This window comes from Vombatus ursinus, unplaced genomic scaffold (genome assembly GCF_900497805.2).
Source record: "Vombatus ursinus unplaced genomic scaffold, bare-nosed wombat genome assembly UNPS02014941.1, whole genome shotgun sequence".
NCBI lineage: Eukaryota > Metazoa > Chordata > Mammalia > Diprotodontia > Vombatidae > Vombatus > Vombatus ursinus.
The window spans coordinates 1,493,595-1,565,683 of NW_020954719.1; the positions used below are offsets into that span (position 1 = coordinate 1,493,595).

General features: G+C 40.1%; 1 protein-coding gene across 1 annotated transcript; it reads right to left on the reverse strand.

Moving 5' to 3' along the window:
• Positions 1-6,523: 6,523 nt before the first annotated feature.
• ETFBKMT (electron transfer flavoprotein subunit beta lysine methyltransferase) lies at positions 6,524-45,394 on the reverse strand. Its single transcript, XM_027844290.1, has 4 exons — positions 45,326-45,394; positions 33,382-33,720; positions 19,731-19,861; positions 6,524-7,086 (listed from the first exon to the last, which is right to left on the reverse strand). Exons 2-4 carry the CDS (start codon positions 33,705-33,707, stop codon positions 6,743-6,745), a joined length of 801 nt encoding a protein of 266 aa, XP_027700091.1. The 5' UTR covers positions 33,708-33,720; positions 45,326-45,394; the 3' UTR covers positions 6,524-6,742.
• Positions 45,395-72,089: the final 26,695 nt, after the last annotated feature.

Below are 72,089 nucleotides of genomic sequence, written 5' to 3' on the forward strand. Positions count from 1 at the left end.
TGATGTTCCTTTCTGGGACCCACACCTTTTCCTCCATTTCCCCATCTCCTGTGGAAATACAAGCATAACCTTGCCCCCATGTTAGCCATTTTGCTGGGCCCTGCCAGAGCCCAGTCTTTGGGTCCTTCCATAGAACCATTCCTAAGTTATAATCATGGAAGTGACATTTTTCATTATTGAATTGTTTATAGGCAGGTATCAACCCTTGACTATCAAGCGTCAAAAAATTAATAGTATATAAGGCCAAAGCAAACCTACAACGTATCCGCCTATCCTCAATTCCCCCTTTCTTTTGTTTAGTCAAAAGGGTTTTAATATCTCTATGGTGGCGTTCAACAATTGCTTGGCCTGTAGGATTATAAGGTATACCAGTCTTATGCTCCATGTGGTAAGTGGTACAAAATTGTTTAAAATTGGAGCTAATGTAAGCTGGGGTATTGTCAGTTTTGAGACATCCTGGAATGACCTCTATAGCAAAACAGGCCAGGAGGTGATCAATAACATACTTTGTAGATTCTCCAGCTAATGGAGAGGCCATAGTAAAACCTGAAAATGTATCCACAGATACATGTAAGTATTTATTTTTACCAAATTCTGGAATATGTGTAACATCCATTTGCCAGAGTTCCAAAGGCATAAGGCCCCTTGGGTTAATAGCAGTATTAAGTGGTGGTGGTAAGTGAGGAACACACTGTTGGCAGGCTTTAACTATATGTCTGGCTTGGTCCTTTGTAATCGAAAACTGTCTCCTGAGCATATTGGCAGATTGGTGGTAATGTTCATGTGATTTTTCGGCCTCAAGAAAGATCATAGTGAGGAGACTATCCACAATAGCATTTCATTCACTGATAGGACCTGGTAAGTTAGTATGTGAGAAAACATGCATGATAAAAAGATTTCCATCCCTTTTCTTAACAATTAGTTGTAATGTGTCAAATAATTGTGTGATTTCATTATCTTGATTCCTGATTTGTGCTGTTTCGATGTTTTGAGTAACGTATACTGCATATGCACTATCAGAGACAATGTTTAGGGTTCCAGGGAAATCTTGCAAGGCAGAAATAATGGCAAACAGTTCATTCTTTTGTGTAGAATCAAAAGGAGTATGAATGAGCCTTTGAGCATTTGTTTCAATGGAATAATAAGATGCTTTATGATCTTTAATTGCATCAGTGAATATTAGGGGTGCTCCTTAATAGGAGACTTCTTTACTTTGTTAGAAATAATCCATTGATGTTTTTCCATGAATTGGAAAAGTTTGAGAGAGATTACATTTTCAAATTTTCCTTGATATATGGTCAATAGTATTTGCCAATCAGGATTTTGTTGAAAGAGAATGTTTATTTGTGGTTGTGTGTAAGGAAGATGTACTATACGGGGTAACTGACCTGTTAATTGTATACCTCTCAGAATTGTCTTTTGAGTAAGCTGAGCAACTGATAGAGGATAATCAAGGAAACCTTTGGTTGGGTTGGAAGAAAGGACCATTCTATAAATCCTTGCCGTTGATGAATACACCCTAATGGTACAATGGGTGTGGCCAGTATTGTGATATCTATTTTTGTAGAGGACTCCATCTGTGTACTGCCTTCTTCTGTATTAAGTCCTCTACTTGTTTTAGTTGAGACATAGCTTGAGAGGTCAACTTCCTGAGGGAGTTCAGATCAGGATCTCCATGAAGGATATCAAACAAATCACGCAACTGGTGAGCTGGAATACAAAGTATAGGCCTTAACCAATTGATTCACCTAACAATTTTTGGAAATCATTTAAAGTTTTCAAATTATCTTTTCTGATTTCTATTTTTTTGTGGTTTCACTTCTATGTTATCAAACAAATAGCCTAAAAATGAATATGGAGGTTCTTTTTGAATCTTATCTGTAGCTATCACCAATCCATAGGAATTTAATGGCCATATTGTGTTTTGTAAAATAAGTTCCAACTGTTCTCGATCTGGATGAGCACACAAAATATCATCCATATAATGTATGATGTAAGCTTCAGGAAATTGTTTCCTAATGGGCTGTAAGGCAGTATGTACATACTTCTGACATAATGTAAGGCTATTTTTCATTCCCTGAGGAAGAACCTTCCATTGATACCTCGCATGAAGGGCCCTCATGTTAGTAGATGGCACTGAGAAGGCAAAATATTGACCATCATCTTTATGTAGTGGTATTGTATGAAAACAACCTTTCAAATCAATGATCCATAAAGGCCAATCCCTAGGAATCATTGTTAATGATGGTATACCAGGTTGTAAACTCCCCATTGATATCATGGCGTCATTTATTTTTCTCAGGTAAGTTAACATATGCCATTTTCCTGATTTTTTTGATAACAAAAATAGGAGAGTTCCATGGACTATTAGATGGTTCTATGTGTCCACTATTTAATTGTTCTTGTACTATTTGTTGTAAAGCCATCAGTTTTTCTGTAGGAAGGGACCACTGCTCGACCCAGATTGGTTTTACTGTTTTCCATTGAATAGGGTCTGATGTTTTTAAAGATGGCTGTTCAGCAGCGTCCCCTGTTAAAAATGGGTATGTATATCAGTTCCAATGACTACATGCATTTGTTCTAAAACATCTCGGCCCCATAAACAAAGGGGTAATGATGCAAGAACGTAACAGCAAGTTTCACTAATCACAGCTTAAAGCCAGATACTATTCTTTTTTTACTCTAATGGAGTTGTAATAAGCAATAAAGATTTATCAGGACCCATGTACATAAGAGATTTTACTTAACATATTTCTGTCTCAAATTTAAACTTGTCCTGGTGTAAAAGCCAATCATTGGAAATCACTTCTTATCTACTGTACATAAATTTGCAACTTTTCAGCAAGCCAAGTTCATTGTTTAAGAACCGCATGACCCAAACAAGTTCCTTTCTCAGGGCACATGACCTTGGCCACACAGATGGTGTCCAAGGGCCTTGGCAAGATTACAAAATAAGCAGAATTGCTCTGTACCCCAGGGAGGGGCTGATCGTGGTACCCCTGCCTGCCCTCCCAAGGAGGACTGTTTTGAATGGGCAGAACCAAGCTGGATAAGGCTTTTACCAATCCTCTCCTTTTCATATAGTAATCAATTAACAATTCCAGGTTTTAACATTAAACAGTAACTTCAAATAGTTTTACACCATTCTTTCACTGTCATTTAGTTTCTTTAAATTCATACTTTAATAACATCCAAATTATGAAAAGCTACTTGATATAACTAGCACAAAAGTTTACCAATTTGAAACAATTCTAGGTGTTTAAAATTGGAAACAAATATATTACCAAGTAAGTGACTCCAAGTCTTTTGAATGCATTTCCAAATTTCCTGACATACAAAATCGGGCATCTCTCCGTCACTGACATTGTATACTGGTCACATCTAATTAAGGAACTAATAATAATAGTTGTTAACAGTTTTAGTGTCTGCCCTCTGCGAGGCATTGTGTTAGGCACCTTCCAATCATGTGAGATAAACTGAGGTAATTTGTTTAATGTCACCCAGTTAACAAATTTCAGATCCCTACATTTTCCCAATTTACCTTAGTGCCAAACAGTATAACAAATTTTGACTTAAGCATTAAGTTAAAAACATCACATTTCATTTAAAATATTATCAGAATGAATTAAAATACCTTTTGATTGTTCTGGTACACAAAAACTTTTCTCTTATGTGAGGCAGAAAAGATTAAGTGCCACCTGTATATTTATCTGGGGAGAAAAGGTTCCCCATCTTTCTTGTCTCTCCCTCCACATTCAAAACTTGGCCAGAGTTAGAATGTAGAGAGAGAGAGAAGATTTATTTTTTCCAACAATTCTTCAAAAGTTTCCAAATCTTTTACTTTCAAACCCTCTGTTCATACTGTTCATGCAAATAGATTATGCTTTTCTTTTTACCCATACTTCTCTCATTCCTACATGCTTAAACTTTCTTGCCTTTTCTTCTGGTGGACTTTGATTAAAGTCCCTTTAAAACTGCACATATCTTATTTCTTTCTAATTTTGACTTGACATTTCAAAGCTCCTTCTCGACTTGCCTTTTACCAATCATATAACCTAAATAATAAAGTATTTTTCTTTCTTTCTCTCTCCCATCCACCCGCTCCCTTGAGGCTGCGATAATAAGGGAGGGAGCGGGGGAGAGAAAGAAAGTGGCATTCCAGAGTCCAGCTGCAGTCTTGGAAACTGGAATGCTATTTTCGCTACCTGGCTACAAAGGATGACAAATAACACACAGGACATTCACTCATACCACATAGACAAACACAGAACAGATACATAATAATAATAGGGAAAATCAAAAAACTGGAATTAGCTTCTCGTACAGTTATCATAATAATTCATTTTTCAAAACAAAAAATCCCCCCTTTCTGGACATATTTTAGCAGTCAAAAGGACAAAGAACAGTAGTTCCAATATTATCTAATAAGGTCATGACATAAGGAGCAGTAGGGCCATAAGCCGAAGCTGCCTGTTTAAGTTCTTCTAGTATTTTGAAATTTAAGGTTTCATGTTGTCTTAAAATATTAGCAGGATTTCCTGGATCAGGGATTTCAAGGACAGGAAGAGCTTGAAGAAACTCACATGGTACTGTTTCTTCAGATTTTAATGCTCCAAGGATGGCTCGCTGAACGGGAGCAGAGGCTTTTTTAAACATATTATCAGGAAAAGGGTCTGGTGGAGATGGAGGTGCGGTCGGTTCTAAGGGGTCATCTGACCAAGACTCTTCCCTATCTCTTTCTATCTTTTCATTCTCTGTTTGTGTGCCTGGATCAAAGGTACGAACCTGTCTTGTTTCAGTGGGTGATAGCATGCAAAGTTTAATAACATTAAACAAGGAGAAAGCTGAAACAGGGAAATTTTCAGGGCCTGCAGTTTGATAATATTCATTCATTTGTTCTCCTACTTTTTTCCATCTTTTTATATCTACAGTTCCTTCTTTAGGGAACCAGGGAGAACAAACATAAATTACAGACAAAAATTCCTTGATTTGTTTTGTGTTGCAGTAAAGACCTTTCTCTTTCATAAGTTGTTGTAATACTCTAACATAAGTATGCTCATCTCTTTCTTTTACTTGTAATTGTCCCATTTTGTTGTTCCTTACTAGTCAGAGCTAAGCTCTGAAACACAGCTTTACTCCCCATTAAGCCTGATAGTTGCTGAGATACACTGTGCCTGTATGAATGCTCAGGAAAAAATGAAAGTGCTGCCGAAGTAGCTCATCCGAGTCTTCCCCTTACCTTGTGTGCTGCTGTGTTGCTGTGGAGCTCCTTTTCTCAAGGGGGCTGCTTTCTCTGAAGGACGAGTCTGTTCCTGGGCCTCAGCATGTCCCTATTCGGGCACCAAGTGAAGGGAGCAGCCCGTGCTCCCAAAGTGGCTCGGAGACGCAGTGAAAGAAAAGACACGGGTCAGGCAGGATGCAACCGAGTAGTCCGTTTAATGATCTGAGGGCAGGGTTTATAAAGTCTTAAACCACAGTTACGTGCCAAGACGCTATCAGCTTTGTTCCTTGTGACCTAGATATGTTGCTGTTTTCTCAGGCTCTGTGTTTCCAATTCTAGACACTCTTTATCTACAAGTACATCATGTTTTCAGGGTCATGGAGAGCCATTACAGATGATTGTGAGCATATTCTCACAGGAACAGGCCTCACATAAGTTCTGCCTGGATATAGGAACATACTCCATCTCAGCCCTCAACAGAAATCTGTCTTATTCTACAGGAAAATGGGGGGGGGGAGGGGACAAGAGAGTAGGGGGATGATAGAGAGGAGGGCAGATTGGGTAAGGGGGTAACGAGAAGCAAATACTTCTGAGGAGGGACAGGGTCAAAAGGAAGAATAGAATAAATGGGAGGGTGGGATAGCATTAAGGGAAATAAGGTTAGTTTTTCACAGCACGTCTACTATGGGAGTGTTTTGCATAACTGCACATGTATAACCTATACTGAGTTGCTTGCCTTTTCAATGAGGGTGGGTGGGGAGGGAGGAAGGGAAAAAATTTGGAACCTAAAGTTTTAAAAACACATGTTTAAAAAAAATGTTTTCACATACAACTGGGAAATAAGAAATACAGGAAATGGGATACAGAAATCTATCCTGCCCTACAGGAAAATAGAAGGGGAAGGGGATAAGAGAAGGGGGGCGAGAGACAGAAGGAAAGGCAGACTAGGAGAAGGGGTATTCAGAATGTATGCCATCTTGGGGTGGGGGGAGGGGCGAGATGGGGTGAAAATTTGGAACTCAAAATCTTGTGGAAGTGAATGTTGAAAACTAAAAATAAATAACCACACACACACACACACACACACACACACACACACACACAAAAGAGAGATCATTAGCAACTTTGGAGAGAACAGTTTCAATTGAATGATAAGGTCAGAAGCCAGTATGTATCCCTTAGGATACATACTGGAAAATGTAGGTAATATAAAAATGAGAAATACCAATAAAATGATTTTTTAAAAATTCTGAAAATTCCAATAGGAGTGTAATTTTTAATTTCAAAATGATATTAACAATCAGGAAACAGAACAATTATATAACTACCATGAATGGAAATTTGAGTATATAAAAAAAGAAAAACAATCCTCACAGAACTTTAAAGTTACTTGTTTTCAAAACATGATTCATAAATCGCTTACTGACAGAGAAGTAGTGTATATGAGGGTAATAATCAATGTATATGTATGTATTATGTGTATGTATGTGTGTGTATCCCTTTGGAAAGTAAACTGAGAACTCATAGATGTAAATTCCAGACAGTGCTTGTTGTTAGACTATTGTTTCCCTCCTCAGTGAGCTCTGGAAGTGAATATGTTACTACCTTCTGTAAGTGATTCTGAATATTGTGTCCACAGAATTGTGGTCTCCCAGGATCACCAATCAGCACTTTTGTTCCATGAGTCCAAATGGATTTCCTCAACCACTGAAGAAGTCTATCTGAAAGGTCTTCATCATAAAACATATCTCCTAGGACAATGAGTTCCCACTTATCCAGTTCTGAGTCCAAGATGTTTTCAGTTAAAATGGGAAGGGGGTCCAGTTTATTTAATTTGCAGTTCAACAAGGTAGCCACTCCTGCAACTAAGAAAAAGTATACAGTGAGTTGATGAGTACCGTACAATTATAATTCTTTATCACATTATTTTACTTAGGAGGAGCTGAGTCATTTGAACATTCAGACAACCTACTTAAGTTGTGTTTCCCTTTTTCCAAGTAGTGTTTATAGGTAAACAAGTCGAGAGGTTGCTAGCAGATCGTTCTTCTGGCATATTTACAAGGGAGAAGAAAATAAATATTCATTGCTTAAGTGAACATACTTTATCCCTTGTTCAGTAATAATTCCAATATGAATAGTTAATTACACTATCTACCTTCTTCATGGGCATTTCTATATTTAAGGAAGATAAATCTCTATGTAATTAGTAAGCCATATACCCTTGTAGACTGTTTGCTCTGATTTTATTAAATTGTGACCAAAGACCCTACTGTATGAACAAGCTATGATCACTGTGATGTGTGTGTGTGAAACAAGAAGGGTAGTAGTAAGAGATGACAAGGGGAAGAGAAGGAGAGTCAATGTGGAGTCTGCATTTCCAAGTTCTAGAAGTTTCAGTAGAGCAGAGGAGGCCTGAGCTTACATATGAGGAAAAGGAAAAAATAAAACCAGAGACTGCGGTCACCCCCAAAAAATATCAGCAGTTTCATTTTTTTCTGTACAGATCTTTAAAGTTACCTGTTTTCAAAACATGATTCACAAACTGCTAACTGACAGAGAAGTAGGGTATATGAAGGTAACTGTGCCGGTTGGGCCGTGCACTCTCCTTCTAACAGTTGCAAGCTGCCAGGGTCATACTCACCAGTCCTCGGAGCCCACCCGGATAAACACAGAGACGAGCCGATCGGGAGGTGCAAGCACTCGAACTTTATTCAGAGACCATCACAGCAAGGCCAAGCAGGAAAGCAAGAGCAGGAGCAAGAGAGCGAGCTCCGATCTCTACCGCCCCTTATATACCTTCCTAGCCCCTCCTCCTCAGCCCGCCTACTAGTGATTGGTTGTACCGGAAGGGGATGTCTGAGGTTAGCACTGCACCAAGGGAGAGGATGTGACAAAGGAAGCTAGGCCCAGATACCGGAAGGAGGCATCTGGGGTTAGCACTGCACCTAGGGAGATGACTAGACAAAGGGAGCTCGTTCTCTGCCGCCCCACTCCCACGTGGCACAGCCCCCTGCCTCAGGAGCACATGCTCCGGCTACTTCCCCGTATCCTGTTCCTACCCCAGTTCACCACAACTCCACATGGCACAGCCCCCTGCCTTGGGAGCGTGAGCTCCGGTTACTTCCCCATATCCAGTTCCTATCCCAGTTCCACAACTCCACATGGCACAGCCCCCTGCCTCGGGAGCATAAGCTCCGGTTACTTCCTAATATCTTGTCCCTGCCCTATCTTGCCACAACCCCGACGTGGCACATAGCCAACATCAGACAATCCCTCACAATTCCCCCTTTTTGTTTAATCAAGGGGCGGAGACAGGGTCTCAAGACTAGGGCCTCGGTTTTGAGTGCCTCTAATGAACCTCTAAGAATCCTAAGGAAACACCCTAATATAGTGGGTAGTAACAATAACAGTATAAATGCAAAAAGAGCTATAAATGCCCAATGGGTTATAAGGGAGGGGATGGGGAAAGAGGTATGCTTAATCCAATCGCTAAGGTGATGAACAATATCATCAGTCTCGTGTTGATGCCAAGTGTCAGATATGTTCCACGCCAGTCTAATTAACACCCGCAAAGCCTGGAGTTCAGAGGAAAGATTTGTAGCTTGGATCTGGGAAACGGTACAGGTATCATTACACCAAATAGAAAAGAAAGAGAGAGTGTCATTTATGCTTTGTGAAAGGGTGTTGCAAGTGGTGTTATGGTTTAAGGGTGTTACACAAATGGATCGATATCGGCCATCGCATGGCAACTGCTGTCTCAATTCCAGCCACATAAGTTCATTCCCAATGTCCTGGGTAGCCAATGCTATTTTATGAATCTGCTCCTCCAGCTGCTGATCAATATCAGCCTGCACTTGGAGGGCATGGGCAAATTTATTGGCCAGCTCCTCTATTTGTGAGGCAAGTAATTGCTGTCTGCTATATAAGTCCTGTATCTGGAACTCCTCGAAGATGGATGCCGCCAACGCAAGTGCCCCCAGCCATTCTCTGTTGTGTCGACGATAATTGATCGCTTTACCTATCTCCTCCCACCTGGCATCTTCAGCAGTGGGGAACCAATTGGCAGGGGTCTTAGCTTTTGTCAGTGTAAGGTGGTGAATGCCGAGGAGGTACAATGTGGAGTTCAGGGTCCAGCTGCCCTGTAAGATGATCTCAGGAGTAGCCTCTTCCCACGTCAGGATTTGTCTTTGAGCACCTTTTACCAGGATCCATCTCTCCACTCCCGCCTCCTCCTGTTGTCCTCCTCAGTGTGGCCTTCGACAGGGGTGCCCAGGGCACTGGAGCTGACGTAACTTGTGGCAAAGTCCCGATCGTGCAAAAAAGTGAAAACAGTTTACTTAGTTTAGTCATCCTAACTGTCTTTTCTTTCTGCTCTCTCTGAATTTTCTGTTGACTGTGTTTCTTCTCCCATCCTTGTTGTCTCTCCCGGGGCTTCTTCAACTCGTTTTGTTCTTCTTTCTGGTACCCAGCAGTTCTGGCCATCAGGATCTGTAAGACATAAATACCCCGGTCCTCTCCACAACACTACGGATGGGCCTTGCCAGTTTCCCTCATTGTCCTTCCAGAGGACTTTCTGGTTAAGGGATGGTGCATGTAGTGCTGTTTTTAAGGGGCCAGTTGAATTGCAAGTGGGTGGTGTTATTAGCTGTAGCATGCTGGGGGATAGGCCCGTGTCTCTATCTAGACAGAGAAAATTGTATGTATATAAAGCTTTATCCACGTCTGCTTGGGTAGGCCACCACCTGGAGCCGCGACCTCCTACTCCTCCTTTTTGTTTACTGAGGGTGGCTTTCAAGGTACGATGGGCTCGCTCAACAATAGCCTGACCTGTGGGGTTATAGGGGATCCCTGTAACATGCTTAATGCCAAAGGATGTAAAAAAGGCAGTCATTTGTGTAGATAAATAGGCAGGCCCGTTGTCAGTTTTAATGACGTGAGGGATCCCCACAGAGGCGAAGCAATGGTACAGATGCTTAATAACTGATGGGGTGTTCTCCTTACTGGATACAGTGGCCATCATAAATTTGGAAAAGGTATCAATGCAGACATGGATAGCGACACGGCCAAGGTGAGTAACATCCATTTGCCACAAGTCATTGGGAAAAAGACCGCATGGGTTAATCCCTTTTCTAGGTGGAGAGGGGAGGAAGGGAACACAGCGCACACATCGCCTCACAATTTGTCGAGCCTGTTCACGAGTTAAACCATACAGGCGTCTCAGGGAGCTCGCGGGTAGGTGTAAAAAATCATGGGCTTGTTCAGGAGGGGTGAGGACTGGCAGTAGGGAGCACTGTAAAGCACGATCCGCTACATCATTGCCCTCAAAATGCCTCCTGAGGTGGATTGATGAGAATAAACATGGAGAACATAGAAGGGGTTGTTTCGCTGCAACAAAATTTGCTGTAGCTCACTCAGGAGAAAGGATATGGTGGAATTATGAGGTTGGAGGACAGCGTCCTCTATGCATCTAAGAACCTTTACTGCAAGCATGGTGGATGGCAAAGAGCTCATTTTTCTGTGTAGGGTCATAGGGGGTTTCTAATACTGTTATTTCCTTGGAGGCCTCATGATAAATAGAGGCCTTTCGGTTTTTTGTAGCATCAGTGAAAACATTTGGGCCTTGAACAGGTTCTCCCATAACCTTTCGTTGGGGGGGTACTAAGGTTATTTGCTCTAGCATAGGGAGGAGCAGGCAGGAGGAATGGGGACTCACCTCGGCCCATTGGGAACAATGTGCCCAAGACCAATAGGTTTGCATAATGGCTTCTCGCTGTCCAGGTTCAAAAACGAGTAAAGTAAAGGTCGCTGCCCAGACAAGTGGACAGCCCTTTGTAAGGCAGCTAAGGCTAGTTCCCCTAACATCTCCTAATAATTTGGCAGCACCTTGTGAGCCTTCTTTGCATATACAAATTCTAACAATTTGGGACCTTGGTGTATAACACAAAAAGGGCTCTGTTGATTGACCAAGGAGACCTCTATTGTACTTTTGGGGTCCCACCCTGGCGGTCTGGGCCTGGGCAGCAAGTGAGAGTATTTGGGACACTGCTGCCTTAGCAGCAGGAGTCCATGCCCGAGGGGAGTTCAAATTTGAATTTCCCTTTAATATATAATATAAAGGCTGCATTACAGCAGGAGGAATGGGTGTGCGGGCCTGGAGCCATTGGATCTGTCCCACTAACTTTTGGAAGTGATTCAAGGTGGTTATCTTATCAAGCCGTAGTTCAGGAATTTGATTGCTAATAGAAACAGCCTCCATACGAAGGCCCAGGTATGTGAGTGGGTAGTTTTGTTGGACCTTATCAGGGGCCACCACCAGACCATAATGAGTAAGAGCAGAGATGGTTTCTTTTACCAATCTTGCTAGTGTCTCATCAGTGCTAGTGGCCAATAAAATATCGTCCATATAATGAAGTATTGTGGCTTTAGGCCATTTGTCCCTGACAGGGTCCAGCATTCTCCCCACATAAGCCTGGCATAAGGTGGGGCTGCAGCACATTCCTTGGGGCAGGACCTTCCACTGATATCTTCAATCTGGCCCTGCATTATTGGTAGTGGATGTGGTAAAGGCAAATCTCTTTCTATCTTCTGGGGATAATGGGATAGAGAAAAAACAATCTTGGATGTCTATGACTGTCACAGGCGATCCAGAAGGCACTAAATTAGGGGAGGGGAGCCAGGCTGTAGGGTTCCCATGGGCTCTAGGGTGGTGTTAACCGCCCTGAGGTCTATTAACATTTGAAATTTCCCTGATTTCTTTTTTATTGCAAACACTGGGCTGTTCCAGGGGCTGGACGTGGGCTCAATGTGCCCCGCCTGTAACTAGTGCCGCACTATATCAGGTAAAGCCTGGGCTTTCTCTGCAGGGAGGGGCCATTGGGGTACCCAGACTGGGTTATTAGATCTCCATGTTAGAGGAGTGGGTCTGATACAAGAAACTTTTTCTTGTTGCCCAACGGCCCCAATTAAAAATCCTGCGGGGGTGGTATATAAACAGATGCCCCACAAGCCTTCAAAATATCCCTTCCCCATAAATTGTACCTCAAACCAGCAACCACTAGGGGTCGGATGGTCCCTTGCTTATCCGCGAATTGCCAGGGCAGATCCTCTGCTGATACCCATGCTTGTTGCGCCCCTCCGACCCCGTTGATCGTTGTGGCATCCATTTGGACTGGCCAAGATGGGGGCCAAAATAGTTGTGAGATGACAGAATGATCAGCTCCTGTGACTAATAATCCCTTGAAGGATCGCCCCTTAATTTGGATAGTTGCCCATGGCTTACTGTGTTCTATATGTTGTACCCAATTAATATCATTACTGTGCCCATCCAACAGGGGAAGGGCTTGAGCCACTACCTCCCCTTTGTCTATGTAAGCTGCCAAATCATGTGGGTTAGTTACTATGATCTGTTGCTGGGGTTGGTGAGCAATAACCGTGGTGTGGACAATAACTGGGGTATATGATGAAAGGCCCACCACGAGGGCTGCTTGGAGGGCAGAATCAAGCCCAGTCACTGGCACTATGGTTGTATCTCCGGGGTCGATGTGGAAATTTCCTTTGCTGTGAAGGGAAGTCCGAACCACCGGGTAGAAGTCGGAGATATTCCTGATACAGCCTCGAAGGCGCTCTCTGAAGGGGTTGAGCTTCCATCTGGTAAGCTTGTTGAGGGGCCCTCGAGGGGCCCCTTGCCCCGTTTCCCAACTTCGACTTGCGGCATTCCTTAGCATAATGGCCGGGCTTATTACAACTGTGACAAATTACTTTGGGACGGGCTCTACCGGGTTTCTGGCTGCATTGCGCCTTGAAATGACCGGCTTTGCCGCACTGATAACACAATTTAGTCTCTTTTGTTTTCAGCACCTCTAATAACCCTTTCAAAATGGCCGCCGCGAAGGCGTCCATTTGAAAGGCACTGGACCCGACATGTTCACATCTCTTTATCATCTCCTCTAGGCCAGTGTCATTATCTAATGTAAGCACAGCCTTCTGGCAATTTGTATTGGCATTGTCCCGTGCCAGCCTCTGTATAGGGAGGCTGGCGGCTTCTCCCCTGCCCATGGATCTCTCAATAGCCGCCTGTAGGCGGGCCACGAAATCCGGGAAGGGTTCATCAGGACCTTGTTTAATCTGGGTCATGGAGGGCCTTTGTTTCCCCAATGCCTGAATCCTACTAAAAGCCTGTTGGGCACATTGGGAGACAGCTGCATACACTGTCGCGTCATATCGCATCTGATCTTCATTTTTCTCATATTTCCCTGTCCCCACTATCTTATGAAAGTCATCTTGGGGAGTGCGACTCTGCATATCTCTAACAAAGCTCTTTGCGATATCTGCAAACAGAGTCATCCATTGCAGGGTTTCTCCTGGCTTAAGGCATACCTTAGCAATGGTTTTCCAGTCATTCGGGGTCAGTACCTGACTATCGGCCAGGAGGACCATCAATTCCCTGACATAGGGGGATTCAACTCTTTAAGTACTTACTGCTTCTTTTAACTCCTTAAATTTCTTCCATTCTAGAGGGGCCCAGGTCCTCCCTCTGTCAGATTCAAACACCGGGCAGGCATCTAGCCATGCCTTGGCATCCGTGTCTCCATCTGCCACTGCCTTCTGGAGCATTTGTCCTAGCCTGGTTGGGGTGTCCCCCATGGCCCCATAAGAGGGAGCTGGAGGAGCAGACGGGACGTTCTCCTCAAAAGGGAAGTCTGGAGGAGGGGGCCACCCTTCTGCATGATAGGCGGAGCTTTTCTTGCTACGCTCTTCCTTTCTTTTCCCTGGCTTATTCTCCCATTTCCTGTCTCTGGTGTCCTCTGCCTCACTCCCTGATTCTTCCTCACCACTGATTCCACTTCTTTCACTATTTTATATACTTCTTTCCCTAACACTTCCCAATCTGGGACCTTAACAAACATCTGTCCCATCTTCCTTCCCTCACCCTGTTGGCTATGGGTCTCGTCTCTCTTCCCACGACCAGACCAGCTGATCCGCGGGGCCCCTGGCCTATTTCCTCTAGCCCCGTATTGGGCTCCACTTGTGCCGGTCAGGCCATGCACTCTCCTTCTAACAGGAACAAGCTGCCAGGGTCATACTGACCAGTCCTCGGAGCCCACCCGGATAAACACAGAGACGAGCTGATCGGGAGGTGCAAGCACTAGAACTTTATTCAGAGACCATCACAGCAAGGCCAAGCAGGAAAGCAAGAGCAGGAGCAAGAGAGCGAGCTCCGATCTCTACCGCCCCTTATATACCTTCCTAGCCCCTCCTCCTCAACCCGCCTACTAGTGATTGGTTGTACCGGAAGGGGATGTCTGGGGTTAGCACTGCACCAAGGGAGAGGATGTGACAAAGGAAGCTAGGCCCAGATACCGGAAGGAGGCATCTGGGGTTAGCGCTGCACCAAGGGAGAGGATGTGACAAAGGAAGCTAGGCCCAGATACCGGAAGGAGACGTCTGGGGTTAGCGCTGCACCTAGGGAGAGGACTAGACAAAGGGAGCTCGTTCTCTGCCGTCCCACTCCCACGTGGCACAGCCCCTTGCCTCAGGAGCACATGCTCCGGCTACTTCCCCGTATCCTGTTCCTACCCCAGTTCACCACAACTCCACATGGCACAGCCCCCTGCCTCGGGAGCATAAGCTCCAGTTACTTCCTAATATCTTGTCCCTGCCCCATCTTGCCACAACCCCCACGTGGCACGTAGCCAACATCAGACAATCCCTCACAGGTAACATTCAGTCAGTGAGTGTGTGTGCGTGTGTGCGTGTGCGTGTGTGTGTGTCCCTTTGGAAAGTAAACTGAGAACTCAGGGTTGGAAATTCCAGACAGTGTTGTCAGACTATTGCTTCCCCCCTTAGTGGGCCATGGAAGTGAATACTCAGGTCCACTGGGTGGCCTCAGTTAAAGAGATTTCTATTCCTTGATTTTGCATGTCTTGCCATTTTTACTAGAAGTGTTTTTAATCATTAATAAGAAATTAAATGTAAAAGAGCATGTGGGAATGTGGATAATTCACCTCAAATTAAACAGATTTTCAATATCTAAAGGGATGATTGAGCATTAAAGAGGCTATTTAATCACATTTATTTGATTTCCCAAAGAATTTCAATCCATTCAAGAGAGTAAAGCCTTCCTGACAAGGAAAAGAAGACTGTGAGAAATAACTTTTAGAGAAGAAAATGAACTGAATTATTCTCTAGCCACTTCTACCCACCTCTATCCCTTAGCTCTGACCTTCAGAAGGAAGAAAATAGAGTAAGGAATATGGAGAAAGAGGGAGAAGAGAAAGAAGTGATTTCATGACTTCTGGCAAAGACGGTACAACTCTAACTTCAGAAATGCCACAACAAAGATGTAGAAAGGTACTAAACGAAACACTGATTTCCAAAAGAGAGAATGGGAAACACCAGTGAGCTCTCCTGTCTAGGACTGCACAGGAAGTTAGCCTGAAGGCTGTGGGCATTTTCTGGTTGGGGACATGCAAGATACTTCCAGACAACATAGTTGTTTACAGTTCCCATATACCTGCTTCAGGAAAAAAAAAAAAAAAACTGCATAAAACTGAATAATCATCAAGAAAACCAAAGAGAAGTGACAGAATCCTAATAAAGGTGCCCCCAGTCCCAATATTCTAACTTCCTTATGGGCCTCACTAAACAACAAGCATGTCCAGATTTCACCATACCACAGCCTCCCAGACTCAATCACAGGCCTCAGTGAACAGCAGGCCCACTGTCCCTAGTTAGCCACTGCCCCCAGATTCAATATACCCACTGCCCTCCCCCCAACTCAATATTCTAACTTCCTCATATATGCCTCACTGCTCACTAGAACAACAGGTGTGTCCATGAACTCATATTTCTCACTAGAACAGTAGGTGTGTCAATGTGATGGGATCCCAGCCACTGCCTTTAGCTAGCCACTGGCCCCAGACCCATTCTTCATATTTCCCACAGAAACAACAAGTAGGTCCATGCACTCAACCGCAACCACATCCATCTCAACTCAGACAGGACCATAACAGTCAGCCGATCAGAAAGCAGGACCACCAGGATGCCCAAGCAGGAAGTGGACCCCAAAACAATAGAAGAGACTTTCCCTAAGTAGGCACCTGCACAGTAATAGCAAAAGCTGTCCTTTAGGTTTATTATAAGTAGAGAGGTTTATTATAACATTACTATCATTTAAGCTCCCCCAAACGGGTTTTTCTATATGCATTGTAGGTAATCACGTGAGTAATACTCCTGAGGTTGGGACCCCATCCCATTACCTAATCCCTTAACAAACCCCTCCCTATCACCTACCAGTGGTGGGGAACATGTGGCCTTCTAGGTCCTTGGGTGTGGCCTTTTGATTGAGTCCAAGTTTTACAGAAGAAATCCTTTTATTAAGGGGATTTGTTCAGTGAAGTTTTGATTCAGTCAAAGGGCTGCACTTGAGGACCTAGAGGGCCACATGTGTCCTCGAGGCTATAGGTTCCCACCCCTGATTCCTTAACAAACCCCCTCCTGCCTTTTTAATATTCATAATTTCTGTTGTGTAATCAGCATCATTACACTATAAAACTGCCTGCCTCATCTTACTAAGTTGCTCGTTCCTCTTGCAACTCAGTTCATTGGAGGCATCATTCCCAATAAATGCCTATACTTGGATTAGAGGTGGTCTGACTCCGAATTCTTTGTGGTAGCAACCCTCACAACAAACCATGAAACCACAACAGAAGTACAAGTAATTTTTCCCTCTCCAGAACTACACAGAAGTCCACCCAGCAGCCCCTGAGCAGTAAGAATGGAGATCAACAGCAAATCCAGTACTAGATCAAACAAACAATATGGCAGCCTCTCAGCATGACCAGATATGGATTAGAGGTACTTGTTGTCTATAAGGCTCTATGTACTGAATCAGCAAGAGTAAAGGGATCCACTGAGAAAGTACCACAGTAGCTGGAAACCCACATTAGGGACCTTCAAAGTGACTAAGGATGTGTAGCTGCCATACCAGGATACCCCAGACCCAGGGGCTCCAACGTCCCCACAATTCTAGTCTTAAATGCAATACATCCACGAAGATCTAGTACTCTAAACTTCAAAGATCCAAAGGGGATCTAACCCCTGGAATTGAAGGTCAGCAAAGGAACCCAAGTGACTCAGGTCAAGACCAAGCAGGGTCAACCATCCCACTCACAATTGCAGGAGGGAAATAGAGCCTGGCCAGGGCACAAAGCTCCAATTCAGTAACTGAGGCCAGAGAGCTAATTAAAAAGAAGACAGTGACTACCATAAATAATTATTGGAGATCCTGATATCCTGAAAATTCCAAACTAGTAAGAGAGAATAACTTCATGATAACTGCAAACAGAGATTGAAAGAAAAAAAAAAATTGATTTTCCACAAGGACAACATGAATACCTACAAGAAATGAAGCAAGAAATAGAATAACTTAGAACAGAAAGTGATAAATCTTTTTTAAAAATAGTTTTTGACTGATATCTTTATTTTTACATTGCCTAGATATCTCCTTTTATCCTTCTCCCAGAAAGTACTATCTAATAACAATTTTTTAAAAGAAAAGAGGAAAAAGGGGGAAAATTAATTAAAATTGTCTGACACATTGGAAAAAATCTGTTATTATTGCAACGTTCCAAATTCATAGACCCCAAGCTCTTTAAAGGAGCAAGGGTTATGTCATTTTCTATCTCATCTTTGGGGCCACACTTGTACTTTACACTTCACAACATTCAGTTTTGTTCAGATTCGTTCCATTTATAATGCTATAATCATTGGATATATTGTTTTTCTGGCCCTGCTTAGAAAGTGGCAGGCCTTACTCAAGTAATGAACTCCCTGAAAACTAGAAATCAATGATTCCATAAGACAGCAAGAGATATAAGAACAAAATCAAAAGATTCTTTTTTTAAATCAAAGAAAGTGTAAGGTATTTGGTATAGAAAACAACTGACCTTGAAATCAGCTCGAGGAGAGATAATTTAAGAATTACTAGACTCCCTAAAAATCATAATTTTAAAAAGATCTGGAGTTACATTTCAAAATGAATCCTACCAGATCTATTAGAAACAGAAAGCAAAATAAAGATAGAACCTACTGATTGCCTCTTGAAAAGAACCCCAAAAAGAATAAGCCCCAGGAATGTCACAGCTAAAATCCAGAGCTTGTATGTTGAAGAAAAAATACTGTAAGCATCCAGAAAGGAATTAAAATGCCAAGGAACCACAGTCAGGATCATACAAAACCTGGCAGCTTATACATAAGCTAAAGGGAAATTTTGGAAGGGATATTCCAAAAGGCAAAAGATATAGGCTTACAACAACAGGAGAAAAAAACCAGTTTCTAGTAAGTCACTGCCTACAGGAGACATATATGGTCAGCCAGAAGATCTGAAGTAAATGTGATCTCTAATATCCTACTGGGGCCTGCTGCAACAAGAAACAACATCAACCTCCAGGTGATGACTGACTGAAAGGAGAAGGAAACAAGGCCATGCTTGCGCTAATCCATAAGGAGATAGAGGCAGACATCAGAGAGGGAGGCAAAGAGTGGACCCTAGTTTTAGCTCTGGATTCAGTTCACTATCCCATTTTTCAGACATAACATCCTGAATTATGGCAAGGCATTGGCAATGGCATCTAGACTTCAACCAATCCAAGAGTGAGAGAGAGTGGAGCCTGGCCCTAGCACAAAGTTCCAGTCCAGGAGAGATGGAAACATGAGTATATGGAAGACAACTCATAGAATCTGTGATTGAGGGAACTTGGTGGCCTTCAGTACAACTAGAACACAAAAGGAATCTCCACTATAAAATACCTGACAAGTGGTCACCCAGCCTCTGCTTAAAGACCTCCACAGCAGGGGAACTGATCACCTTTTAATGCAGCCCATTCAACTTTTGTACAGTTTTGGTTGATAGTTTTTCCTGCCATACAGTAGGTGGTTAATAAATGTTTATTGACTGAGTGACTGTGGTCCTAACAGGCCTCAACTAGATGTTACAGAGTGAGTTGTTGCAGGTATTCTGCAAGGACCCCACTGCTGGGGTTGTCATGTTGCTGTACTGGCCTAGCACCTAGCACAACACTTTACATAGTTACATGTTTTTAAAAACAAAAAACAAAATACTCTGTTGAATAAAAAATAAACTTGGATACTTTAAAACAAAGTTTTTAAAAAATAAAATTTTGCTTCTTTACAACAAGCTTTTATACGCTTACTTAACAACTTACATGAGAAAAAACTTAAAGGTTGCAGAGGTTTGTGTCAAAATGTGTTCCATCTTTCATTTGCTTGGTCAAGATGACCTTCATCTTTACTTGAAAAATCAGCCCCTCTATGAAAAAATTTTGTCTTTCCTTAAGTCTTTATGGCACGCTTGTAAGTCTAATGGATAATGAACTATGTACACACAATTTAATTTGCTTAGCAACTCCATTTCTCCTAAAATTGTATACAAATACACAGAAAAGCATAAGTTACATAAGCTAAAAGAATGTATGTACAAAGGCCTTACTAGGGTCAACGTCGTTAGCCAATATCCTCAATGCCCCACTCATTTTAGCAGCAATGGCTGTTGCTCCACATCCACTCCCAAGATCTAGTAGAGATCTTCCCCTGACAATGTCAGGATTATCCAAGAGGTACCTACATAAAAAAGACAAACAACTTAAAGGTGAGTTGTGAAGGTAGAATGGTCATGAGGCAGAAGAAAGAACTGAACAAGGAGATCAAAGAATTTGGCAAGATACAGAATGATCTGGCCTTGGAAGGCTGGAGTTCACTAGGATCAAGCTATTAAACCTTGCCCAGCTGGCCGGGAAAGAAATGGAGCTAAGACGGGAGTGAAGGGTTCTTTACTGGTCTGACTGGAGATTCAGCTAGTTCTGCTGAAAAGTCTTTTGTTGCTGTTGAAAGTAATGAGTGAAATTTATTATATACTTTGTCATTTTTTAAAAAAAATTTGAACACCAAATTCTTTCCCTCCCACCAGCCCCTCCCCCACCCACTAAGAAGGAAAACAACGTGATATCAGTTACATATGAGAAATCATGCAAAACATTTCCATATAGGCCATGTTGCCAAAAAAAGAAAACAACTAAGAAAAATAAGGACAGTAACAAAGTTATATTTCAACGTGCACTGAGCTCAACAATTCTCTCCAGAGGTTGACAGCATTTTTCATTGTGCATCCTTTGGAATTATCTTGGATCATTGTATTGAACAGAGTAACTAAGTCTTTCACAGTTGATCATCATTACAATATTGCTATTACTGTGTAAAATGATCTCCTGGTTTTGGTCACTTCTGTTGTTACTATTTAGTTATTTCAATCACGTCTGAATCACTGGGATCCCATTTGGGTTTTCTTGGCAAAGATACTGGAGTAGTTGGCCATTTCCTTCTGCAGCTAAGAAGCTGCTCACTTTACTCTGCATCAATTCATATAGGTCTTCCCAAGTTTTTCTGAAGTCATCCCCTTGTCATTTCTTACAGCATAATAGTACTTCATCATAATCATATACCACAACTTGTTCAACCACTCCCCTAATTAATGGGCATCCTCTCCATTGCTAATTCTTTGCCGCCACAAAGAGCTGCAAATAGGTCCTTTTCCTTTTTCTTTGGTCTCTTTGGGATATAAACTTAGTAGTGGTACTGCTGAGTTAAAAAAAAAATGCAGTTTTATAGCTCTTTGGCCATATTTCCAAATTGTTCTCCAGAATTGTTGACTACTTCACAATTCCACCAACACTGCATTAGTTCCCACATCTTCTCCAACATTTATCATTTTGTTTTATCATGTTAGCCAATCTGATAGGTGGGATGTGGTACCTCAGAGTTGTTTTGATTTGCATTTCTCTAATCTATAGTGATTTAGAACATTTTTACAAGACTATAGATAGCTTGGATTTCTTCATCTGAAAACTGCCAGTTCATATCATCGTGGGAATGGTTCTTACTTTTATAAATTTTGACTCAGTCCTCTATATATTTGAAAAATTAGACCTTTTCAAAGAAAACTTGCTGTAAAAAAATTTTATAGTTTTAATTTAGTAACTTGTTAATTAAAATGTCTTTTCTCTAATTAAAAATTAGGTCTATTTTTGCTTTATCTGAAATTATGATTGCTACTTCAGCTGAAGGACAACAGATTCTGCTCCAGTCCCTTATTTTAACTGTTTGTGTCTGTTTCAAATATGTCTCTTGTAAAGAATATATTATTAGATTCCAATTTCTAATCCATTCTACCTACTTCCATTTTATGGGCGAATTCATTCAATATAATTGTGATTATTGTGTATTTCCTTCCAACTTATTCTGTTTCCTTCTCTTTTTTTTACCATCTCTCCTCAAGGCTTGCCTCTGACCACTGCCTCCCTTAATCGGTCCTCTCTTTTATCACTCTCTCCCACATCATTCACTTATCCCCTTCTTTTCCTACTTCCTTGTTGAGCTGGATAGATTTCTGTATCTAACTCTGTGTGTGTGTGCATTTGTATTCTTCCTTCTTTGAACCAATTCTAATGAGAGTGGTGTTCAAGCATTGCCTGTCATGCCCCCCACCCCAATTTTCTCCACCACTGCAAAAGCTCTTCTTTGCATGCCCCTTTTATGTAAGGTAATTTCCTCTATTCTCCCTCTCCCTTCCACATTCTCCCAGTGCATCCCCTTTTCACCTATACACATTTTCTGAGATTATCCCAACATAACCGGCTCACCCCCTCTAACTATGTAGACTCCTTCTAACTGCCCTAATACTGATAATATTCTTAGGAGTTTTATGTATCATCTTCCCATAGAGGAATAGAAACAGTTTATCTTTATTAAGTCTTCTATCATTTCTCATTCATAGTTACTTTTTCTATTTCTTTTTAATCTTGGTTTGGATGTCAAATTTTCTATTCAGCTCTTATCTTGTCATCAGGAATATTTGAAAGTCCTTTATTTCATTAAATATTTATTTTTCCCCTGAAGGACTATACTCAGTTTTTCTGGATACATTATTCATGATTGTAGTCCCAGCTCCTTTGCCTTCCACATCACATTCCAAGCCCTCCACTCCTCTAAAATGGAAGGTGATAAATTTTGTGTGATCCTGACTGTGGTTCCATGATTTTGGGGGGGGGGGAGTGAGGCAATTGGGGTTAAGTTACTTGCCCAGGGTCACACAGCTAGTAAGTGTCAAGTGTCTGAGGCCGGATTTGAACTCAGGTCCTCCTGACTCCAAGGCTGGAGCTTTATATACTGTGCCACCTAGCTGCCCCAGTTCCATGACATTTGAACTGTTTTTTCCTGGTTGCTTGCAATATTTTCTCCTTGACTTGGGAGTTCTGGAATTTGGCTACAATATTGCTGGGAGTTTGCATTTTGGGGTCTCCTTCGGGAGATAATCAGTGGATTCTTTCAATTTCTATTTTGCCTTCTGGATCTAAAATAGCAGGGCAGTTTCCTTTATAATTTCTTTAAATGTGATGTCTAGGTTCTTTTTATGATTATGGCTTTCAGTTAGTCCAATAATTCTTATTTTTCCTAGATCTATTTTTCAGGTCAGTTGTTTTTTCTGATATTTCACATTTTCTTCCTTTTCCTTTCATTTTCCCTTTATTATTTCTTGATGATTCATGGAGTCATCAGCTTCTAATTGTCCTTTCTGATTTTTAAGGATTTATTTTCTTCAGTGAACTACCGTTTTTTTTTCCATTTGGCCAAGTCTGATTTTTAAGGAGTTCTTTTTTTCAGTGAATTTGTGTGCCTCTTTTACCATTTACCTAATTCTGTTTTTTTAAGGCATTATTTTCTTCAGTATTATTTGGTGCCTCTTTTACCATGCTATTAATTCTCTTTTTCATAATCTTCTTGCATCACTCTCATTTCTTTCCCCAATTTTTCCTCTACTATTCTTATCTCTTTAACTCCTTCAAGAACTCTCACTGGGATTGTGCTCAATTAGCATTTTTTTCTTTGAGGCTTTGCTTGTGGCTGTTTTCATGTTGTCTTCTTCTGAGTTTGTTTCTTGGTCTTTACTACCACCATAGTAGCTTTTTATGGTCAAGTTCTTTTTGTTGTTGTTTGCTCATTTTTCTAACCTATTCCTGGACTTTGAAATTTACATTAAAGCTAGGTTCTGCTCACTTAGAGGTGAAGAGACATTGTCCCAAACTTCAAGCTTTTCTCAGTGCTGTTTTCAGGGCTAGTTCAGGGGTCTCCAAGTGCTTCCAAGGTGGCCTTATTTGGGGAGTGGTGTGGACACTGCTCTCCTGGTCTGTGCTCTGGTCTTTACCCAGGAATGGCACTTGTTCCCATGTAGCTACAAGTGACAGTACGCCTTTCTGCCCTTATAATGTGACCAGGTTCTCTATTCTCCTACAGCCTCGAGAACTAATGCTCCTCTGCCCTGGAACTGTGACCAGGGCCTATGCTCCCTTATGACTAACCATAAGCACTTCTCTCCACCCTGGAACTGTGACCCAGAACTTTGTATGGGCAATGGATTGCCAAACAGTGTCAGGTTCTGTGCCCAGAGTTACCTCAGGTCCCTTGTAATCTCTTCCTGACCAGTTGTCCAACCCCCTTACCATCTCCAGGTTGAAAGCTCCCAAAGCTACTGCTCCTGCTACTCCTGTAGCAGCTACCTTCAAGGTCTACGACCAGTGTCACTGCTGCATGCACTGCAGGTTAGCCCCCAACCTGGTGTCCCAGACTTCTCCCACAGACTGTCTAAGTTGTCTTGGGCTGGAAATATGTCTCACCCTAACCTTTTTTTGTTATGCTGCTCCAGAACTCAATTTGACATTTTATTTTAAAGTTGTTTTGGAAGGGAATGTTGGGAGAAGTCAGCTGGATGGCTGCCTCTATTCTGCCATCTTGGCTCCACCTCTGCTGGAATTTTGAAGGAAACTAGGTATTTTATTGCACAGACTCAAGCATGAGTCTGTTAATACATTGTGTCCATTTAGATATAAAATGTGCTACCTTCTTTGATTTTTTTAATTTTATAGATAAGTTCTGTTACAATGACCAAAGAATCAGGGTAGAACCACAGTTAAGTTGATGAGAATAGGATATTACATACACTGAACAAATAATTGGCTTTAATGGAAACCAATTAAAATGCTGAAATTTTTGGAATCATGTTGTAATGATAGCTGATGTTTCTATAACACTTCAAAATCTGCAAAGCACTCTCCATACTTTATCTTATTTGAGCCTAATAAGAACAAACCCTAAAGAACTTAACATAGATATTATTGCCCCCATTTTACTGAGGAAACTGAGGCTCAGCAAAGTTAGGTGATTTGTCCATAGTCAAGCAGACCTAGAGCAGAGGCAGATGTTGAGCCCAGTTCTTCCTCACTCCAGGTCTAGCATTCTATCCACTGTAACAGATTGCCTCACATGTGAAAGAACAGGATTTATAGTGACATAACTAAAAAATGTCAACATTTGGGTCAATAACCTGGGTTCAATTCTAACAGATTACAAAAATACTGTATTTGTATTTACTTGCTTCAATACTTTAAGAGTCAATGGTATTGGGACTCGGTGTGTAAAGTCAGAATTAGAGATACTGTATTTCACCACATAATTGTTGCCACTGCATAGTTGCATGCTGTTTTTGTTTTGTTTTGTTTTCATTACAAAAATTGGTTTATAACCTTTCATGACATAATCGTTGCTTAAACAGAGAAGTAATGGATGCACCAGTGGCATATGGATACAGATTTATCTTTTGTACATTGTGAGCCGCTAGCCTAGAATTCTCAGTGCATGTACATCATCAGCCATTTTCAAAAGCCAACTTGCATGGTTTGTTTAGGGCGCTGCAGTACTAAGGATATATTGTCACTCAACCCAGTGAAAATCTATAGGCACAAGACAAGGAAGTACCATGATTAAGTCACGTGACATGGTAAGACTTACATCTTGTAATGCTAGCTAAACTGTATAGTTCATCTGCCAGTGATACAGTTTAATAATAAACGATTTTTAAGGGTCTGTGAGGGAATGGCTTTGTCAGTTGAGCAGCTTTTGGGAGTGCTGGTTCTTGAGGCCCAGCCTCCTCTTACCCATGCCACTCTGGCCCTATTATGCCACAATAGCAGACCTGGGAAGAATTCACCCATGTGGCCAAGAAGCTCTACCACCAATGAGGGATGTGGTTCTCAATCATGTGAGGTTCTCAAATATAGACACTCAGATGGGAATCTTGTATCAGATCTGTGTATCAACAGATGATTTAGTTTGTCTGGTATACAGGACAGAGCAGACCCAAGATGTAAAAAAGATTAAGAAATTCCATAGTCAGCTAATGCAACTTATGGTACCTAAGGAATTCTGAAGTGCTGCCATGGAAATGAATTGAATGGTTTGAAGTGAATGCTCTGGTGGTCATGTTTTTAAGGAAGAAAATATCACTTGAATTCAAGAAAATGTTGAGACAGAAAAGGCTTTATGTAACTTTGTGGGCCCTTAAAAAACCTGTGAGTATTTTTTTCCTGTGTAGCTTAAAAAAATTTTAACTTCAGATAGCTATAAATATATATGCTTTCAGTTGAAAGATTCTATTTATTTTTGAAATTTAAAACAAGTTGAAAAGTTTTTACGGGTTATTGGATGTTGGGCAAAATTTGTAAATATGATCTCTTGTAAATTTGTAATACTAATATGAAAAGGAGAGATTGGCAACTTTTATTCTGTGAAATGCATCTGGCCTTTACAGAAAACTAAATAGTGTTTGTTTAGTTTGCTTCTCATCTTTAACTTAAGGTCTTTTTTTATTGAATATATTTCTCTACAGGTATAAATTTGTCTGACAAAACACATTTCTGACCAATAAATGTCAGATATACTAACAGAAATGAATTTTGGTCCATAATGAAGGTAATTATTTGAGAAATGTTACATATCTTCTTTGAAGCCATACCTAAAATAGGGGTGTACTTTCCAGATTTAGACTGTTTTTAACCCTAAAACAATCCATTATCTCATTGAACTATAATTCAAGATAAAAGCATAACTTTGAATCCAGTTGGCTACGATCAGAAACTTTTCTATAAATGAATATGAGTGACCAATATCCACCAAAGGACTGAAAACTGTTATTACAGAAGCCTGTGTTATAATTGGTCCACTTGTAGAATGTTTCTCAGAGGGCTGAGGATGAATTGAACCATATATTATATCTACGTATAACTTATTTGTACTCTTTTTTTCCTGCTTTTGTTAACTTCTTAGAAGTAACTGAGGTGCTAAAAATGATGTCATAGCTGGTGTAATTAATTATCTGTTGTGATGGCTAATGAACTACAAGTAAATCACTAAGAACTGATAATTTTTGTGTTTGTAATTTCTATTGTTACCACCTGCCCAGAGTCACCAAACCAAGTCTGTGTCTGAGGCAGGATATGAAACCAGTGTTCCTGACTCCCAGGTCATCTCCCTACTTTACATACCATTTAAAGTCTCGGTGCCCTCTGACATCTCTCTGAGACTCTGTTACATAGTAGGTGCTGATGTGTGTGGAGGGAGTTCCCTATGCCATTAAAATCACAGGTGTATTCTATACCCCTCCCCCCACAAAAAAAACAAAAACAAAAAAGCTCCAAACCCTCATTTTTTAATGAGGTTTGAATAAAGAATAAAGGTTCATCTTTAAAGATGTCACATTAAGATATTTTTGTTAGACATTTAATTTGGCTATTATTTCAAGTAAAGTGCCATTAGCCATTTGAGTTTTGGCATATTTCAAAGCAGTCTGCAAAATTTGTTTAAAAAATTAAAAAAAATAAGGGCAGAGCCAAGATGGCAGAGTGAAAGCAGTGACTTGCTTGAGCTCTCCCCCAAACCCCTCCAAATACCTTTTAAAAAATGGCTATAAATAAATTCTAAAGCAGCAGAACCCACAAAAAGACAGAGTGAAACAAATTTCCAGCCCAAGACAACCTGGATGGTTGATCAGAAAGGTATATCATGCCAGGTGGGGAGAGGGGCTCAGTTCAGCGTGGGCGTGCAGGCAAGGCAGGCCTCAGCGAACCTGGAGCAGGCCTCAGAGGACTGAATCACAGGCAGCTGTGGCAGTTTCCAAACCTCTCAACCCATGAACGCCAAAGACAGCTTAGAAGGTCAGTGGGAAAAGTATGTTTCTGAGAGAGAAAAGCTAGGTCCCAGGCCCAGTTCCCAAGCATGGGGAACAGCGACTACTTCCTGAGCTTCTGGGCCACAGACTGAGAGGGAATAGGGTGGCTGATCAGAGAGGGACTGCAGGGATCTCTTTGCCAGTGCTGAGGCAGGAATCTCTTGCTTTGCCTGCGCTTGGATCTGGGTCACAGTTCTGGGTGGCGGTCCTGGGGCGAGGAGAAGTGCTGGCATGGTGAAGCATGTAGTGGTGGTGGAGAGGAAATCCTCCTCAGAGTTGCAAGACAGAAAAGAGTGCTTGTGGTCACTCACAGACCAGAGCATAAGCCAGGAAAGGAGTAAACACCTCACCCCTTACCATACTATCTTGGAAGAACTGAAAATTTACAGGTCCCTAAAAGTAGCTCTGAAAACAGCTGTACAAACCCCTGAAGCTTGGGACAATACATTCTCCACATTGGAAGCAGAATTCTAACTTAACAAAGAGTTTATAACTCAAGTAACTGGTTGGGATCATGAACAAACCTCACAAAAAGAGTCAGACCATAGAATCTTTTTTTGGTAACAAAGAAGATCAAAACATACAACCAGAAGAAGACCAAAGTCAAAGCTCCTACATCCAAAGCCTCCAAGAAAAATATGAATCAGTCCCAGGCAGAGTTCAAAGAGTTCAAAAAGGATTTTGAGAAGCAAGTAAGAGAAGTAGAGGAAAAACTGGGAAGAGAAATGAGAGTGATGCAAGAAAATCATGAAAAACAAGTCAATAGCTTGCTAAAGGAGACCCAAAAAAATACTGAAAAAAATAACACTAAAAAATAGCCTAACCAAAATGGCAAAAGAGGTCCAAAAAGCCAATGAGGAGAAGAATATTCTAAAAAGCAAAACTGGCCAAATGGAAAAGGAAGTCCAAAAGCTTACTGAAGAAAATACTTCCTTAAAAATTAGAATAGAGCACTTGGAAGCTAGTGACTTTATGAGAAATCAAGACACTGTAAACAAATCCAAAAGAATAAAAAATTAGAAAACAATGTGAAATATCTCATTGGAAAAACAACTGACCTGGAAAATAGATCCAGGAGAGAGAATTTTAAAATTATTGAACTATCTGAAAGCCAAGATCAAAAAAAGAGCCTAGACATCATCTGTCAAGAAATTATCAAGGAAAACTGCCCTGATATTTTAGAACCAGAGGACAAAATAGAAATGGAAAGAATCCACTTATCTCCTCCTGAAAGAGCTCTCCAAAGGAAAACTCCTAGGAATATTGTAGCCAAATTCCAGAGTTCCCAGGTCAAGGAGAAAATATTGCAAGCAGCCAGAAAGAAACAATTCAAATATTGTGGAAACACAATCAGGATAACACAAGATTTAGCAGCTTCTACAGTAAGGGGCCGCAGGGCATGGAATATAATATTCCAGAGGGCAAAGGAGATAGGATTACAACCAAGAATCACCTACCCAGCAAAACTGAGTATAATCCTTCAGTGAAGTGAAATAGAGGACTTTCAAACATTCTTGATGAAAAGACCAGAGCTGAATAGAAAATTTTACTTTTAAATACAAGACTCAAGTGGAATATGAAGAGGGAAAGAGAAATCGTAAGAGATTTATTAAGGTTGAACTGTTTACATTGTGCATGGAAAGATGGTATTTGTAACTCATGAGTCCTTTGTCAGTATTCGGGTAGTGGGAGGGGAAAAAAATTATATGTATGTAAATATATATATGTAGATATAAATACAGATATATAGATAGATAGATAGAGGGCACAGGATGAGTTGAAGATGAAGGGGTGATATCTGGAGGATAAAATTAAGGGGTGAGAGAGGATTATACTGAGGAGAAAGGGAGAGGCAGATTGGGGTAAATTATCTCACAAAAAAACAGAAAAGAAAAGGCTCTTACAGTGGAGGGGAAATGGGGGAAGGTGAGAGGGAATGAGTGAATCTTATTTTCATCATATTTGGTTTAAGGAGGGAATAACATACACACTCAATTGAGTATGGAAATCTATTTTACTCTACAGGAAAGTAGGCAGGGAAGGGGACAAGAGAGCAGAGAGATGATAGAGGGGAGGGCAGATTGGGAGAGGGGGTAATCAGAAGCAGACACTTCTGAGGTGGGACAGGGTCAAAAGAAAGAATAGAATAAATGTAGGGCGGGATAGGATTAAGGCAAATAGGGTTAGTTTTTCACAACATGACTGTGTTTTGCATAACTGCACGTGTATAACCTGTATTGAGTTGCTTGCCTTTTCAATGAGGGTGGGTGGGGAGGGAGGAAGGGAGAAAATTTGGAACCCAGTTTTAAAAACACATGTTTTAAAAAAAATGTTTTCACTTGCAACTGGGAAATAAGAAATACAGGAAATGGGGTACAGAAATCTATCCTGACCTACAGGAAATAGAAGGAGAAGGGGATAAGAGAAGGGGAGGAGAGATAGAAGGGAGGGCAGACTAGAGGAAGGGGTATTCAGAATGTATGCCATCTTGGGGTGGGGAGAGAGGCAAGAGGGGGTGAAAATTTGGAACTCAAAATGTTGTGGAAGTGAATGTTGAAAACTAAAAATAAATAAATTTATAAAAAAAATAAAAAGAAAAAAATTAAGAAAAATAAATAAATGATTTTTAAGTAATAATGTCACAATTTTTTAAAAAAGAAAGAAAAGTTTCATATAATGGTCACATCCCACTTTTTTGCAAAACATTTATCAATTATGTGGTGAAATATGGTACTTGTGGCTGACAATTAACGTTATAGTAGGTTTACATTCTGGAAGAGGGATTTGGATATTTGAATGGTTTGAAAGGGAGACGGAATTCCTACTTAAATACAATACAAAAAGGATCAAAGCAAGTCAATTTCTCTCCCTCTCTTCCCTGACCCCCCCCCCCGCCATTCCACAAGCATCTATTAAACATCTGCTATGTGCTTAACACTGGGAAAAGCACTGAGTACACAAAGTCAAAAATTAAAATGACCTAAGTTCAGAAGTCATCTCTAATACTTGCCAGCAGTGCGATCACTATACCTCTCTTAGCTGCAGCCTCTCTTTGGGAAAAACAGGAAAAATCCATCAATTTCATCTTAACCTAGAGAAACCTAGGTCCAGTCAGCCAGCCAAGACTTACTCATGTCTTTGTTCACAACTACCAATTCTGTACATAAGCAAGATATCATGTGTGAATGTATACAATGAAAGATGTATCAATTAACAAGTATTGTGGGTTAGATTGCTATGAAACTCTGACTGATGTTAGGGGAGAAATTACATAGTAAAATAAACAACAAGCAGCAAGACCTGGGATTAGCTGGGTTGGGAAGCTACCTCAGCCCTAGCCACAGGAACTTTTACCCCTGGGACAATGAGGGGAGTTGGGCATCTGAGCCAAGGGAACCTCTTCAGAGAAGGAATGTCAGACTCAGTTGTGCTGTGGAGACGCGGCCTGGGGCCAAAAGGAACCAGCACATGCCTGGTGAGTGTAGAAGCAGTGGGGCACAGATACTGCTTGCTGTGGGCACCTGCAGGAGGCTGGAGGTCTTGGTTTTGGCTCCAGGCCAGAGGAGAGAAATGAAGGAGGATCTGAGGCCAGAGGTACCATCCCACATGCCCCAGGACTAGAAGTGATTACAAGAAATAAGCTGCTACAAATAAAAAATAAAATGAACAGTCAAAGGAGAAAGAATCCAACCACAGAGAGTTACTATGGGAATAGAGAAGACTGGAGTTCATCTTCAGAAGAGGATACTAAAACAAAAAAACCCTCTTCTACCCCAAAGAATAATATCAAATGGTCACCTGCCCAAAAAGAATTCACAGAAGAACTTTAAAAAGACTTTAAAAATCAAATGAGAGAGACTGAGGAAAAACTTAAAAAACAAAGTAAGAACAATCCAAGAAAAACAAGATTAAGAAATTAAAGTCAACCAATTAGAAAAGGAGATCCAGAATCTTAAGGAAGAAAACAACTCCTTGTAAATCAGAATTGGGCAAGGGGAAGCCAGCAAAGTTATAAGAGATCAAGAAATAATAAAAAATAAAGAATGGACAAATAGAAGAGAATATGAAACATCTCATCAGAAAAACAACTGATCTGGAGAACAGATCACGAAGAGAAAACACAAGAATAATCAGACTACCTGAAAGTTATGATCAAAGAAAGAATATTAAACAACTGATATGGAGAACAGATCAAGAAAACATAAGAATAATCAGACTACCTGAAAGCTATGATCAAAAAAAGAATATTGAGACAATAATACAAGAAATAATTAAAGAAAACTGTCCTGAAGCATTAGAACAAGAGGGGAAAGTGGAAATAGAAAAAAAATCCATGAATCACCACCTGAAAGATCCTGAGGGCTAGGGGGTAGGGCTAGGTATGTTAAGTAATGGCAGGGAAAGGTAGAAGTAAAGTAGAGGAGTCAGGAGGGATAAGAAATAAGAGATAGGCACAAACTTAAAATAAAGATAGGGAATAGAATTTGTTCGGGAAGAGGGAGCAGGGGTGGTAATCATGATCTCAGACAAAGTTAAGGCTAAAACAGATTTAATCAAAAGAAAAAATAAGAAAACTACATTACGTGTCCACTATATTTATTAATGTTGTTTAAAACAACTCAACTAGAAAGTTTAAGGTAGGAATATTGCTGTGGTGTAAGAAATTACAAGTTGATGGACTTGGAAAATATGGAAAAGACTTGGACTTATGAAGGAAGAGGTTATCTACCCTCAAAGAAACAGAGGATAAATAAGTATAGTATGGTCTTACATAGATGCATATGAAAGTATATATCTATATATGACTATGATTATTGATATCTAAGTATGCATAAGTATATGTATGTACAGGTATATGTGTATATATGTACATATGACTATCTTTGTGTGTATGTCTATATATGTGTATTTGTACATATGTATATATGTGTGTATGTATACACACACATATATGTATGTCCATGCTTAATTGTAGCCTTCTGGGGGAGGAAAGGAGGAAGGGAGAAAAAAGAACAAAGTAAAAAGTGCACAGCAGAGAACAAAAGAAAACTTACAAGGAAGCAAAGAAAAGATGAACAGCTCTCAACAGCATTCATAGTATTTCTTATATAGGCTTTCTTGAAATGGAAATTTATTGCCATGTATTTTGAATCCTCTCTCATGTTCTGCTGCGCACATGGCAATTTTTTTTTTCTTTTCTTACTTTGTATTATTTTATTTTTAGTATTTAAGTTTGTTTCTTTTTTCTTTTCTTATTTTGTATTTAAATTTAAAATAAAAAAATTTACAAAAAAAAAAAAAGAACCTCATGGCCAACTCTTTGCTAATACTGTTTGTCCTTCATTTTTGAAGAGGACCAATAACATCACAGTGTATGTCTTGACTAGTGTGTAAATTGAATTTAAGTGAGGCAGAGTTGCACAAAGGCATTAGCCTCATTCTCTCTTCCAGAGTCATCAAAGTCCAGTGGCAAGACAAAAGTCAAGATGACTGGTGATGGCCTGGGATGTAGTGGATTACCTTAGCGTCTTTGATGCCCCAAGCTCTAAGCACTCCACAGTGCCTGCTTCATCTGCCTTCATGGCTGCTGGAACAAATTGTTCTCATCTACCCATTATGCTTGGGGAAGTCTTCACATGTTTGGGATAGACCTCCCCCAACTCACTGACAGGTGAAAGGCCTGTCAGTTACTCTCAACCTGGTTTAGCCTATCTGCTGAAACAGTTTTACTGGGCTGTGGTCACTACAACATGCTACAACTTCTTGGAGCCACAGGTGAAAGGTGGGTGACAGGTGGACACCAAAGCTGGATGAACAGCCCTGAAAAGGGCTTGGAAAGCCCTCACACCAGAGGTGCTAGTCCTCCCTTACTGCAGTGGGAGAGGTGAAATGACTTGCCTAAGTTGAAAAGGTTGGTTAAGAAATATGAACTTAAATTCAATGGGAAACCACTGACAATTACCGTCTCTGTGTAGCAGATTTATAGGGTCCTATGAGACCTTGTGCCAACTTCTCTCCAGTTAAGTACCTGCTTAGAGCCTGGCCTCCTGGCCAGTAGATTGCCCAGTAGGGATCACTGTAGGGCCATAAGTCAGCTCTTTCCCACCAGAATCTACATCGAGGTGTCAAAAGCCGCAGCTGGATCTCTGGGGTAAGGTTTCCACTGTTGGTCACTTCAGTGTTCTCCTCCAGGAAGGTTTGTACTTCTGGGCCCAAGATGTTTCTGGAAGTTTGGTAGAGAGAGTATCTCCGAGGAAAAGAGGCATAACTGCTACTTCTCAAAGTCTTCAGAAAAATACAAACAAAACTGCAGAAAGGTAATGGAAACAACATCCATCCTCTGCGCAACGCCATCAGCTCTTTCTTCCTAAAAGATATTTCAAGTATTAATAAAGGGTTATGTACCGGCCGCGCCGACCTTGTGCCGGCCACACCGTACCCTCTCCTTCTATAAGGAGCAGGCTGCCAGAGTCATACTCACTCACAAGTCTTCGGTCCTCAGCCGCATAAACACACAGAGACGAGACATCGGGAGGCGCCAACACCAGAGCTTTATTCAGGGGCCATCACAGCAAGGCCAAGCAGGAAGGCCAGAGCAACAGAGCAGGAGCCAAGAGAGCGAGCGCGTGATCTGACCACTCTCGTTCCTAAATACCTACCTAGCCCCTCCTCCCCAGCCCGCTTACTAGCCAATGATTGTAGGGTCAGATACCGGAAGGGGCTGTCTGAGTTTAGCACACCAAGGGGGAGGGAGTGACGTAGGAGGCTAGGACCGGATACAGGAAGGAGGTGTCTGGGATTAGTGCATAGACAGAGTACGTGACCTAGGAAGTCAGGAAGGAGGCGTCTGGGGTCAGTGCTACACAAAGGGACCCAGTCAGGAAGGTCACAGGAAGGAGGCGTCTGGGGTTGACGTTGCATATAGGGAGGGGACTAAGCAAAGGGAACTCAGTCCTCTGCCGTCCCACTCCCACGTGGCACCGCCCCTTGCCTCAGGAGCACAAGCTCTGGCTACTTCCTTGCACCCAGCTTATCTCACATAGCACTGCCCACTGCCTCAGGGCTTCTCCGTACCCAGCCCATCCCAGTTCACCATGACTCCGCCTACCACAGCCCCTGCCTCGACTTCCAAAACACCCAGATCTTACCCTACTCTTGCCACAGCGCCCAACCTGGTAGCTGCCAACATAGACAGTCCCTCACAGGGTTACTGATTTATAATACAGGATAACAGCATAGCCACATTTGGCCGTATGTCTGGCTCACTCCTTAGTTTCAACTGCAATGGCGATTATTTCTAAAAATGGAAGTTAAAGAAGTTACGCAGCAGCAACTTCAAGGATTACGAAATAATATTATTCCATAAAGATAGGATTAAAAGTACTCATGTAATTTATTACTTATTTAGGAAAAGTTAATTCACAGGCCCTCTGTTCATTATTTTATGTGCTTTATTATGAATGTACTCCAGTCCTCATCACCCCGCTCAAAAAAAAAAAGGCCAACTTAAGTGTACAGATGTCCCTTTACTTAAGGATATTTAATATTCTAAAATATAAATTTTTTAACAATGAATTCTGGAAGATTAAAGAAGAAAAACAGTATAGTGAAAAGAGCCTTAAATTTGATGTCAAAAGATAGATTTGAGTTCCAGCCCTGACATTTCTTACCTATATGACCCTGGACATGCCATTTAACATCCTAAGTTTCAGTTTATCCAACGGTAAAATTAGAAAAATAATAATACTTTAATATATCTACTTTCCAGGGCCGTTGTAAGCGTTAAGTAAGATATAGCACATAAAGAGAATTAAGGTGGCAAGCAGTATAAGTGAATGAGAGATTGCGTCTAAGCCCAGTTCCTCCCTCAATCACTTCAAAACACTAAGAAATGCACAAACCAAAGTAAAATAACAATGAAAACAGAATGATTAAGAAATCTAATGGAAAACTACAGGAAATGACTTTATCTACTTCAGAACTTCCCAAAAGTCAGCCAGAAGCCCAGAGACAACAGGAAAGGGAAGCACCAACAAAGTCAGCATCTGCACTTAGGCAAACAGGACAAAAGCATCACAGCACAAGCAGAGACCTCTCAGACAGGGCTCTACACTCAGAGGCAGTAAGAACAGTGGGCTCCCCTGAGAAATCCCCAGAGTGGTCAGAAACCCAGAAACCCAAGAGGACTTTGGAAGCCACTGGGAGTAGTAGTTCTCAGAATGGGACATCCCAGGCCCACATCTTTAGTACTCTATCTTTTTTTTTTTAATAATTTGTTTCCAATAACATGTAAAAAACAATTTTCAACATGTTTTTAAAATTTTGAGTTTCAAATTCTCATCCTTCCCCTTCACTGAGAAGGCAAGCAATCTGTTATAAGTTACACATGTGTAATCATGCAAAACATATTTCCATATTAGCCATGTTGTAAAAGAAAACACAGACCATGACCACCACCATCCCCTCTAAAAAAAACACAAGAAAACTAAAGAAGGTAGAAAAATGTAGGCTTCAATCTGTATTCAGACCCATCAGTTCTTTCTCTGGAGGTAGACAGCATATTTTTTCATCATAAGTCCTTCAGAACTGTCTCGAATCATTGCATTGCTGAGAATAGCTAAGTCATTCACAGTTGATCATCATACAATATTGCTGTTACTGTGTACAATGTTCTCTTGGTTCTGCTCATTTTATTTTGCATTAGTTCATGTTAGTCTTTCCAGGTTTTTCTGAAAGCATCCCACTATAGTATTCCATCAAAATAATATACCTCAACTTGTTCGTCCATTCCCCAATTGATGGGTATCCCCTCAATTTCCAATTCTTTGCTACCACAAAAAAAATAAAGCTGCTATAAATATTTTTGTACAAATAGATTCTTTTCCCTTTCTAAAAAATCTCTTTGGGATACAGACCTAGGAGTGGTATTGCTGAATCCAAGGGTATGCAGAGTTTTATACTGCTCTTCAGGATAGCTGGATCAATTCACAACTCCACCAACAGTTTAGTACTCTATCCTAAAATGCCAGAGAGAGCCCTAGAGATTCATTGCTCTGAAGCTCAAAGACACAGGAATCCTAGTGACTGAGGTCAAGATCAAGTAGGGCTGATCATTCCACCCAAAAGTTCAGCAGGGGGGAAGCCTGGCCCTAGCACCAAGCTCCAATTCAAGATCTAAGACTGGTGAGATATATAGGCAGAAAGGAAGATAGAAACCACTATGAAAAACTATAACAGATACGGAGATGCTAAAAAATTTAGGGTAGGAGACAAGGACTCTATATAACTGCCAGCACAGACTCAAAGGGAAAAAAATATGTTTTTTCTGCAAAGATTATAAATATCTAAAAATGAAATAAGAAAATTTAAAAATAAAAGAAAGTGTTCTGAAGGAAAGAATGATGAAAATAAATAGCTTAGAACAGAAATTGGTAAATTTTAGTCAAACAATGTACTCCATGGAAATAATAATAAAATAGAAATAAGTGACGCCATGAGATGACATGAAATATTAGAATAGAACCAAAAGCCTGAAAAATGTAAGAAAATGTAGGAAAACTTACATACAAAACAGAAACAAAAACAAAAACAAAAACAAAAACTGACCTATAAAACAGGTCAAGGAAAGATCATCTGAAAATCATTAGAGTCCCTGAAAACTGTATTTTTTTAAAAAAAGGCTGAACATTACACTTTATTAAATCACAAATAAAACTGTCCAGATCTATTAGAAGAGGGTAAAGTGCTATCTTCCAAATAGCTATCACACTGATCTCCCTGAAGCAAAAGTCTATGATACTCACCTCCATTCGATCAGCTCCAGTGACTTCTATTATATATGGGATCAAATATAAACTCCTCTGTTCGGATTTTAAAGTCCTTCCCCCCTTTCCAGGTTTCTTACACCTTCCTCGCTTCCAATTTCCCACCTCCTTGATGTTATTCATATAAGACATTAATATCTCCCTATACTAGACATTTTTATTGGTTGTCCTCCAAGCCAAGAATTCTCTCCCTCCTAATCTCTGCCTCCTGGCTTCCTTTAGGTCCCAGCTAAAACCCTTCCATAATAGGGTTTCTTTTGTTTTTTTTAAATCACCCTTAATGCTAGTACTTTCCAAGATTATCTCCAACTTATATACATCTTGTTTGTACACAGTCGTTTATATGTTATCTTGTCCATTAGACTGTGAGTTCCTTGAAAACCAAGTGTTTTCATCTTCTTCATATTCCCAGGACCTAACACATGACATGACTTGATATATATAAATTGTATTTATTTATCTGTGTACATGTCAATACTCAGCTTGGCCCCACCCCGATCACCCTCCCATACAATGTAAGTTCATTTGTCTTTTTTTTTTTAATTTATTTTTGTACCTGGAGTACCTGAGCATAGAGCCTAGAACACAGTAATTACTCAATAACTACTTGTTAAATTAATCTGAGGCTATAATTTAATGTTACTTCTAACCAAAAAATAAGTCAAAAGACCCATGTAAGCAAAAATATTCATAGATGCATTATTTGCAGGAGAGGAGAGGAGAAAAACACAACCAGGAAACAAAATCATTGTGCCCAATGACTAGGGAATGACTGAAGAAACTGTGTATAATAAATGCAACAGAACTGCAGGGAGTGATTCATATAAAGAATTAAGAGAAATACAGGAAAACTTATAGAAATGATTTTTGGTGAAGAAGAAATACGCAAAAGAATAACAAACAATAACAAAGCATTTCTTATTCAAAATCATACACAATGTACAATACACAGCAATGTAAATAAAGTCACCATTGAACATCAACAAAACTATGGTCAAGTACAACAGTCAACGTTGTTACTATGTTCCCAAAGGCAATCAAGCAGGCAATAAGTGCTTATCGGGATCTGTGCTAAGTGCTGGGGATACAAATATAATCGAAATGAAAAATTGTCTCCTCACCCCCTCCCCTTACCTCCCCCTGACTCTTCACCCTTCCCTTTTTCTCTCCTCTCCTCCCTCCCCCACTTCCCCATCCCCATCCTTCCCTCTATGCTTTCTCCTTCTTCCCTTCCCCAGCCTAGACGATGCCATGGTGGAGATGGCCAAGGAGGCCATGGAGCCCGGGCTGTGCCAAAACATGTTCTCCAACATGGTCACATACCTGACAGGTGAGCTGACAGTCACCAGTGAAAACTATAAACTTCTGGAAAATATAAACAAACTGACTAGCTTAAAATCTAGACATGAAAGATGTTGCAGTAAACATAAGTAGAAACCTAAAAGACTTATGCAGCACTTCAGCCTTATCTGGATCAGATCACTTTAATTGAAGAGCAAGGAGCAGCTCTTGAGCAGGCAGCTTACAAACTGGATGCATGTTCAAAGAAACTAGAGGCAAAATAGAAGAAGTTAGGCCATGAAAGAATTCTTTAGCACAAAGTCTTTAACTACAAGAATGTTTCATAAGAGCTGAAATAAGTGGGATGGGAATTTATCACTATGCTTCAATTCCTAAAAGGAAGCAGTGCTGCTCATCCAAGGAGAATTCCAGCCCCCACCTCTGGTTGGATGTGTAACTTTGGCCACCCCTTGATGTTTCCTAAACCTGTAGCCCCTGGAACCTCATCTTATCATGTGCTTCAATGTGTGCCCTGGACCAAGGCTCAGAAATCAGGATCAACCCCATCTAGAGTAGACACAGAGGACAGGCTTTTGTCTCCCTTTCTCCTCCCTTCTTCTCTCTCCCCTAGGGCTCCACCTTGGACTCTGTTATGAATGTGCCCTCCACCCCCTTCATAACCTGTTCAACTTAAATGATAAATGCTGACTTATGAGAAAAAAAAAAAGGAAGAAACAAAAAGAAAGAAAAATTGTCCCTGCACTCAAGGAGTTGATATTCTCATGGAGAAAGACAACATACAAAAGGGCTGGCAACAGGAGGGATATTCCAAGGTGAGGTGGTCTCAGACACCGAGGAAAGCAACAGGGTGAGAAGGCAGCTGAATCATGGCAGCAAAGTCCATAGTCAGAAGCACAGGTGGAAGGGGAATAAGGCAAGGCTGGCTTGAGTCCATCCCCAAATTGGAGGCCCTAAAAGGAATTCACCAATGGGTGAAGAGGACCAAGGATATTCCTGAGTGAAAAAGCAGCTGAATCATGGTGACTAAGCCTATGGAATCAGAAGCATGGCCAGGAGAGAAATGTTAAAAGATGCATCTTTACTTTCTGTTAACACTTCCTGTTACAGTGTTGTGGAGGAGGGCAAGAGAAGTATATTTTGTAAAAGGGGGAGGTCTGGGTGCTTGTTGGCAAGAGTATGGGTCAAAACAAAACGTGTCAATACAATTTTTTACAAGTTGCATTATAAAGCTGGTTGTTGTTGAGTTTCAGTCCTGTCTGACTCTCAGTGACTCCATTTGGGGTTTTCTTGGCAAAGATACTAGAATGTTTTGCCATTTCCTTCTCCAGTTCATTATACAGATGAGGTAACTTAGGGAAACACAGGGTTACACAGCTAGTGTCAGAGGCTAGATTTGAACTCAGATCCTCCTAACTCTAGGAGTGCCCCATCTACTGCACCACCTAACCCCCTAGGAAGCTGGGGAAGAGTATCTAAAGTATATTTGAAGTATATTTGAACCATAAAGCACTATATGAATGTTATATATTAATATCATTATTCTCATTACCATAAGTTTTCTTCCTTTTCAAAAGGATCTTTTTAATTATTTAATAATTTGCCACCACCAAGGCCCATACCAATGTATTTAAATACTACCTGATTTATAGGAAACTCAGGCATGCAGTTACTGCATAAAAATGAGGTATATATAAACAGTTATAGGGATTAATAGATCATTTCAATATGTGGGGTCAATGGTGTGAAAATTATGGTAGCTAGATTTTAGGTTGTGTCATGAACCAATTCAAAGTGAAGTGAGCAAAACCAGAATAATTTATATAGTAACAGCAGTACTATAAAGGTAATCAACTATGAAAGACTTAGTAACTCTGACCAACACAATGACCAAAAACAATTCCAAAGGACTCAAGAACTAAAGGATTCAGAGTGCAGAATGAAGCATATTTTCTACTTCTTTTTTTTTCTCCTGGGAACATGGATAATGTGGAAATGTGTTTTGCATGTCTATTAAAAAAAAAAAAAGCATTTCTTACTTGCTCATTATGAACCAGGCACTGTGTGAAGAGCTGGGGATACAAATTCCAGAAAGCAATACAGTGCCTAGTCTTCAAGAAGTTTATTTTCTAATAAAGGAAGACAGTACGCAAGGAGGGAGGGAGAAGGTAAGGTGGCAGATTTGAAAATGGCCAGGAATTGCAGTGGAGGTCTAGTTCTGGCCTAGATATGGTGAAAGTTCACCTATTACAAATGGTCAGAGGGAGACAAGTATGGTTAGAGTATGGGTGGCATGGTTTAGAAATGGTGTGTGGAAAAAGGACACCATGAAGTAAAATGTCAGCCTAAGAGAAATGGGAGATGTTAAAGAATAAAATTCTGAAGATACAAAGGGAATACAGTCCAATGAGGAGAAAAAACAATATTTGTCCGAAGAGACCAATGCAGATGCATAAGGAGTTCACCTAATAACTTAGATTTTTAAAAAGAAATATGTAAAAACTGGAAGTATAGCCAGGTAATATAAGATGAATATAAGAACATGGCATTGAACAGGAAAAATCATGCCAGGAATGCTCAAGTTCAGAACGAGCTAAGACTAGTGAAGGAAGCTAAAGATAACAAAAAGGATTTTGTTTGTTTTTACCTATATTGCAAGAAAAAGCAGGATAAAGGGATTTTTGCTTGAAGTAGATGGCACAATAATAGCTTATAATAGAGAGAAGGCAGAGCTGCTGAATTTTTATTTATTTCTGTTTTCTCTGCAACACAGAATAATCTTTATACTGGAAGATGGCAGAACAAAATTATTAAGCAGGGATTAAGACACAAGATAGTAAGGAAATAATATGAGAACACCTAGCTGTCCTCGATGAATTCAAGTCTTTTCACTCAGATGAACAGCATCTCTGAGTCCTAAAAGAATTGGACGATTTCAATATTGAGCCACTGTCAGTTTGTTCTTCTCTTCAAAAATTCTGAAAAATGCCAAATAAAATGAGCATTTCTATTTACAAATTAGATCAGAAAAATAAGGGTGTACTTGAAGCCATGAATCTGGACTGAAAGTAGAACCAGAAGCCTTAGGAGGTAGGGAAGGAAGACTCTCCTGGTATACTTTCAGGAGGATCTTGTGCTTATTACCTGCCTGTTGATGGCAGTAAATCAGTAGTTGTTGCTAATGGAAGCAAGGGCTGGGATGGAAGCAAGGTTGGTGGTTTGAGGGGTACTGCTGTTCCCAAAGGTCTTGGATTAAAGGTCCTGGATTATCTCCATCAAAGTCTAAGTGAAGATGGTGGCTGAGGTTGTAGGTTGTTTGACTCACTTGGCATAAGCATAATTATGAATCTGGGAGACTGGAAAGATGGTGGTACCTTCAACAGAAATAAAAAAGTTTGGAAAAGCAGAGGGTTTTGAGGAAAAGGAATTTCAGTTTTATACATGGTGAGTTTGAGATGTCTCTGGAACATCTGGGCTGAAATATCCAAGAGGCAATTGGTAATATGGGACTGAAACTTAAAGTAGAGACAAGGGCTGGACATATAGATCTGTGAATAATCTGAATAGAGATATTAGTTAAACTCATGGCAGCCCTAGTGCAGAGGTGAGGAATCTGGGGCCTTGAGGCCACATGTGGCCTCTTAGGTCCCTGGGTAAAGCCCTTTGACTGAGCCCAAGTTTTACAGAACAAATAAGTTTTGACTCAGTCAAAGGGCCAAACTTGAGGGCCTAGAGGACCACATGTGGCCTCAAGGCCACAGGTTCCCCAACCCTGCCTTAATCTATTTCCTGAGCTCTAGTCCAGAATTAGCAATGTCAGGAGCCCCATGCCAAGACCACCCCTCTCTTTTTACTATTAGGAGACACCGTGTTTTCAAGAGATAAGGCTCACCAAGCAAGCTGTGCCGTGAGCTTCGTATAACAACAATCCTTTGCACTTACCCTCTGCAAAATCCCAGAACTGTTTCACACCAACCCCAGGTGGTCCCTGAGCTCAGACAAGTACCTGCAATACCATGCTCTGGTCAAGAATTCCTGCTATGAATCAAATTTGTTTCATTGTTGCTGTTACCCCTCATTGTCAGGGCTATAGCTCACTACATAGCCACTAGTATATGTACTGAGATTTGCCCGCAATAAAGCGGGTCTCCTCGGTATCAGAGGAAGACCCAGCATATTCATACAGTTTCCCTCCTCTACTGGAATAAAGAAAGCTTTTTGCTTATGACTACTGTTAGTTCTTTGGTTTTATTTTCTTATGGGTTTTTTTTCATTTTATTTTATTTTTCAGAGTTAATTGTAGTTGTGATAACCTGTGTGAGCTCTTTGGCATTTTTAGAGTCAACAGCAGTTACATAACCTCTATTTTTAGAGTTGACACCAGCCATTTCCACACAGCTCCCATAGGCATCTCAACCAACATGTCTAAAACTGAAAAAATTATCTATCTTCCCAAACCCACCTTTCTTTGTTTACTTTGGAGTCAGAGAACCTGAGTTCAAATCCTGCCTCTGTTACTTAGCTAGCTGTATGACTTTGGACAAGTCACTTAACTTCTCTGGCTTCAGTTTCCTCATCTATAAAATGAAGGGATTAGAACAGATGGCTCTAAGTTCTCATCTAGGTCTAAATCTCTTTCTGTGATCCTATAATCTAAGGATTATAGTATCTATTATTATATTATATATATTATAATATAGTATACTATATTATAGTATATAAGTATTACTACTTCCCCCTACTCAATAAATGCCAGTGGCTACCTTATTTCTAGAAACGAATAAAAACTCCTACATCCTTGCCAGCTCCTCATATCCTTGCCAGTCTTCTTACAGATTACTCTCCTCCACATACTCATGGTCCATCCATACTATTCACATTATTCCTGATACAGTATACTCCATTTCCCATTCCATACTTACTGTGCACCCCATGCCTCCAAAGCTCTCCCTCCTCACCTAATCTTCTTAGAATCACTGGTTTTCTTCAAGATTGAGTTGAACTACAGCTTTCTGCAAGAGCTTTACCTCACCCCCAACTTGGTAGTGCCTTCTCTCTAACATTATCTTTCATCAACTCTGTATATATCTTGTATATACCTATTTATGTACACATTGTTTCCACTTGGGGTTTGATTTCAATCCACTTCAACATGTCAGTGAAATAGAGAACTGGTCTTTTATTAGCCTAATGAACAAATATGATCTGATGGGTGTCAAGGTCCCCACCCCAAGACCACTCCTCTTTTTCTCACTCTTCTCTTTTCATAATTAGGAGACACTCTTTTCCAGAAATAAGGCCTGGCAAGTAAGCTGTTCCCTGAGTTTGGCATAACAAGTCCTTTGCACTCACCATCTGGATGAACTCTGTTGCAACTAAATCACAGAACTGACAGTCCCTGAGCTCAGGCAAACACCAGCAAGAGCTATGTCAGAGTAGTAAGGCCCTGCTCTGAATAGACTTTTTGTTATCTGGCAGCCTATTATGCCTCATCCCTGTTGCCATACCTCACTCGATTCTTTGTCTAGCCACAACTATATGAATCAAAGCTTAGCCTCAGAGCCTGGGCTTCTCCTCAGTCCCTGAGGAGACCACGGCATGCATACCTAGTTTCCCTCCTCTAACAGAATAAAGAAGGCTTTTTGTCTATAAGCTCTCCAAGCTCTCTGGTATTTTATTTTATTTTTCAGACCTGACAATTGGTGTAAAACTTTTTGCTATAAACTGTTGCTTTTTGGTCATATATTTTTCAGAGCTGACAATTGGTGTATAACCTCTGTAAGCTCTTTGGTATCTTCAGGGTTAACATGGGTGATACTAGTAACACCAGTACAATTACTATACAATTACTATACTATACAATTACTACTATATTCTCTTTTACTTGTTGCTTGCTCTAGTTAATGATTTGGGAGATTGGGAGATTTTCATGTATTGTTCTGCAAGGTCTGCAGAATAACATTAGCCTGAAATACGTACAGACAGATTCTACTGCTAAAGCATAGCTGACTTGTGAAAGACTGAGGTTATTAAGCTAGTCTGAATTGTTTTAGGGGCTGTGAATGTGGGATAACAAATCCTGGAAAATACTTTTATAAACAGGTGAGCACAAGGGCCTCCGGGGAGAACATGAGTTAGATCTACTTCCAATTTGTCCTGTATGTAGCTTGTTTGTATGTATTTATTTACATGTTATCTCCCCTATTAGATTGTGAGGTCCTCAAGAACAGGGACTGTTTTTGCTATTTTACTCTCCAGCCCTTGGCCCAGTGTCTCATACGCCCTAGTGTTCCATACTATCATCACAGTAATCATTTAATAAGTGCTTGCTGATTGATGGATGGATTGATTTCCCTATAATCGTTGTGTGGGGAGGTTAGTATAAATGGGATTACTCCTGTTTTACAGCTGAGGGAACGAAGACCCAGGAAGGTGACGTAACCAGTTGGTCACACAGGTAGACAGTATTCCTAGTGGGGACGGGTCCAAGATCCCTTTCCCCCTGGACCACGCTGATACATCAAGCAACGTCCGGGACTTACATATACACATACATCACCTGTGCTGAAATCCAACTTTTCTCAAACGACCAGTGTTTAAGGGGGGGTGCTGTGGCAATCGAAAGAAACGCTTCCTTATCTTCTCTTTCCTAATTCTCCCTGCAGCACCTCCTATTAGCTCGGGGACGGGGACGGAGAGGCCGGGAAGTGGTCAAAATGGGAGGGGGGGCTCAATTTGCCAGTGGTTTTATCAGCACATTTTCCTTCTTCTCTCCTCAGAAGAAAGTCAATTTGTCGTACGGTTTTGTCCGACGGGGGGTGGCAACCTCTGCATTTCTTCTCTCCTTACCTCGTTCGCAAGTCCCGACCTCCACACTGAAAGCCGGAGTCTTCCTTCCCCCCACGCCGGGCGACCCCTCTGCCTCGGCCGCTTCCGCTTCCGGGCTGCCGTGCTCCCGCTTTCTTGTTCTTAAAGCGACAGCATCATAATTCTAACTCGAGCTTGGACTCAAATATTTAACTTCCAAGGATTGTAATAGCTCGTTTTGACTAGGGCTTTGCAATCGGTAAAGTGTTTTCCTCAAAGCAAGACTGTGAAATAATGTAAAGTGTCATCCGTCTTGCAGAAAAGTAAATTGAGATGGATAATTCAGAGAGGTAAAAAGGATAATTATCAGGACCTGTTATTCAAACTCCTCTATTTTCATTACACCACAGTGCCTCTCAAACTGAAGGAAATCAATGAAAAATATTTTTTCCTTTAAGTTTCATTGTCACATGAATTGCAATATATGCACCCGTGTCACATAACTTTTCCAAGATTGCGTCTAGCTCAAAATTTGTGGTGTTATAATATTAGGACCTCATAAAAGGAGAAAGGAAGGGGCAGGTTACAACAGTGGTGCTAAAAAACACCGTGGTTCCACTGAAATATTTTTTTTAATGTATAGGAGAGAACAGAAGGAAGTTCAAAAGGAAGAACAGACCAGCAGATAACAGTAAGTGTAACCCGGGGCTCAAAGGTCATTTGCCAAAGACTCTCCTGTTAAAGGTGATTAATTACTCCGTGTTCCTTCTGGAGGAGTTGGGGAAAGCTTGACTGAGAAGAGATCTTGATCTTCTGGTGTCTGGAGATATTCTGCTAGGATAGGGTCCTGAAGGGATGACTCTCCAATCTACTTATCCAACCCTAATCTCTCTATTGACCACTAGTTTTTTATCTCCAATTGCTTCTTATACAGCTTGAACTTGAGTCCTTATAGACATCTTAAATTCAACCCTTCCAAAACTGAATTCATTATCTTTCCCTCTAAATACTTCCCCCTTCCAAGCTTCACTATTATTATCAAGAGTGCCACTATCTCAGAGGACACTGTCAGTCACCCAGGCCACAAACCATGTCAGCTCCATACTTAAATTCCAGAATAAAATTAAAACAGACAAAAAAAAAAAAAAAACCAAACCAGAACTCTGTTTTGCATTTAAAGCTCTTCATAACCTAGCCCCACCTTTCCAGTCTTCTTGAATCTCCTCCCCCCAACCCTTTTTAATGTGTAGATTTGGTTAATAAACCGACTTGCTTAGAGTATATAGCCAATTAGCATCATACTGTGGTAGTGAAGTAAAGCTTAGCTAACAAATGAATTGTTAGATCCCCCTATTTGTAAAAGAAATGAGAACCTCCCAAATCTGGTGGTGACAGGGTTATTACAAAAGAGAGAAAAAGCCTCAGGTTGCAAAACTAGACTATTTGAGGTGTTGAAGGGTTCTTGTCAGCACATCAAAACCAAAATGAAGATTCTTAATCACATAGAACATTTCTAGAATGGTGTTGGTCTTTCTCCACACTATACATATTTCCTTCCACCAAATTCACACTTGTCCATGCAAAGTGTTCAAATTGCTCCCTTGCGTGCAAGACATCGTGAGCAGGTTGCTCTTCAGTGCCCATCTGCAGCAGTTACCCCAAGCTAGATGATTTAGGGAACTTTGAAGGCTCTGTTGACCTTTTTAAGATGACAAGTACATAAATTAGTCAGTTCTGTCTTTAGTATTCCACCTAACATCAAAAACGAAATACATAGAGACGAACAGTGGCTACGTAGTGGCCTAGATGGGAAGATAAGACCACCAGCAGCAATGCTGGCCACCTCTTTCTCCTTAGAGGTCTATAACATTTCTTCCTCAGTTATGACTAGAAAGGAGAGAGAGGCTAAGTTCCTCCACTGGAGTTTTCTGTATGCACCCTCCATTCTGGCTCAGCAGCCAATTAAAATGCTTTTCTTTACTACATAGTAAAGGAACAGTTGACGGTCACAGAATACCTGCAGATTCTCTGAATCATGTATAGGACCCATCCATTATACATCATCACAAGTTTCCAGAAGCAGGCTCCTTAAGCATCCATGTGGCAGAGAAAGCAGCATAAAATCATAGGACTAGGCCCCTCTCAGCCAGTCTATTTGGTAGTGAATGTAAACTCCTTGAGAGCAAGGATTGTTTCACTTTCTGGTTTTTATATCTACAGCAATGAACACAGTGTCTGGAACATGATAGGTGCTTTAAAAATTCTTATTATTCGATTGTAAGGATCAAACAAGCTAATAAATGAATTGTTGCAGTCTGGGAGGTTGAGACCCTTCAAAGACTGGAGTACAGGATGGGGTGATCTGGCATGAATTCACAGACTCAAGCATTCTTTGAATCAAGTTGGCAAAGATTTACTGTTATGCTATAGAGCGGCAAGGATTCTTATTGAGGATGGAGCTGGGGTTTATATGGAAAAGGGCACAGGAAAGGGATGCCAGGGATACCAATTAGGTAATCTAAAGGTCCAGTTGTCTCTGGGAGCTATGGATGGGAAAGTGTAGGTAGTATACCAGACAGGCAGGGAGATGTCAGAGGATCTTGGGGATCTGGTGGGAGGAAGAGTCCCTGGGCCAGCCAGGGACAAAAACTCCTTGGACCAAACAAGACACCCCTCTCTCTCTGTCCTGATTAGCAACAAGGAAAAGTTTTCTCACGAGACAGGATCTTACTAAGGAATTGGGAGGCTTCCAGAGACATGATCTTAGGGCTAGGGGCAGCCCAGCACTCTCTCACCCAGCTTTGTGTCACCAGGGAGAGAGGTAAGTGTTTTGCTGAGGCCCACTCATGAGTAATTGCTAGAAACAGTGTCCTTTGGCTGGGGGAAGACTGCCAGGAATAGTGTTTCTGAGGCCAGGGAGAAATTGGGGTCCAAGCACAGGCACCCAAACACCCCATCAGTATTATTTTAGTTATGTCCGCACTTCAAATTCAAACCTATCCATTCTTTTTCTGGTCTTATTAGCTTATTAAAGAAGTGGTATGGAAAGAAAACCAGTCTCAGAGTCAGAAAGACCTGGGTTTTCATCCTACCTCTTGCTTTTGTGACTCTGAACAACTTACTTAACCTTTTAGTGCCCTAGTTAACTCTAAGACTAAAAGAAGTCACTAACATGCACTGATAAAGGCGTCACCTAACCCGGATCTCCCTACACAAGATGAGTGATACATTAATATAAGTTATTACAATTATTCTGCATTTTCTCCTTTCCACTCTGTTTTGCAGCTGCAGTGGTTATTTGTCTAGCAAAGGATGAACTTTCGAATACAGAGATCACTGCCTTAGTGGTCCCTGACATGCTCCAGGCCTGCACAAGATAGCTTGCCCTTTGAAAAAGAGCAGCATAGTTAGGTTCTCTGTCCTTGAAGGCTGAAATCTCATTTCACTGAAGCTATGCTGACATCTGGTGGTAGTTTAGATAACTTCTAATATCAAATGCATCTGAGCAGAAATTGTTGGAATTTAGGACATTTGTTCATAGAGAACTTGAAGGTTTACAAAGCATAGCCCTCACAGCAAACCTGTGTGGTATTATGAAATGTATTTGGATATGTGTAACTTGCAACTCTCTGTTTTAATTCAACTGTTATTAGGTTTGAGTTTGTTGTCGTTTTAAAACACTGTAATGGTATGCTAATAGAACCTATTGGTGTCCCACAAGAGTGATCTAGGTACCACAAAAGTTAAAAAAAAAAAAGTATTGAACTGCGCGAATCACAAGAGAGATGGTCCCTAGATTCAAAAGGCAGTCTATCAGCATCTTGGGGACAATCGTAGAGATGTAAAATTAAGGAAAGATAAATAATTAGGAAGTACATAGATGCGTGGATGCAGGGATCAAGATCATAACCTCTTTGGCCACTAGAGGCCCTGGAAATGATAGTAAAAGGTATTGAAGATGATAATAAACAGGAGGCTTGATATCCTCTTGGGACTAAAGAGCCTATTAAGAATAATTTATATTGAAATGGACCTTGGGCCACTCAAGATGAAGTTGTGACATATAAAAAGTTTGGGATATAGTTTCTGGGTAATTAATCGTTTTATCAATTATGCTAGCAAATAATTAATAAAAGGATGCTTATTTGACCATCTTTCCTAAACCAAAGACCCCTTAGGGAAGCCACTCAATGCTTATATGCTCTTGGAAGAGTGGGTATTCCTGAAGGTAGAAATCAACTCTGATTAACAAGTAATGAGAGAATGAATATTATAATGAGAAGTGAACTTAATCTAATGAAGGTCTAGGGGATGTGACTTTCATCACTCAGTCTTGGACAAAAATTTCTTCTCAGACCACCCCAGTCTAAGGCAATCTAGACAAAAGGAGCAATCCACTTTGACTAAGAACCAATTCACCTAAACTGGAATTTCTTTATCTTTTGATCAGATCTAAGTTTTCCCAGTTGGGAAGGCTGTCTAAACAGCCTACAGGGTTGATTTCTGAATGAGGAAATAGAAGGGGGGAAAACCTTAGTCCTAATTCAATAACTGGTTATTAATATAAGAGAAAAATAATCATTTTTCTCAGAGTCAACATAGGGAAGAAAAATCATCCGTAAGTATAATTATTGTCTGACCTACCCCAGGCTTGAAAGAAATCAATAGAATCATTGAAATCTAACTGTGAAGGAAGAATGAATGTCAGAGTGAAGAATGAAAAAATGTAGAGCCTTGTAGCACCCACAAATTCATAGGGTAGTTCCCCAGAAGGACAACCAGAGTTTCAAGGTTATCCCTTAAGCCATAGCTCATAAGCGCGTCCCACTGACAAAGGTTTCATTCAGTTTCAGAAGCAGAAAAGTTCCTTTTCCCTTTGCCCCTTTTCGCCAAAAGGAATTTGGCCCCTTTGTTTACAGACCCCAGAAGACCCTTAAAACTTTTAGATTCCTTGTAGACTCACTTTATCTCTCTTTGAAAGCTTATTCAAATGCACCTTTACCCCTAGCCCTAAAAAGAAGTTTGTCTACAGGTCCCAGAAAACCCTTAAAACTTTTAGGTTCTTTATCTATTCTCTTTATCTCCCTTTGAAAGCAAACTTCTACCTTTCAGCTCCCTTCATGATCTATTCTCATTGTTTATTACCTTCCAAACGGACCCAACCAACCCCTCTTCCTCTGGCCACCCAAAGTTACTTTAGTGTATTTAAGATCCACCTTAGCCCCCATTTAGATGCTGAGAATCTCTCAAGCCCAGAGGCTGAAGTTTTCTCATGCCCACTCGTCCTTACTGGCGTCACTGATGTTTGGGTTCCTTGGGAGTCTGGCTTGTATGCTTTATCTTGATAAACTATTTCTCTGGCTGGAAGATTTGGGTTGAATTCATTCAGGCAGACCCAGCACCGAGATCTTGGAGTGCCTCTGTTCATCTAGGAACACCCCAAAACCTCTAGACCTCTTCACCACTATCCCATGTTTTCTTTAATAGTCAATACCAAATGTAATTAATTCAAAAGAAAGTCTTTTCATAAAATGGTCTAGTTAAAAAAAGAAGCAACAAATCTTTTCCCCATAAACCAGGTGTCCATTTACAAAGGGAAAAGTAGACACTCATAGGAAGGGACATGTGTAAAGAATACTTGATTCTGTAGGGATGGTGTTGATCTTCTAGTCAATCAGTCAGTAAATATTTATTAAGCATCTACTATATGCCAGGCATTGTGTTAAGGCTGGGAATAAAAAGGAAGGCAAAAGACAGCCTCTACTCTCAAGGAGCTCACAGTCTAAGAGAAGAGATAATATACAAACAACTGTATACAAAGAAGATATACAGCTTAAATAAGAAACAATAAACATCAGAAAAGCACTTGAATTAAGAGGGATTGGGAAAGGCTTCCTGTAGAAGATGGAATTTTTGCTGGGACTACTTGAAGGAAGCCAGGGAAGCCAAGAGGAAGAGAACTTCATGCATGAGGGACAGCCAGTGAAAATGCCCAGAGTCAGGAGATAGAGATAGTGCTCAGGAAATATCAAGAAGGCCAGTATCACTGGATCAAAGAGTACATGGTGATGAAGGATGAGGGGTATAAGAAGTCTGGAGTAGGTTATAAAGGACTTTGAACAACAGAGGATTTTATATTTGCTCCTAGAGGTAATAGCCAGCCAGCACAGTTTATTGAACAGGGAGATGATATGGTCAGAACCACAATTTAGGAAAATCACTAATAGCTGAATGGAGGATGGATTGTAGTGCAGTGAGATTTGAGGCAGACAGACTAACCAGAAGATGACTGAAATAGTTCAGGTATGAGGAGTTCAGATAGGAGATAGGGTCTGCACCAGACTGGTGGTGATGAGGATGGCATCTGAACCCCTAAAAGGAAAAGACTATGTCTTTGGAATCTGGACTCCCAAAACAAAAAGCCTCTGAACTTTTCCACAAATTTCAGGAATCTAGCCCCTGAACCCAGATCTCTGGTGTTCACCTGAGACACCTGGCCCATCAGTCAATAATCCTTTTAACTGCCCTTTCATTGTGGCCCTCATTGTCTACACCTGGCTCACCCCGGGCTACTTGCCACTCCTTAATTCTATCCAGATCTTCCCACAGCCTTTCTGTATAAAAGTACCAATTTTATCCTCATCAAAGGCTTAGATTCTTAAAATCTGTCTCATTTGTATTGGGGTTACAAATAAACTTTCTATTTTGACTAGAAGACTTGAGTGCTCGAATGCTTTTGAGGCAGACCCATGCCTTGTACCCTTGCATTTCAGGGTTCCCAACACCCCTACACTGTAACAGTGGCAGAATCAGAGGAGAGAAGGGGTATATTGGAGACATGTTGCAAAGGTAAAATGGAGAGGCCTTGGCAGCAGATTGGATATTTGGGGGTTGGGGGAATAGGTTAAGAGGGGGAAGAGACCTGTTAAAGGCCTTGTCAAGGGCCAGGTGGCTCTGGAGAAGAAAGTAAGGCTGGTGACTTTGCCCAACCCTCCCTCACTCAAATCCAATTCAATCTCAAGTCATGGCATCATCTTTCGGATGTCATTGTCCTCTTCGAGAATGAAGGACAAACTATAACCTATGAGTAGTCTGAGCTGCCCCAATGAGGACTCAACTGGCCAGTTCTAGTTGGACAACTCAACTCCTTCTCCCCTTCCCTTCCCTTCTCTCTCCTCCCCTCCTTCCCCCCACCAACATGGGGTATAATGCCCTTACCTGAGAATGCCTAAAGGATGGTAAATTTTGATGACTGAAACCTACTTAGTTATCTTGGGGTTTACTGACTAGATTTCTTTCTTAAAGACCATGTCTTAAACCCAATTCACTCTGCCCAAGCACCACTTAATGGTTATTTTTTAGGTGCTGATGGCTCAGAGTGAATGCAAATAGTAATTGTTTCTCTTTTAGCCAGCAACCCTGAGGGTCTTCCCCTTCCAGTTTGATTTTTTTTTTTATTAAAGGGGCCATCCCTTGATTCACTTGTTAAACAGGCCTAATCACTGAATAGGCATTGCCTCAATCAAAGTGAGAACTTGGGAAGACCTTAAATTAAAAAGGCCAAGGTCTCCCACTGCATCGTGGGCCATCTCTAGTTGTCCTGGTCTATACCTGGCCACTAGATCCAGATGGTTCTGGAGGAGAAAGTGAAACTGGTGACGTTGCACAGTGCTCTCTCACTCAAATCCAATTCAATTGCAAGTCATGGCATCATCTTCCTGATGTCATGGTCCTCTTCGAGAACGAAGGACAAAAACTACACAACACTTAGCTTGCAGGCCTGGGGGACTGAGATTATGGAGACAAGAGAAAACAGTAATAAGAAAGTTTGGATGGGGAAGGGAAAGTTTGTTTTGGAGGGAGAGATAATTAGTCAATTTTTTATGTGCTTGGTTTATTTTTTATCTATCTATAATCTTTTTTCTTTCACTTTTTCTGAATTACATGTAAAAAAATTTTAACATTCATTTTCTAAAAATTTGAGTTCCAAATTCTCCCTCCTTCTTCCTTTCTTCCTCCTCAAGAAGGAAAGCAATTTGATATAGATTATACATGTACAGTGATGTGTAACATTATTTCTATGTTGCAAAAGAAAACACAGACCAAAAAAAAAAAAAAAGACAGTTAAAAAAAAGTATGCTTCAATTTGCATTCAGACCCCATAAGTTTCTTCTCTCGAGGTGGATAGCATTATTCATCATAAGTCTTTCAGAGTTGTCTTGGATCATTGTATTGCTGAGTATTGTTGATCATCTTTACACTATTGCTATTACTGTGTACAATGTTCTCCTGGTTCTGCTCACTTCGTTTTACATCAATTCATATAAGCCTTCCCAGATTTTTCTGAAAGCATCATGCTCGTTATTTCTTAGAGCACAATAGTATTCCATCACAATCATATACCACAACTTGTTCAGCCATTTCTCAATTGATGGCCACCCCTCAATTTCTAATTCTTTGCTACCAGAAAAGAGTTGCTATAAATATTTTTGTACATAATGGGTCCTTTTCTTTTTTCTTTGGTCTCTTTGGGATACAGCCCTAGAAGTGGTATTGCTGGGTCAAAGGGTATGCATGGTTTTTTGTCTGTTGGGCATAGTCCCAAATTGCTCTCTAGAATTATTGGATCAATTCACAACTCCACTAACAGTGCATTAATGTCCCAGTTTTGCCACATTCCTTCCAACATTTGTCATTTTCCTTTTCTGTCATATTAGTCTGATAGGTGTGAGGTGGTACTTCAGAGTTGTTTTAGTTAACATTTCTCTAATCCAAAGTGATTTGGAGCATTTTTTCATATGACTGTAGATAGCTTTGATTTTTTCATCCGAAAACTGCCTATTTATATCTTCTGATCATTTATCAATTGGGAAATGACTCATTCTTATAAATTTGACTCAGTTCTATATATATTTGAGAAATGAAGCTTCTATCAGAGAAACTTGCTGTAAAAAAAATTTCCCCAGTTTCCTGCTTTCCTTCTAATCTTGGTTGCATTAGGTTTTGTTTGTGCAAAACCTTTTTAATTTAATGTGGTCAAAATTATCCATTTTATATCCCATAATGCTCTTTATCTCTTGTTTGGTCATAAATTCTTTGCTTGTTCATAGATCTGTCAGGTAAATTTTTCCATGCTCTCCTAATTTGTTTATGATATTATTCTTTATGTCTAAATCATGTACCTATTTTGACCTTTTCTTGGTAGATAGTGTGAGATGTTGGTTTATACCTAATTTCTGCCAAACTGCTTTCCAATTTTCCCAGCAATTTTTGTCAGGTAGTGAGTTCTTGTCCCAAAAGCTTGGATCTTTGGGTTTTTCAAACACTAGATTACTCTATTCATTTATTACTATGTAAGTTTATTTTTTAAAATAAATTTTATCGCTATCTTTTGTCTTTTACATCATCATAGTTTTCCCCAGTATCCCTCCTCCTCCTTTCAGAGAGCCATCCAATATAACAAATAGTATTTTTGAATACAAAAACGTGGAAAAGTCAGCATATCCAACTGATAATTTCAAAAGTCTAAAAACATGTGCAACGTCCAACACCTAAAGACTTCCCTACTCCATAAAAAGGATGGTTTGGGAAGGTATTCTCTCAGAAATCTTCCTTTTCTAGTCATGCTTAATCTTTACAATTTTGCTATCTTCACTTTTGATTTTATGTGTATATGGTTGTTCTTTCCATTTATATTGCTGTATTCATTGTGTATGTTTTTTCCTTGGTTTTGCTTACCTCACTCTATATCAATTTATTTAGATTTTTTCCATGGTTTTTTGTATTTACCACTTTCATAATTTCTTACACTACAGTAATATTACAGTATAATTGTACACCACAATTATTTTAGCCATTTCCCAGGTGATGGGCATCTACTCTATTTCCAATTCTTTGCTATCACAAAAAGTGCCACTATAAATATTTTAGTATATATGAGGACTTTCTTCTCAGTAGCTTCCCTGGTGTATAAGGTGTATAAGGGCATGGACATTTTACTTACCTTTTTTTTGCGCAATTCCAAATTGCTTTCCAAAATGGTTGTATCATTTCACAACTCTAACAATATATTAATGTGCCTATCATTCCACAATCACTCCAACATTTATTATTGTCGTTTTTTGTCAACTTTGTCAAATTTTCAGGGTATGAGATGAAACCTCAGGGTTATTTTGATTTGATTTATTTTTAGTGATTTGGAGCATTCTTTCATATGGTTTCACATACTTTGCAAATCTTCTTTTGAGAACTATTCATATCTTTTTGACCACTTATCTATTGAGGTATGGTTACTAATCATATATATGGTACATATATAGAAAAATATGCATATATATTTGTTAATTGTTTAGGTATTTTGGATATCAAACCCTTATCAGAAAAAACTGATACAAAGATTTTTTCCCATTCCACCACTTCCCTTCTTATTTGAGTCTTATCCTAGTCTGGTTTTCTGTGCAAAAGCTTTTCAGCTTCATGTAATCGAAGTTATCTATTTTATCTTTTTAATTACTTCTATCTCTTGTTTAGTTAGTCATATATCTCCCACCCATAACTATAAGAAGTGTACGATCTGCTTCTTTTTTAGGTTTTTTAAAAAACAGTTTGATCTTCAATAATAAGGTCACATAGCCATTTAGAGTGTATTAAGGATATGGTGTAAGCTATTGGTCTACTTTCCAGTTTTCCCAGTAGTTTTTATCAAATCAAGAGTTTTTCCCTAGGTAACTTATATTCTGCACTTTATCAAACACAGAGTTATTGAGTTTTGTTGTTTCTGATTTTCCCTTGTCTAGTCTGTTCCATTAATCTTTCTATTTTTGAACTAATACCAGATGGTTTGGTGACTTTATAATCCAGTTGGAGGTCTGGAAGTGCTATTTCCCCCTTTGCCTCTACTTCTTTTCATCATTTTCCTTGACATTCTATATATTTTGCTTTTCCAAATGAATTTTATTATTTATCAAATTCTACAAAATATCTCCTTGGGAATTTGATTAGTATAGCATTAAAAGTACAAATTAACTTTAGTAGTATTGTCATTTTTCTTATATTGGCATGGCCCAGCCATAAGCACTGAATATTTAATCTTCTAGCTATTTATGTTGTTTTTTCTTCTTCACCTTGTATTTGAATCTCTATGTCTTTTGTGTGCTTTGGTAGATTGATCTCCAGATATTTTATGTATCTGCAGTTATTTGAAATAGAATTTCCCTTTCTATTATCGCTTTTTGTATTTTGTTGTTGTTATACAGAAATGTAGTTGATTTTTGAGGGTTTATTTTGTAGCCTGCACCTTGGCTGAAACTATTAATTATCTGAATTAGTATCTTTGGTGATTTCCTAGGATTTTCCAAATATATCATCATATCATTAGAAAATTGGGATAGTTTTATCTCCCCATTACCTATCTTTATGCCTTTAATTTTTATCCTGTCTTATTGTTGTTGCTAACATTTTCAGAACTGTATCAAGTAATAATGAGGGGAGTGAGCATCCTTGCTTTATTCCCCTGTTTATTAGAAAGAGTTCTAGTCTATCCTCATTGCATATACAGTAATGCTTGCTTTTGGTTTTGGACAGATGCTTTTTATGATTTCTTAAAAAAAAATCCTCTATGCCTATACTTTGTAGGCTTTTTTTTAAACATAAATGAGTATTATACTTTGAACATAATGAGTGTAAGATGTATGTAGGACATGCATTTAAAAATGTTTAATAGGCATTTGGAGATAAGAAACTGGAGGTGAGCATAGAGGTTAGGGTTGTATAAGTTGATCTCAGAATCATCAGCATAGGTATAATTGAATCTATATGAATCGATGAGACCACCAGATAAAATAGTGTAGAAGAAGAAGAAGAAAAGAGGACCCAGGACAGAACCATATGGGACACCCATAGTTAGTGGGCATGACCTGAATGAAAATCTAGAAAAGAAGACAGAGGAGGAATGGTCAGATAGTTAGAAGGATAACCAGGAGAAAGCAGTGCCTAGAAAACCTAGACAAATCAAGGAGAAGAGAACAGTACTAAAAGCTGCAGAGAGGTCAAGAAGGATGAAGACTAAGAAAAGGCTATACTGTTTGGCTGTTAAGAGATCATTGGAGAGAAAGGTTGCAGTTGAAGGGGGATAGAAGCCAAACTGGAGAGAGTTAAGAAAAGAACACAAGAATAGGAAGTGAAGGTACCTATTACAGGCAGCCTTCTTAAGGAATTTAGCCATGAAAGTCAGGAGACATACGAGATAAAGGGGATAGATGGATCAAGTGAAATTTTTTGAGGATGAGAGAGCCATGAGTATGTTTATAGGCAATAGGAAAGCAGCCAGCAAATAGGGAGACTTTGAAAATAAGGGAAGTGATAGGGGTGATAGAGGGAACAATCTGCTGATGAAATGGAATGGGATTACTTGTGCAGGTAGGAGTAGGCCTTGGCTAGGAGTAGGGCAACCTCATCATGTGAGATAGGGGTGAAGGAGGAAATAGAGATAGAAGGAATTAGAGTGATATGGGACAAGAAGGGAGCTCTCAGTGAATGGCCTCGTTTGTTTAGTAAATTATAAGGTAAGGTTCTCATCTGAGAGGATGGGGGAAGGGAAGTCATGGAAGGTTTCAGGAGGATTGAAAAGGTTTGGAAAAGCTGCTGTGATAAGTGGGATAATGAATTAATTGGGCAGGTATGAAAGGATTGCCTAGTAACACCGAGGGCCCAGTTGAGATATGTATATGTGTGTGTGTATGTATATGTGTATGTGATATGTAAGTTGTACATATATGTGTGTATATTGTGTATGTATATATTATGCACATGTGACCCAGTCAGCATGGTTGTGTGATTTCTCCACCTTTATTCAGCAAAGCTGAGGCTTGGGAGGGCACAATTAGCAATACAAGGGGCAAAGAACTCAAGAGGACAGTGCAGAGTTGAATTGGTTCATCAAGGGGTCAAGGTGAGGAAAGAAGGAGAGTATAACTAATCCAGGGGTGATGGCCTGGTAAAGAACTGAGGGCTTTGTGGATTGGAGGTCATGGTATGGATAAAGAGCAGGTACTGGAAGGCAGAGGGAGCAGTGAAATTCCAATACATTATGATCAGATAAGGGAATTATAGAGTTCATAAACTTGGAGATTGGATGTTGGCAAAGTCAAGGATATGACCAACTTTGTGTGTGTAGCTGAAGTGGGATGGAGGAATAAGTCAAGGGAAATGATTAAGTTGAGGGTTTGGGGAGGTTAGGGTATTTGAGGGGGTATCAAAATGTATGTTGAAGTTCCCTGGTATGAGGGAAGAAGCTAGGGAGAAAAGAAAAATTGCAAGCCTGGTACTGAATTTGTTGAAGAAGGAAGGGGATTGTCCTAAAGGTTTGTAGACAACTACCAGGATTTTGAGACTGGATGGAAGATGCAGATATTATGGACCCCAAGATGGTCCTTGTTCTCTTCAGTCTTTGAAGCCTCTCAAATTCCCAGAAGATATTCAGCCCTGGATGCCAAGATCTTTAGAACAAGAGTAGACTCTGGTCCTCTTGGCTAGATAATGCTCTCAGATTTTGTCTTTTCTTTGTACTAAGCTTCCTAGTCATTGAACTTGAGGTCTCTGTAGGGACCCAACTCTAGCTCATAGTGAACTTTCAACTTATCGCCTATTTTTCATCTGCGGAAGTCATACAGAATTCCTGGTTTTTCATATGCAGATGTAGCCAGCCAAGGCCTGAAAGGGACTTTGTGTACCCCCTTAAATCTATATGTGAGTTATGTGCATATACATGTATTTTTGCATATATGTATCGAGAAGGCAGAGGGTTTAAAACTAAGAGTGTGAAAACATCTCTAACAGGAGTCAAGGGGATAACACGCATTGACTGTAAATCCGCCTCCTTTTGCTGGCCCTCCTCGGAGCCTAGTCATGCTGAGTGGTGCGGATTACAGGGAGGGTACCTCAGTGCTTTCTGGCACCAACTCCTAGTCTCCCCTTTTCTGACTGAGACAACCACGAGTCAATACAGATCCAAATACTTGAGTCTGCATGAACATAGGGTGAGTCGGAAGTGCTCAACATAGCCTATGGGATATCCCCTAGGATACTCCTTGGCAATAGCCTGGGAGTTCTCCGTGCTGCAAAAGGTCTCTTAGGAAAAAATCAATCCATTATGGAAATTAAGGAAGTCCATTGTGCCTATCACCCCAAGTCATCAGGGAATGGTTGAAAGAGTTAATGGGATGCTTAAAACCTCTCTTGCTAAATTCTCTGAGAAACTAGGTATCCCTTGGCCCAAAGCCCTTCTGTTAGCCCTGCTAAGCCTTAAATCTAGACCGTTCGGTTCCCATAAGCTTAGTCCCTATGGAATAGTAGCAAGATGCCCAATGCTACTTTACCCATGGGTGGGAAGCATAGCGGTCAAAGGCTCCCTTCTACAACACTGCATTGAACTGGCTCAGAAGATACCAGAGACTTACCAATTTGTCTCACAGTCTCATTCTTTAGAAACTCCAGCTGAAACTGAGCCCCTGATCCAACCCGGTGACTGGGTCTACTGGAAACATCGTCTCCAAGAATACTCCTCTCCACAGTGGGAAGGCTCCTGTGAAGTCCTGCTCACCGTCCCCACTGCAGCCAAACTCCCAGGGGTGGAGTCCTGGATCCACCTGTCATATCTCAAAAGTGCAGTACCGCCCACTTGGATTTCAGAACCCACAGCGACCCAGCCCAAAAGATTAAACAGCATTCAAAGCAGCAGATGTCTGAGGTGGACAGCTATTCCCAAGACCCCAAGGAAGAGAAGATGCCAGTTGATATCTATCACCCACCCAAGAAATTGGATGTGGGCTGAGATTTGCACTTACTCCCTCTATGAACTAAGTCTTTTTTCTCCTTGCTACTGACCCCCTCAATCTCTCAATGTTCATGGAAGTAGCAGGTTTTTTTCTTCCATTTTTATGTTGTACTTATCTCTTTAAGTTGTGACTAATGAAGATTTTGCTATTTAAGGTAAAAAATTCCTGGGATTGTAATTTGTTTTTAGCTTTGATGCAGGAATAGTTGTCTAAATTGTCACAAGGCCAATAATAGAAAATGGCATGTGTGGCAGTCTGAGGACTGCTAAGGTGGATGTCTGTACCTGGGAAAGGATGTGAGGATGCCCTAGAATACTAGGTAGAATTCTCCTGACTTTATTTCCCCATTGTATTATTTCCTTTCTGGAAAAGGAAAATTCCCACCTGATTAATCCTGTGCCTTGCTTTAACACCCTGTAACTACATGATTGGCTGTCAGATATGACTCATGCCTGGAATCAAACAGAGTTAAGGAAGTTTTTCCCCTGTTATATGATAACTATGTCCCTCTTTTTTTCCTTTTATAGCTAATTTCTATAATCAAGAAAAGTTTTTCAAAATCATGTTTCAAATGAATCATCAGCTTGCAAGGGTCATTCCAACCTTTTTGGATGAAAGGAGGGAATGAGAAAAGAATTATTATTTTCATATTAACCAATATGATATGTGTAATGAATACACTAATAATTTAGTTTTCTCAAGAGCCACCTCTCTGGCTCAGGAGTCAGACCTCACAATGCAGCTTAAACTGATTGATCAAAACTGACAATGCTCACAATCACTGGACCTTAAGTGAAATGAATCAAAAGTTGTAGAACCTGTTCCCATCACAGAACTCTGGTTCTGTACCCTGGAGAGGTAGTCATAACCCCCAAAGACTTAGACTCCAGAATTATTGTATTGTGAGATTTGTGGGTTTCTGGTGGGAAACCACTAAATGATTGTTTGTAATCTACCTTTCCCCCTCCTTCCCTACTTATGATTTAAATATATAACCTGTGCTTTTACTTCAGCTAAGAGAACATTCCTCTTTGAAATCGATTAATTAAACTACTTAATTACTGGCACACCTGTCTCTACTGGCACTCTGCTTTGTGCAGCTCCAAGTAGTCTCAAGTTAGAGACTGGCTCCGTAAAAATCCTGTTAACAGTATATATTTATGCATGCATGCGTCCAGGGCTGTATTAGAGTCAGTTTGTGTGGGCTCAAAAGGGTTAATTATTAAATTTTCAGTAAGAGCATTTATACCTTGGAAATGGGCAAACACTTTAACCACAGCTTGACTTATTGTTTTGTTGATTGTCTAGACATAAGAAAGTGATGGAGAAAATATTAATAATGCAAGTTAAACTTAAAAGTGTTTAGTGTGTACATTTCCCCCTTCCCCAGAGAGCTTCTTAAACATTTACCAGCTCACCCTGTGTCTATGTATATGCATACATATATATGTACGTATGTACATGTATATGTATTTCTACAGACACATGCACGCATGCATGCCTATAAATATTTATAATGTGTATCTGTATAGGTTTATATTTGTGTATACAGCATGAATACACAAAAGATACTCCCTTTTTAGAAATATTAAGAAAAAATAATATTTCTTCAATCTAAAGAAATTTTCCAGACATAGCTGAATAAAGAAAATCTTATCAGTACTTTATCAAACTTCTAGGGAAAATTTTCTGCACTAAATGCCCTTCTTCCTTTATCAAAGGGCTAACTTCTTTTTCTGAGGAAATCAAGTAGAAGTTCAGGAGGAATTCTCTTCTAATACAGGATAGAATTAGGGCAGTGACTGAGCAAGGGCAAGGGGCCTTTGATGGATCTACTTAAAAGAAGTACCCTTTTCCCATGCTTGACTGAGTTAGGGTAATGATCAGACTAAGAGAAAGAAGTTTTTATATTTCTTCTGTTAAGGGGAGTATATCAAGTTTATGTTTGACCAGGTGGAAAGGATTAGGGTCAAGGTGCCTTGCTGCTTCAGCTAGACTGACTTTCCTGCCCCACTGATAGCAGCTGACAGAGAGCTAGTGGTGTTGGTACAGGGATATCCTTTCTCTACAAGAGTTGTTCCCCTCTATGATGGCTGCAGGGGTCTTTAAATATGATAGTAAGGAAAAGGAGACTAAACAATTTGCCTGAAACCCTATGGCATCCCAATTCCCCTCTAGCATCTCAAATCCATCCAAAGTAGGCATATTTGCGAGAAGAAACTGATGATTGAGGGAACCTCATTTAAAAGAAAAAGCAGTGGGACTGACCAGACAAAGCCTGGTCTGCTCTAGCTTAAACATTAGCTGAAGTCCTTAAGTAGATCCTGTCTAGTTGAGCTAGAGAATTCTGCTGTGTTAATCCTTCCAAATCAGTCTTCAAGACTACCTTAAGATTTAGAGTTACAGGGAACCTCAGAAATAATCTGGTCTTTTCATTTTGTGGAGATGGAAAGAAGCTTGAGGAGGTGTGAGAGAAAGAGAGAGAGAGAAAGATATGGATGGATAAATAGAGAGCTTTGTCCACAATTTCATGTTGTCTTAGAGACTTCTTAAGTACTACTTTGGACTCTGAAACTAAGAATTATGTCTATCTTTCCTTCCTCCATGCTATGTGGACTCAGGGTGACCAATCCAGCCTGCCTAACTGGGCTCTTTCCTTGCCCTTAATGTTTATAGCTACACATGACTAGGACTATTGTCCTTGAGGTTGAAAAACCCTCAAACATCAGACCGTACATAACATAGCATTACATATTAACATAACTTTATTATAAAATTGAGGAAAGAATGGAAGTCTTATTAATTATTATAGTTTAAATCTAACTGGAGACAGCTTGCACCCAGAATGTTGTCCTGACCACAGCAACTCTCTAGGAATGCTGGAAATGACTACAAAGAATTTTGGGTTCACCCAGGTCCTGGATCCACCCAAAATATTGTTGTTTTGAGTCCACCTAAGCTTGTGTTTTGGGTTCCCTTCAGGTAATTCAGATGTGATTCACGTGTGACTCATGTACAGATTCATACGTAATACTTCTGTGATTCACATATGACTCATGTATAGAAATCTTTGTCAAAATCCTATATAATGTAAACCTTCCAGAACTTAAGAGAGGGAGCCATATCTCTTTTCTGGCTCTCCTTCCCTTTCTACCAAATGACCTAATAAATTTCTTTCTACATCTATTTCAGATTTTGAGATTTTTTTCTTGTGAACAATAATATTAAGATCTAGCATCAATTTTATACTAGGATCTGACATTCTGTATTGTCTCACTATTTTTAAATGTTTTATCTTATTAATAATAACTTATATTGACTTTTAGCCAAGATTAATGTCTTCACAGAGGCAGGCTGCCTATTTCCCACATACCTACTCTACCAAAACCCTGAAATTTGCACCAAACAAAATAATGGTCAAGAAATTCAATAATAAATTTTAGAAAGTGACCTTATCTACCCTGGAAACTATGTAAAAAGTCAGCCAGAAGTCCATGGATAATAAGAAAGGGGGCCATCAGGAAAGCCAGCTCCAGAGCAAGCAAACAAGTCCAGTGCGACCATAGACAGGTCAAAGACACTTATAGCTCACAAGGTTCTTTGGAGGCAGCAAAATTAGAGGTTTCCTCTGCCTTAAAGTGATCAGAAAGTCCAAAGGTGGTCAGAAACACATAGGAGAGGACCTAGGAAGCCTGGAAGGGGACTTAGAAGAAAATTAAGCAAGGCTGACTATCATACCCAAAAATGGAGCAGGGATAAAGCCTGACCAATTTTTTTTAAAGAAGCCTGGACATTTTATTTCAAGAAATCATAAATGAAAACTGTACAATTATATTAGAACCAGAGAGAAAGCAAGAATAGAAAGAATCTACAGATCATCTCCTCAAAGAAACTCCAAACGATAAGTCCCAGAATTATCATAGCCAAAATTTTGGATTACACGAAGCTGCAATTCAGGAACTACAGTGGGAAGATTGGCATGTAGCCAAAATTGTGGAGTCAAGACAGCAATTTAGCCAAACTCTTCCAACATTCCCCTCCAAATAACTTTAAAATAACACCTCAAATCAAATTCTGGAGTAGCAGAGCCAGCAAAAGATCAGAGTGAAACATTTTTCCAGCCTAAGACAACTCAGGAGGTCAACAAGAGAGATCTGTGACTGAAGTGGGGCCTGGCTTAGAGTGCATGTGGCAGGTAGCTTCAGTAAGGAGCTTTGGAGACAGAGATAACAGTGGCAGTAGCAAGAACAGTGGTGGTGGCAGCAACTGTATCCAGAGCTCTAAGCCCAGAGATGGTAAGGGGGTTGGACGACTGGTCATAAAGGGATTATAGGGGACCCTTTGTGGGCACTGGGTGCAGACTCTGGTGCTATTTGGCAACTCTATTGCCCATAAGCAGTTCTGGGTCACAGTTTCAGGGAGGAGAGGAGTGTTTTTGGTCAGTCACAAAGGTCCTGGTCACAGTTTCAAGGAACAGAGGAGCACTAGTACTTGTAGCTGTAGGACAGCGAGGACCTGGTCACAGTTCCGGGGCCAAGAGGAGCGTTAGCACTTGCAGCTGCTTGGGAATAGGGGACCTGCCTGGGTAAAGACCAGAACATGAACCAGGAAAGCGGTGACCACAGGTCTGCCCAGATCACACCACCTTGGAAGCAATAAATACTTGCTAAACCCCCAGCAACTGTTCTGAAAACAATAGTGTGAAAAAGCCTGAAGCTTGGGATAGTCCCAACCCATAGTTGAACAGAGCCCAAAATGAACATGAAGTTCAACAGAACTTGACCATGATGCTACCATGATGGCAGGGAAGACTGAGAAACAGACTCAGAAAACAACAACATGAAAGCTACCAACAAAACTTTAAAGAAAAAAAATGCTAATTGGACACAATCGCAACAAGAATTCCTGGAAGAGCTAAAGAAAGATTTTTAAAAATGGGAAAAGAAATGAGAGTGATGCAAGAAAATTATGAAAAGAGAATTAACAACTTGGTAAAAAAAAATAAAGGCACAAAAATACTGAAGAAAATAACTTTAAAAACAGAATTGGCAAAATGATAAAAGAGGCACAAAAATTCACTGAAGTAAAGAACTTCTTAAAGAGCAGAATAGCTGGATGCAGAGGCAAGGCGGTGGAGAAAATGTAGGGACTTGCCTGAGCTTTCCCCAAAACCCTTTAAATAATGCTTTAAAACAAATTCTGGAGCAGCAGAACCCACAAAAAGATAGGGTAAAACAATTTTCCATCCAAAGACAACTTAGAAAGTCAGCAGGAAAGGTCTGTCACACCAGAGTGAGAGTAGAGCATAGTCCGGTGCAGGCTGTGCCAGCTCAGATCTGGCCACAGCAGACCAGGAGCAGGCTTGGGGAGCAACTGAATCAGCAGCTGGGTTTTTTTTTCTAATTTTTAGGCAGTTTGGGGTTAAGTGACTTGCCCAGGGTCACACAGCTAGTCTGCAGTAGCTGTTTATGGAGCACTTAGCCTACAGACAGTAGGGGAGTCAAATAACTGGTCAGAAGGAGATTACTTGTTCTCTTCACTGGCAGTGGGGGCAAGACTCTATTGCTTTGCCCCTACTCGCATCTTAGCCACAGTCCTGAGTGGCAGATCCAGGGTGTAGACGAGCACTAGCATAGCAGAGCTTGTGGCCATCGTGGAGTGGGGATCCTTGTCACAGTTCCAGGGCAGAAAAAGAGTGCTTGTAATTGTTCACAGACCAGAGTAGTAGTAAACATATCTCTCTTTAGGTCATATCACCTTGGAAGAACTGAAAACTTATGATCCCTAGAAATCTCTCTGAAAACAGCTGCACAAAACCCTGGATGCTTTGGACATTGGGCTCTCCACCCTGGAAACAGAGCCCCACTTTAGCAAAGAGTTAAAAGTCAAGAAATATCTGGGAAAATGAGCATACAACAGAAAAAATCTGACTATAGAAAGTTATTGTGGTGACAAGGAAGATCAAAATGCACACTCAGAAGATGACAAAGTCAAAGCTCCTACATCCAAAGCCTCCAAGAAAAATATGAATTGGTCTCAAGCCATGGAAGACCTCAAAAAGGATTTTGAAAATCAAGTAAGAGAGGTAGAGGAAAAATTGAGAAAAGAAATGAGAGTGATGCAAGAAAATCATGAAAAAAGAGTCAAGAGCTTGGTAAAGGAGGTACCAAAAAAAAAATACTGAAGAAAATAACACCTTAAAAAACAGACTAGGCCAAATGGTAAAAAAGAGGTACATCAATCCAATGAGGAGAAGAATGCCTTGAAAAGCACAATTGGCCAAATGGAGAAAGATATACAAAAGTTCACTGAAGAAAATAATTCCTTAAAAATTAGAATTGAGTGAGTGGGGAGCTAGTGATTTTATGAGACATCAAGAAACAATAAAACAAAACCAAAAGAATGAAAAAATAGAAACAATGTGAAATATCTCATTGGAAAAACAACTGACCTAGAAAATAGATCAAGGAGAGATTAAGAATTATTGGACTACCTAAAAGCCATGATCAAAAAAGAAGCCTAGACATCATGTTTCAAGAAATTATCAAGAAAAACTGCCCTGATATTCTGGAACCAGAGGATAAAATAGAAATTGAAAGAATCCACTGATCACCTCCTGAAAGAGATCCCAAAATGAAAATTCTCAGGAATATTCTAGCTAAATTCTAGAGCTCCCAGGTCAGGAAGAAAATATTGTAATTGGCTAAAAAGAAACTATTTAAATATTGTGGAGCCACAGCCACAAGATTTAGCATCTTCCATGTTAAAGGAGCAGAGGGCTTGAAATATATTCTGGAAGGCAACAGAGCTAGGATTACAACCAAGAATAACCTACCCAGCAAAACTGAATGTAATCCTTTGAGGGGGAATGGATTAATGAAATAGAGGACTTTCATGCATTTCTGATGAAAAGACCAGAATTGAATAGAAAATTTGACATTCAAACATAAGACTCAAGAGAAGCATTATCTTACAGAAGAGAGAAGCACAAGGAAAAGCTGTTACAGGAGAGGGGATAATGCGAGGGTGGGGTGGCAGTCAATGCCTGCACCTCACTTTTATTGAAATTAGTTCAAAGAGAGAAGAATATGTATATATATATATGTGTGTGTGTGTGTGTGTGTACATATATGTGTGTGTGTGTGTGTGTGTATTCTCAGTTAGGATTAGAAATCTATTTTAGCTAATAGGGAAGTCGGAGGGGAAGGGACCGAGAGAAAGGAGGAGTAGTGAGTTTCAAGGTTCAGGATTGAGATTCAAGCATTACCTGCCACTGTGCCCTCCCATTTTCCCCTCTGAGTATATATATATATATAAATAAATTGTCAAAGGATATGAACAGGCACTTCTCAGAAGAAGAAATCAAAGCTATCTATAGTCATATAAAAATGCTCTAAATCAATATTGATCAAAGAAATGCAAATCAAACAACTCTGAGGTCCCACCTCACACCTATCAAAAATGACAATGTGGGAAAATACACATACTAATGAACTGTTGGTGAAGTTGTGAACTAGTCCAACGCTTCTGGAAAACAACTTGAAACTGTAACCAAAGAGCTATAAAACTGTGCATACCCTTTGATCCAACAATACTACTACTAGGTTTGTATCCTAAGACGAAAAAGGAAAAGGACCTGTGTGTAGAAAGTTAATAATAGCAACACTTTGTGATGGCAAAGAATGGGAAATTGAGGGGATGCTCATCAATTGGGGATTGGCTGAACAAGTTGTGGCTGAACAAGATTGTGATGGAATACTATTATGCTGTAAGACATGCCAAGGGGGATGGTTTCATATAGGAAGACTTATATGAACTGATGCAAAGTGAAGTGAACAGAATTAGGAGATCATTGTACACAGTAATAGCAATATTATAATGATGATCAACTGTGGAAGACTTAGCTATCTGATCATTACAATGAGGCAAGACATTTCCTAAGGACTCATGACGAAAAATGCCATCCACCACAGGAGAGAGAACTGATGAACTCTGAATGCGAATTGAAGTATAATTTTGTCACTTTATTTTATTTTATTTTTTTGCTTTTTTGGTGGCATAGCTAATATAGAAATATGTTTCGCATGATTTAACATGTATAACTGATATCATATTGCTTACATTCTGCCCAAGCTAAAAAGAGAGAATAATCCTACAACTATAAACTGAGATTCAAAGGAAAAAAATGGATTTTTCAAAAACACTACATGAATACCTCTAAGAAATAAAACAACAGATTAAAAATGAGAAAAGAATTGATAAAATTGGAAGGAGAATAAATAGCAGAGAAAGTGGAAAACCATATCCAAGTAACAGATACCCTAAAAAACTAAAAGAGATTGATCCATGAGATAGCAAAAAAATATTAAAAGAAAATCAAATGTTTGAAAAAAAAAAGAAGAAAAAGGTATAATATCTGATAGTAAAAAAAAAAAAAAATCAATCGAGGAGAGGAAGACCTATAGGGTTTCTGGCCAAAACAGAAGCAATTGCTGTTTACACTCACCCTGAGCCATCAGAGCCCAATGACCAAATGAGGCTTGAGCTGGGACCCATTGTTGGCTAATCAATGAGAGCAAGAGTGATTTGGGTTTAAGGCATAGGTCCTTAAGAAAGAAATCTAGCCTTTAAACCCCAAGGTATCTTGGGAGGTTTTAGCAATCAAAATTTACAATTCTTTGAGCAGAGCACCTGTAGGTGAGGGTATGAAACCATATGTAGACAGAGGGAAAGGAGAGAGGGTATGGAAAGAAGGACACCTGGGACAAACCTCAGCTTAAAAAGGCCAAGGTCTCCCACTGCATCCGGGACCATCTCCAGGCATCCTGATTTATATCTTAACCACTGAACCAAATGGCTCCAAAGGAGAAAGTGAGTCTGGTGACTTTGCATAGTCCTCCCTTACTTAAATTCAACTCACTTATTCCTCCTTCCCTTCCCTTCCAAATATATATAATGAAATAATCCCTTCTCACAAGAAGCTTACCATTTAATGAGGGAGACAATAAGTATATGTAAAAGTATATACAGGATAATTATAAAAATAATAAATCCAAATATTCTATATTACATACAACATACAAAATATTTATATATTAGATTTTAATATTTATGTAAATACAAATACAAAAGAGGTTTAACACAAGACAGTTTGGGATGGAAGGCATTAGAAGAGAAGCAGATAATACAGTTTTACAATTATGGATGGGGAAAGAATTCTTAACCAAACAAGGGATAAAGGCAATTATAAAAGTTAGAGGCATCTAGCTGGCACAGTGAATAGACTACAGAAATTGGAGATAGGAAGACCTGAGTTGAAATCTAGATTCACCTACTTACTAACTGTGGGATCCTGGGCAAGTCATTTAACCTCTGTTTGTCTCAGTTTTCTCATCTGTAACATGGGGATAATCACTTACTTCATAGGGTAGTTCAGAGTCTTAAGACAATATTTAAAGCATATTACTAATCTTAAAGCATTACATGTTACTTATTATTATTAAAAAGTAAGATAGATTATTTTGATTATATTTATAATGTTTGAACTTAACTGACTGCATAAACCAAATCAGCCCAACCCAATTGAAGGAAGGGTTAATATGCTAAGGCCTAATGAACCTTAAACTAGGTGGGAACACTTCTTTATTGAAACAATAGATTGTAATCATTAGAAAAGTATGGGGGCAGCTAGGTGGCACAGTGGATAGAGCACTCAGCCCTGGAGTCAGAAGGACCTGAGTTCAAATCTGGCCTCAGACACTTCCTAGCTGTGTGACCCTGGGCAAGTCACTTAACCCCAACTGCCTATAAAAAAAAAAAGTGTGAAGAAGTTCTTGAACAATTGGAATGATGTATATGAAGTATATTCAGATATCTTTAAGCAAATGTGCTTACCATATCATTTTAGTAAATCCTCCATTCTAAAAACTAATTCAGTCTTAATCAACAATCAGCTAACAATCATCACATGAAACATCTTGGTATGGGCTCATGAGCTATAGCATTTGAAAAGACAGCAATGCCATGGGGACTTGATTCATCAGTGCAAGCAGGAATTTGGAGGTCTTTGATCATCTACTACACGTGAATTTGAAAAACTATTGCACAAAGCTAATGCATCGAGGATGAGAAGGGAAGCAGTTGAATAAGGGGGAAAAATGTTTGTGTCAAATATCTCTGACAAGAGCTTGATATGCAATCTATAAAAGACAAATAACAGACACATATAAGGCCAAAAGCCATTCCCCAGTTGGTACATGGTTAAAGGATATGAACAAAATTGTTTTTTAATAAAATTTTAATTTTTTTAATTAACCAAAATCTGCTTTCTCTACTTCCCACCTCTATTCCTCCAGTTGAAAAAGAAAGAAAAACAAACTTCTTGTATCAAATATATATAGCCAAGCAAAACAAATTTCCAAAATGACCATGTTAAAAAAAAAAACTTTCAATCATTTAGACAGCCAGGCACTGTGCTAAGAAACACTAGGATACAAAGAGAGGCAAAAGGCAGTCCCTGCTTTCAAGGAGCTCAAAATTTGATGGGGGAGACAATAAGCAGACCAAATATGTATAAAAAGCTACATAAAGGATATGTAGGAAATAGGCAAGTCATTAGAATAATAATTAGAAGAGGAATTGGGAAAGGCTTCCTGGAGAAGATGGGATTTTAATTGGGACTTAAATGATGCCAGGGAATCCACTAAATGGAGATGAGGAAGGAGAGCATTTCAGGCACAGGAGACAGCCAAAGAAAATTCCAGGAGCCAATTGATTGAGTGTCTTGTTCATGGAAAAGCCAGGAATCCAGAGTCACTGTATCAAAAAGTACATGGTTAGGAGTAAGGTGTAGGAAGAGTAGAAAGGTAGAAAGAGGCTAGGTTATAAAAGGTTTTGAATACCAAACAGAACATTTTGTATTTGAACCTGGAGGCAATAAGGAGCCACTGGTGTTTTTTAAGCAGGGAGAGAGGTGACATGGATGGACCTGTCCTTTAGGAAAATCACTTTGGTAGTTGAATGGAGGATGGACTAGAGCGGAGAGAGACTTGAGGTGGGTAGTACTGCAAGCAGACTATTTCAATGGTCCAGGCATTAGGTAATTAGCTTGCACCAAAGTGGTGACAATGTTAGAGGAGAGAAGGGGACATATTGGTAAAATCAACAGGCTTTGGCAACCAATTAGAAAAAGGGAGTGAGAGATAGTGAGGAGTTGAGGTTGACACCCAGGTTGCGAGCCTAAAAGACTAGGAGAATGGCATTGCCTTCAACAGTAATAAGAAAGTTTGGAAGGGGAAAAAGGTATTGGGGGAGGGTGGTAAAAGAGTCTGGTTTTGGACATATTGAGGTTAAGATATCTACTGGACATACAGTTTGAGATATCTGAAAGGCAGTTGCAGATGTGACATTGGAGGTCCATATAGAGGTTGAGGTAGGATAAGTAGATTTGAGAATCATCAGCAATGGTAATTAAATCTATGACAGCTGATGAGATCACCAAACGAGGCAGTATAGAGGGAGAAGAAGGCCTAGGACAGAATCCCTGTGGGATGCCTATGGTTAAAGCCATCACGTGGATAAAGATTCAGCAAAGGAAACTGAGAAGGAGCAGTCAGCTAGGTAGGAAGAGAACTAGGAGGGAGTAGTGTCCTGGAATTCTAGAGAAAAGAAAGTATCAAGGAGGAGAGAGTGATCAGCAGATTCTAAGGCTGCAGAGAAATCAAGGAGAATGAGGACTGAGAAAAAGTCACATGACTTGGCAATTAAGAGATCATTGATAACTTGGGAGGGAGCAGTTTTGGTGGAATAGTAAGGTCAGAAGCAGTATTATAAGAGAGTGAGAAGAGAGAAAGTGGTGGAGCCTATTGTAGATGGCCTTTTCAAAGAGTTTAGCTATAAAAGACAGAAAAGATATAAGAAGATAGTTAATATAAGAATAGAAGGATCAGGTGAGGTTTTTTTTCAGAATGGGG

What these genes read in the sequence shown, in the direction of transcription:
- ETFBKMT (XM_027844290.1), bottom strand. Translation starts at nt 33,707, where the DNA reads ATGGCGTTGCGCAGAGGATGGATGTTGTTTCCATTACCTTTCTGCAGT. An exon ending in GGAGGCCAGGCTCTAAGCAG is followed by an intron (nt 19,862 to 33,381) that starts GTACTTAACTGG and finishes TTTTTTATGTAG; the next exon opens with GTACCTCTTGGATAATCCTG. An exon ending in GGCTAACGACGTTGACCCTA is followed by an intron (nt 7,087 to 19,730) that starts GTAAGGCCTTTG and finishes ACTTTTTCTTAG; the next exon opens with TTGCAGGAGTGGCTACCTTG.